Source organism: Chamaea fasciata, unplaced genomic scaffold (assembly GCF_029207755.1).
Source record: "Chamaea fasciata isolate MVZ Bird 193981 ecotype frontalis unplaced genomic scaffold, bChaFas1.0.hap1 SCAF_1, whole genome shotgun sequence".
Classification (NCBI taxonomy): Eukaryota; Metazoa; Chordata; class Aves; order Passeriformes; family Sylviidae; genus Chamaea; species Chamaea fasciata.
Window position 1 is genome coordinate 18,167,520 of NW_027094086.1, and position 72,089 is coordinate 18,239,608.

At 39.3% G+C, this 72,089-nt stretch overlaps 2 protein-coding genes across 2 annotated transcripts in view; one reads left to right on the plus strand and one right to left on the minus strand.

The window, feature by feature from the left end:
* Positions 1-7,718, plus strand: part of LOC136300846 (PHD finger protein 7-like) — a 15,921-nt gene extending 8,203 nt beyond the window's left edge. The window contains exons 2-8 of the mRNA XM_066203527.1: positions 3,937-4,056; positions 4,333-4,424; positions 4,514-4,603; positions 4,826-4,950; positions 5,191-5,533; positions 5,825-6,273; positions 7,649-7,718. Of these exons, the coding sequence (XP_066059624.1) occupies positions 3,937-4,056; positions 4,333-4,424; positions 4,514-4,603; positions 4,826-4,950; positions 5,191-5,533; positions 5,825-6,273; positions 7,649-7,718 (1,289 nt within the window). The remainder of the gene's footprint in view (positions 1-3,936; positions 4,057-4,332; positions 4,425-4,513; positions 4,604-4,825; positions 4,951-5,190; positions 5,534-5,824; positions 6,274-7,648) is intronic.
* Positions 7,719-11,795: 4,077 nt separating this feature from the next.
* EMC2 (ER membrane protein complex subunit 2) lies at positions 11,796-49,037 on the minus strand. Its single transcript, XM_066177336.1, has 11 exons — positions 48,950-49,037; positions 42,557-42,670; positions 41,848-41,912; positions 37,483-37,568; positions 34,543-34,600; positions 23,023-23,108; positions 22,793-22,852; positions 20,285-20,366; positions 19,042-19,152; positions 18,050-18,154; positions 11,796-12,203 (listed from the first exon to the last, which is right to left on the minus strand). The coding sequence occupies exons 1-11, from the start codon at positions 49,035-49,037 to the stop codon at positions 12,117-12,119; spliced, it is 942 nt and encodes a 313-aa protein (XP_066033433.1). The 3' UTR covers positions 11,796-12,116.
* Positions 49,038-72,089: the final 23,052 nt, after the last annotated feature.

The following is a 72,089-nucleotide window of genomic DNA, read 5'->3' on the forward strand; positions in this document are numbered from 1 at the left end:
CATATTTAGATTATTTTTACCATTCCCCAAGGAGAGCTGGTTGTTCCTGGGAATGGCTACAAGACATATGAGGCTTTAAGGGATAGCCTAAACCTCAGCTTTCCAAGATCACTTCCACATACCAGTTCAATGTGCTGAAGACTCAGACCTCATGACCACATGGTTGGTTATGGGTTTTTTTTAGTAGAAGCAGCTGAAATGCCAGTTGATCAAATTTGCCTTGCCTGTGCCAGGATGGAGACCCTGGCTGCTTTGGGGTGACTGTAAGAGCAATGCTGGTCCTCAGTGGATGAGCTCCCACTCCACCAAATTCCAGAGTTTCAGCCACTTTGCTGCTGTGACTGGAGGTGTGAGCACAGCATGGGATTTGGCTCTTGAGGAGGGAGAGGTAGGACAGCGTGGTTCACATGGAGGGCTCTACTTCTTCAGTTGCAGGGAAAGGAAAAGACAAGAATTTCCTCTAAGGATCACCACCAAAAAATGCCTTTTCTTTATAATTAAGCTCATGCTTGAGACAGTAAGAATAATATATTGCTATATATAAATAAACAATAAATATGTGAGATGGTGATGTCCATGGGGAGCTCCTGCTGATAGCAAACCTCTCCCACTAGTTTGGGTGCCCAGCAAAGTTCCAGTTGTGGTAACTAAGTCCAGTGAATATTTCAATAAGATTGGGCCACATACACTCAATGTGCCAAGACATTATTAGTCCTTGGGTCTGTAAGATCTGAATCCGTTTTCTTCTTCTTTGTATGCAACACAACACATTTTTTTCAAAGGGATGTCTGAGTGCTCTCCCCTGCTGCAGCCACCCCCCAGCATGGTGAAATGTTGGGTTGGGCATGTTGGTCACACAGCAACTTCAGCTGTCACTCCTGGCTGGCTGGAAGCCACTTTATGAAGGTTTGTGACCTGTTGCTTTCACAAGGAGTCATACTGTAAAACTCCAAGAGAAACCCCAGGACAAAGCACCTGCAAAATTCACTTACTCCAGAAATACTTTTTCATTTAACAGCATCTGAAACCATTAAGTAAGAAAATAATAGTGTTCCTGAAAGTAAAAAAAAAAAAAATAAATAAAAAATAAAATAAAAAAATAAAAAAATTAGGCCAAAGCATTTTCCTTCCAAAGTCTGAAACATAATTCCTAGGCTATGAGTATTGCAAATTTTTATCCCTCAATTACATTTTTGCTCATTTTAAATCTAAATCTAACGCAAACTGCAACTGAGATTTTACAGCGTATCACCTCCATATTTAAAACTCTGTCACTAATTCCAAAATGTCAGATTTCTTAGAACAGGCAAAATGCACCTTTAAAAGCAACAGTTTATATAAAAAAGGGCTTAAAGGGCTAAGGAACTCTTTGTAATAGGAATGCTCATTGCAAAGGTAAAGCAGAGAGAAGTTAGAGTGTAAGAGTTAGAAATAGCTTGATTTTGTCTTCAGAGCAGAAGGTTGCCTATGCAAATATGCCACTGCCTAGAAAAACATTTCAAGTGACCAAAGTAAAGGATAAGAGCAAAATTTTACTATCAGAAATGAGACCTGGTTACTGGTCCTGTGGATGCTGAAATGACAGCTGAGCAGAGCCCCCTTAGAACCATTATCTGTCTGAGAGATGAAGAAATGCAGAGAGGTGAAGGACGGAAAATACGAAAGAATAGGCACACAAAACGTTCTGTCCAACAGTGTCACCTCAAGTTTTCTTCTCAAAATTGTCTTGCTTGAAGCCATGCTTCCACTTCATAAACTGTTTTGCAGACATTTCAGTGTGGGAGATGTTAACACCACAGACACACAGCAGTGTGCACTGACATGCTAAGCTGCAGTTATTTGCTGGCACTTTACTCCTGCTTCACCACCTTGCACTGTGTGCTTATGGTTGATACTCTAAATTCAGCCTCAGATCAGAGTCTTTAAGCAGAGATTGCGGTATCCACCATGCTTCAGAGTTCCCACCCGCCTGTTTCTGCAGTGCCAGTGCCGTAAAATACTTCCCTCCAAGCTTCCTTGGCAATAGTTGCTAACCTGAGGGGGTAAATTAATCCCTCCTTTGTGCTCCCCAGACATACACCATCTAAAAGAAGTCATGCTTTAAAATACTAACAGCTTAGTATTTCACTACTTTTTCACCTTTACGTGGTGAAGGTGCAAAGTATTACTTGCACAGTACTCTCAGCTTTTCTTCTGCATCTGAAAATATTCTTTTTGATTCAAAATACAGGGAGCACAGAAGAGGTCCAGCTGAAATTCAGAAAAGCTTTTAAATAACACCATGGCCAGAGATCGCTTCACACTGACCTGTAACTCAGTAACTGCTTGATCAATTTTCATAAGGCCCAAATACCTAGAAGGTCAAGAAAAAGGCAAACATACTTTTTATAATAAATTTTGGAACTTTACCTACACCCACATCCCTGAGTGACCTATAGGTGGATTCACTCAGGAGCTATGTGATGCAGCTGTGAACTACTGGAGGGAAAACCAGCAGACCTCTGCAGCATAGGTCCAAGGCTATCTGAACCCACTCATTCACCTGAACTTGCCTCACATCCATGCTGAGTGGATACAAGCTAGGAGGCAACTTTATTTTTTTATGACTGAATTCCAGGAGCAAACCCCTGGGTAGAGTGGGTCTAAGTGTACACCAGCATGTACACACCACGCACAGAAACAGCATCAGGCAGGCATCTGTCTCACACTTCCGGCATCCCTTCATTTGCTGCCCATGGTAAGACATGTTTTAGATCATATCTCTAACCAGCTTGTATGGAGTAAAGGATTCCATGTCTTGGTGTTTTCCAGGTCCTTCCTTGCAGTGCTTGTCCCAGTGCTGCTGTGGCTCCACCTGACCACACCTGGACTCCTCTCCCCATCCCACCAAGGAGAGGGCCAAGCAGTGTACTTATTTCGTAGCAACACCTATGAGCAGTGATTTTTGGGGGGAGCAAAAGATTTCATTAATTGTATTTTACATTTGAGGAATCCAAAGGAGAAAAACCCTAAATTACTGAATTAAACCATGTTGCAGAGCCAAGCCAGTAACAAAACTCAGGAAGTGGGAGGTTGCTTCATGCTGGTTACAGAGCTATGCCATTACCCACAAGATTTTTGTCATTAAAAAAGATTGAGTAGCTCCCACTGCACAAGGGAAAAATAACTAATCAAAGATAATTTCCAGTGAAGTTACCTATTTTCTGCATACAGATTTCATCTGAGATATTTTAAACTACCCAGGGAGGGGACAAAGGAATAACCCCACAGACTAAATGACTCAAGAGATAAGACATTACTAGTGTAACAAAGACATTTGTTAGCAAACAGCACTTACAGGTGTCTTTTATAGAAAGATCAGCCTAATAAGGAAATGTATCTACTTAACCCTGCTAAAATATTATAAAAAATGAAAACTCACCATACTTTAGCAGGTAAGAAAAATGAAGTTATGTTTTAAGATCTGTCTTTGCAATGGCGTGCACCTTCCTTGCCAGCACCAGTTGTCATTTGAGGTCTGAGCCAAGCAATGTGCTAAATTAATCTCAAAGATTTGAAGATGCATCTGTATGTCTGAAAGATAACTGACTTTTTTCACACCCACACTGATTTGGTCACAAATACAAAATTCAGTCCCAGGAGTAGTTCATCACATCCCCTCCAAACCAACCTCTACGACTGTGACATCAGCACCAAGGATGGTAGTGGGGGAGCCCACAGATCAGGGCTTGTCACAGTGTGATCAGACATGTCACAGTGGCCCCAGTGACATCACCACCCAGGCCTAAGCTATAAAATAGGGCTGTGTGTCAACACAAACCTCAGAGTCGAGGAGAGGAATACGGAGCTTCCCCCACCCTGCTCAGGCACAAGGGCTAAGTCAGAGGCTTCTGGTGCCTCTGACACAGCTCACACAAATTTCTCTCTTCTCTCCAGGTTTGTGCACTAGCGTCAGGAGGAAAATGCCAGCACAACTGCGCAAGAAACGCGACAGGGACTCGCCAAATGGGTCTGAATGCAACACAGCACAGACTGAAACTGTCCGCAAGGAGAAAGGTGACAGCAAAACTCGCCCTCCCCACAGTTCCCGGTCACTGGCACACAGGGCTCTGGGGCAGTCACTAAAGAGACAACAACGATGCCAGGGCCAGGCAGGAGCTGCCCAGCTGGGCTGGGCTCTGGGCACTTGCTGGACCACCCGTGCCTCACCTGTCCAGCCCTTCAGCCAGGACCACACACACCCAGCAGGGCCCTGGAGCTGATCGTGCACGGACACTTGCCCAGCCCCACAGACGTGCTCATGCTCGGGGCACTTTCTCTCTCTTTCACCAGCTTGCATGCTGTGCCGCCGGATCCAGGTGGACACCCACATCTGTGGAGACAAAAGAGTCAGATTTAGGCTCTGTGTCCACACCTACTGCCAGGTGACTTCTCTTGGACTCCCTCCAGTATTTTGCCCAGAACGGTCCTGCCTTCCTGACCTAACAAGCTCCCGGCCTTCTCTGCTTTGCAGATCTTCGCCAGTGGGCTTTACCCACAAGAGAAGACGGGGGAGTATCTCTTTGGGGACACCAGACGCATCATCAGAGAAGCAGCCAAGAAGGTGAGAAGGACCTGGCAAAATCTTTGCACCAGGACAGGGTCCAGCAGGTCCTCCTGTTCCCCAGCAAAGAAGCCCCAGAGCCGGCACATGCAGGAGCCTTGGGCGCAGGCAGCTCTGGGGCCTCTGAGCCAGCACAGCCCACATCCTGCTCCCTGTCTGGAGATGCAGACCAACCACAAAGCCCCAGTCCTGACACTCAGGGGGCTGCTGTGCTCTTTCCAGACCTGCTTCATTTGTAACAAGACGGGGGCCACCATCACCTGCTGCCAGATGGGCTGCGAACGTGCCTTCCACCTGCCCTGTGCCCCAGACGGCCAATGTGTCACCCAGTACTTTGGGGCCTACAGGTAAGGGCTGCCCGTCCTCACTTCAAAGCCCTCACATTCATCTCCAAGCCCTTTCTACCCGCACTGGCCATGCAAGGGAGGAGCCCATGGGGACAGCTCCCAGTAACCTGCCACACACAGGGGCAGAACCCGCACAGGGCCTGGTGCTCCCTCATAGCTCCAACACCCACATGGCCGGCAGAGCCAAAGGACTCTGTACTTGCCGCCTTCCCTAGCCCATCTCCTCCATCTTCCTCACAGGTCCTTCTGCTGGGAGCACAGCCCACAGCAGAAACTGCAGCCACGTCCACGCCAGGACAACACCTGCGGCATCTGCCTGGGCACCGTGGAAGACAAAATCTCCTACAAAACCATGGGGTGCCCCGCATGCCAAGATGCCTACTTCCACCGGCAGTGCATCCAGAGCCTGGCTCTGCATACTGCCCTCAGCTTCCAATGCCCGCGTTGCCTGAACCAAGAGCCGTTCAGAACGGAAATGCTCACCATGGGGATCCGACTCACCGAGAGGTTGGCTTTTCTCCTCCCAGCTCACAAGGCCTCAGGCACAAGCACGGTGCCAGGCTCCACTGGCAAACCAGAGCTTGTGAGCCCCAGACCTTCCTGATAGGTGCTGTCAACACCATCCCTGGGTATGTTTTCCCTCAGGAGCAGCTGCTCCCTTCGCCCTCGGCAGGCCTTGAAGCGGCGCTACGCTGCGGAGGAAACACACACAGAGACAACGTACAGCCCTACTGCAAAACACGACAGGATTGACAATGGGCCAGCCCACAGTGCTGAGGCCTGCAAGCCCAGCACTTCCAGACAGGCAGCATCACAGCTGTCCCAGGGCAAGTGTCGCATCAAGACTGGCAGCTCTTCCTCTTGCCCTCGGCAGACCTTCAAACGGGCCTACCCGGAGGAAGAGAGCGACCCAGGGACATCGTACGGCCCACCCGCAAAACACCGCAGGATTGACAATGGGCCAGCCCACAGTGCTGAGGCCTGCAAGCCCAGCACTTCCAGACAGGCAGCATCACAGCTGTCCCAGGGCAAGTGTCCCATCAAGTCTGGCAGCTCTTCCTCTTGCCCTCGGCAGGCCGTCAAACGGGCCTACCCGGAGGAAGAGAGTGACCCAGGGACATCGTACGGCCCACCCGCAAAACACCGCAGGATTGACAATGGGCCAGCCCACAGTGCTGAGGCCTGCAAGCCCAGCACTTCCAGACAGGCAGCATCACAGCTGTCCCAGGGCAAGTGTCCCATCAAGTCTGGCAGCTCTTCCTCTTGCCCTCGGCAGGCCGTCAAACGGGCCTACCCGGAGGAAGAGAGTGACCCAGGGACATCGTACGGCCCACCCGCAAAACGCCGCAGGATTGACAATGGGCCAGCCCACAGTGCTGAGGCCTGCAAGCCCAGCACTTCCAGACAGGCAGCATCACAGCTGTCCCAGGGCAAGTGTCCCATCAAGACTGGCAGCTCTTCCTCTTGCCCTCGGCAGGCTGTCAAACGGGCCTACCCGGAGGAAGAGAGTGACTCAGGGACATCGTACGGCCCACCCGCAAAATGCCACCGGATTGACAATGGGCCAGCCCACAGTGCTGAGGCCTGCAAGCCCAGCACTTCCAGACAGGCTCTGTTGGGACCTGCTGAGGGCACTCTGGCGGCCAACAGTCAAACAGCACAGCCACGACATCCATACATGAATCCATGGATCTTCCACGGATTCACGATGGACAACCGCTCCCAGCCTGGCCCCGTTCGCATGAGACACATCTGGCGGCAGCGACGGCGGGCAAAAAAGCCCTACAGCCGGCCTGAGTTAAACAGCAGGACAAAATGTCCGCCAGGCCGTGGTCCCCATCAGTCTCACCCCTCAAAAACACATAGATAGATACATAGGTGTATAGATAGGGAGAAATGCAGGCAGATAGACTGATAGATGGATAGATAATTACATGGAAAAGAAATAAAGTTTGTTTTACATGAGAACCCACATGCCTTTTCCAATCATTTTCCACACTTCCTCCAGGCCACTCTTAGTGGAAGGGACACGAATCTGCTTCCCCATGGTTGGCAGTACTGTCCCCTGTGCCAGCTGGCCTTTCCAGACACCCAGCTCCATGGCCGTGCCCTTCAGGCCTTGCTGGCCCGGAAAAGCTGCTCTCAGTGTCCCTGCAGGCCAGCGCTCAGCTTCTGTGCCATGTTCACATGCCTGAGCCCGGCTGCACCCACACCCTCTGCCCGGCTGGGACATGATTGGTGGACACAAGTGACCAATCATTCGAAGGTGGGAAAGAAGAGAAGCAGTCTCATACTGAGTTCCCTCTTTTTTCCAATCATCTCTGTGCCAGAGACTTGACTCCACACATGATGGATAGGTCACTTTCTGGGAATACAAGAAACACAAGTTCAAAGTCTCTTGTAATCAGGTAGACAACATAAACCCTCACCTCCTACCACACAGGGAAATGACTCAGTCATTAGGTTACTGGTAATCCAGTGGGGAGTAAACCTTGTGGGTATGGCTTTTTCAGTGGTGAAAAGGTTTCTGTTGCTTTTTCTTTTTTCTGTTATGGAACAAAAGCAGCACTCAAACCTCAATTTTATTGTAAAATGAAATTCCGGCATGCTAGCCAGTCCTCAGTAGTATAACTTCCCATCTATTTAGTCTTCTTCATACAGGGTGTTTGTGCTCACCTCCCTCCTACTCCCACGGTAGCACTGAAATGCTGGTCCCACGGATTTCTTCTGATCACTGGGGCTGCAACAGCAGACAGACATCCTTCTGACACTTCTGATTTCTCTGGCTCATATACCTGAAATGACCAGAGGTAAGTGAACACTGCCAGTATATGGCAGTGTTCTGGTATTTATTGTTCACTGCCAAAGAACACACTCTCAGGTCTCACCCACCATGGAAAAAGAAACAGGAGAAAACGACCAACAAACCACCACCCAGACGTCATCCCTCCATCCTCCTATGTGCCATAGTTGGCCACAGCACATGGATGGGAACCTGCCCCAAAGAGCCGCCATAAAAGATGCAACTGGTGGGAGGCACCAGGCAAGAGACTGTGGGAATGGACATGGAAACATAAAGACAAAGGACTATAGGGCTTACCCAGAACCCAGCAGTGCACAGATTTCATTACACCTTCCATATTTCAAGCAGACCTCTAACCTCACTAACTCCTACAATTTCCTGTATCTGCAGCCTTTTTTGCATTAATTTTGTTTAAAATGTTGATCTTACTGCATTAGTCAGCAATCACTTTCACTGCTTTCTTTCTCTACTTTAGATGCAGATGGCCATCTATGAAAAGTTACTCTTCAACTGCTTACAAATACAGAGCCAGGGTGATTCAGACAACTATCTGTTCTGCTTCCACTTAGGAGTCTGGCAAATGAAGGACACAAGATAAAATTTAAAAAAAAAAAAAAAAAAAAAAAAAAAAAGGTGCCTAAATTTAAGAATAAAATCCATGTCTAAGCACTTAAGCACTTAAATATGTGGTCTGATTAAAAAAAAAAAAATTGGAACCAAGAAAGTGCCAGCAAGGCCAACTGGGAGTTGATAACTTGGAGAATTCCATCCCTAATTTTGTTGTCTAAGTCTGAATCCAGGAATAGGGACCAGGATCTCATTTTGAACAAAATATTTGTATGTATGCTGCCTAGAGCTGGAAGGAATAAATTGGATCACTGATCTCCTCTGGACTGAGAAATCACTGGAATTTTTTTTAGAAGCATTGTTCATGTTATACAGGCATTCAGAAGATTGAATATGACAGTTGGGCATTGAAAAGACATAAGAAAGTCTGTTCTCATTCTCAACACACATGTTAGAGCAGGGTACCAGGCCCTACTGCCTTGGCATAGAAGGCCCAGGTATCATCAACCCAGAACCAGCGTAAGACACCGCTCTCTGCACTGACCCCAGCCACCCACCAGCCTGTCAGGCCCAGATCCCCAAAATTCACAGTTATGTAGTTGGCTGAAACACCAAACTTCTTCTTTCTTCAGCAAACTTCACATTAAAAAAAAGGGTCTAAAGAAAATCAGATATGTCTCTTGCTAGGCTTCTCCATCCAATTCCAATGACGGTGTCATGTATTGATTTGCTCTCAAAGACGCTCTCAGATGATCACATCTACATCTCTACTGAGTAGATAGTTTGTATGTGGAAAAGCCTTGATGTTCTTTGAAACTACTCTAATAGTTGCAGCTGTTTCTTTCATATGGCTATCAGGATCAGAATTACCTGAATATGGGCGCTTCCCAAGAGGAACAAATTATCTGTATTAGCAAAGGCTCCTTTCTAAGTCTGGGTGGTGCCTACACTTAACTAAATCAAATTTTACTTAAAAGCTTATTAGAGCTTTTGGCTCCATATAGACATCACATTTCTGGGAAGTTTTGATCAAAAAGCTTGGCATGACTACAATTACAATATTGTTACAAGGCACTAAATGGTATTGATATGTTTAAAACAGAAATTCTGTGTTCATTTTATATACTATTTATCTCAATTGCATAAATACCAGGGTATTTATAGATTTCTCAGTTTTAATCTTTCAAACATATTTCCAGCTTACAATAAAGCCTGCTAATAATGGCCAAGCAGCCCATAGAATAATAATTTAATTTAAAAAGGAATAGCAACACTGATTTCAGAATTGAACAGACAGCAGCTATTGACGTTTAATTGATCTATTAATAATTTTTTTATGGTTTTCATTCTTGATTCTAACTTAAACAGAATAAACTGCAATAGCTGTCCAGGGAAAGAGATACAGTTCTACTGGGTAGTTTTCTTACCACCTCGTGATCAATCCACATTTACATGGTTTTCAATGTCTAAACTGAAACAAACATTCTCAGATGGGCAGTGACAGCAATGAGTGTTGTGTCTGTACTTAATGGAATAAAAAACACAAACCAACTTGTCAGACACACCACGGTGTCAAGCTCAATTACCTAAATAAACAGAGGCAATGGTTAATTTTACTTGCTGCTCACTTTTTAAAAACTGCTTCACTGTTGATTTTTGCAGTCTCTTTCTGGGAGGATTACATCTGCCTAGTTTAAAGTTTCACTTCCAAACACCATGTCCAAAACCTAAAAGCTTGCTACAGAAAAAATGAACAAATTAGGGAAAAGATCCTTCCTTCTCTGGGGAAAATTAGCCTGGACCCTAAGAGGAATATTATATAAGCAAGCCTCATCTATGAGATAAGCAGCACAAACAAGCTGTGGCCTGCCATGATGGAAGCCCACCAGAAACTTCCCATGTGAGCAGTCACTGTAAATGTGTCATTCTCCACTGCCTTGAGGTAGATGCCTACATGCCACCCAAATGTCATGAGGAACCATATTATCAAATACACATTGAAAGCAATTAAAATACACAGGGATGATGAGAAAAACAGTTTTGCACAACAGTCTTATTTTTTTAAACACAATCTAACAACTATCATTGTTTTTGGCCATGCAAAAGTGCAGCAGATTTTGTCACCTTCTACAAAGCAGAGACTTAGTGGATGTCTGCTGACTCACTCAAGCTGAAAAGGTGGCTCGTCCTTCCTCCAGCCACCCCTTTGACTTGGATAAAGAGTCTCCCATCTGGAACTGTTTTCCTGAAGTGATTTCACCCCATGCTGTTTCACACACGCGCACAAAAAAGGCCCAGGGACTGTGAGACCCAAACTGCAGTTGCCACATCACTGTAACAGATCTTTCCACCTCCAGGTCATTCAGCATGGATCACATCCAACCTCAGATACTCTGTCAAGCACCCACAAAGGATTTGAGCAGACTGAGTCCAAGGCAAAGGCTCACACGCTGACCTTTAGGTGTGTACTGGTTCACTCAATGCACTGAAGCCAATAATGTGCAAAACCTTCACAGAGCAAGGATCACTCTGGCAAACTGATCATCTCTACCCTCGCCTCCACCAGTCCCAAACGAAAACAGATCTGCAAGATTCTCCAGCTGTAGAGATGCCAATGGGAGGAAAGTAAAGCAGAGGACAGGACAGTCCTTAGTGGGAGTAAGATCCTGTGGGAAGACTCAGGGCAAAGTGCAGTCGCAGCAGCAGCTGGGCAGAGCTCAGGTGCTGTGCTGGGTCTCCAAGCACACGGCCCTGAGCACCAGTTCTGCAGGCTCTGGGCTAAGCCAGGCCAGGCTTATTTAGTCCTTTCCACCACGACTGCTCAGCTCAGGGATCCCAAGTGCAGATGAATGGCATGTTCTTTGCCACATGCCAGTGGTAACCCTACTATGGCATTGGGTTGAACAGGCCTATGTGCTTCTCCAGCCTTTTTTCCTTCCTGATAAGCATTGAAAGGATTGCACTGCTTTGTACAGGGGACTTCCTCATCACAGGGGAAAATAAATTCACCTATGGAGTGCACAGATAAAGGTTTTTCATTTCACATCTAGCAGCTGAAAAACAACTTTACCAGGTGATGTTGGTGGGGTTGATTTCTTTTCAGAGAAGGAAGAAAAAAAAGAAGGGAATATGCATACCCTCATCGGAGAATGACGTGGACATGGAAGCATTTGCCCACAAAGCCACAGAGAAGAATGTCTTTGGCCTTAAGACAGAACAACAGCACCTCTGCAGCAAAGTCCACAAGTAAATTTTCTCCATTTCTACAGTACCAGATACCAACTCATTAAGAAAGTCTTAACAAACTTCTCTAATAAGGTGTACTAAAAATCACTCCTTGATGTATTTTCCAGAAAGGGTACCTCTGTAGCATGTTTTTACTCTTAAATATGCAAACAGGAGAAATATTTAGCATGTTATTAATCTACATATATGAATTTGTGATTTCCATTTGCAAGCTCAATAAGTCACTGTATTTTTTTAATCATTTAACAAGTTTATTTCTACAAATTATGGCTTAGAAGCAGGTACTGTACATACAAAAATCTGAGGAGACTGATGTGCAGCACATCATTTCTTTATGTTGTTTATGTGGATAAGGTATTCATTTCAGGGGTATTCATGACACTTCTTATAGCAGCAATAAATAGGCATTTTACTTTTCATAAAATGTTATTTTATATAGCACGTAATCAATACAAAATTAACTTTTAACAGCACTAGAGTAACATAACCCACAGGTCATTACAGGTTGAGTGTGGTATTGGAAAATTTTGTATTAGATCTCTGTGCCAAGCTAAGACTGAGTGATTTGCAGAGTCTCCAACATGTCTTCCACTGCCTTCAAAGAGTATTTAGTTTCTTTCTTACTGCGACCTGCAAACTAAACAGGAAAGAAAGGACTGTTATTTATAAATATATAATAGAAATACCAATAATTAACTCTATTTACTACAAACTCAGAAGCACAAAACTAAACCTCAGAATTTTTACCAGAATACAAGCTGTATCACCTTCTTCTATGAAGCAGAGAAAAAATACTTTCTGTTAAAGAAAGACAGAAAAAATTCTACTTTTCAAAATTCACTATAAAATAATCCAGACAACATATAATCGTATTTTATGGTTCAAAGTAACTATGAGGATTGACATTGTACTTGATTGTAGCCTATTATTAAAACAGCCATTTTGGAGCACATTTGAAATAAAGTCTGTCTTGATAAGAAAGAAAGATACAGCTTAATAAATACTAGTAATGGCTTTAGAAAGGAAGGGGTAGAAAGACAGGAAATGCTGACCATCCCATGTTGAAATCAAAAGGGTTTTTCTAATGATACTGACAATCCCCATCACTCATCAGCCATATCTAACAGAGGGGATTCATTGAGCAGGTTGGTCTTTAGTCAAATGAAACTCCTAACAATTTTTAACACACCTGCACTAGAAAGTTTTGCATTTCAGGTTGGGAGGGGTGGTAAAGAAATTACAGTAACTAAAACATGCTTCCAGTAAAACAGCCTATACTCTACTTAAATGTTAACATCTAAACACTCAATAAATTTTCAATCTGAAGTTTTTTTTTTCAAATACTACTGGTGTCTCGCATAGTTAGTCCTTGATTTATAATGTGTCCCTTCTCTCTTGTAATTAACTTAATTTAGCAAACTCTTCATGACCTGTTAAGAAAGATTAAGTCATCAAACTCAGGTAATATCACACCAGCAACAAGCTGCAGGACCTGTTAACCTGCTTTTGACCCCCAGGCTACAATCTAGCATTGTGATTCCCAATCAGCACTGAGTTTTTTAAAAAATAGTTTTGGCACAGTAAATGATAAACCATTTCAAATCAAACAGTTAGGAGAAATTCTGTTACTGTGACAACACTTGGCAGCTTAGAGATGTATTGAAAACACCATGTTTTCATATTTTATATTTCCACATGATGAACTGGTGTACAAGGTTTTGATTCCAGCAGTACACATAAATCCATCCTTCAGGTTGTGCAGCTTCCATAGTGACAGGCAACAGTCAACTTCAGAAGAAAATACAAGATTTCTTAACACCTTCCAAGGTGAAAGCAGCAACTTTTGCTTAATCTGATTGAATAAAATAGCCTTTCTTTGTTTACATTAAACAGGCACTTAGAAATTCCAAATCCTTTCACAAAAACAAGCAAGTTTAAAAAACACAAGTCAAAAGTTTCAAGTGAAAAATTGTTTCAAACTCAAAGCATCCAGAAATTTAAATAAAAAGCAAGGAAGCCTAAATATACTGTGGTCAAAAAACACACTTGGCAAGACACACAGGAAGCACACAGAGAAAAACTTCAAAGTGAGAAAAAAATTACTTATTCTTGTCATGGACACTGGAAGAAAAATTGACATATGACATTAGTTTTAAAAAATGCTACTTGCTAATTTCAAGAGTGGTTGCCTTCATGATACTGACATGTAGTTTAAGCTGAACAAATAAAACCAAACTCTGCATCGTAACAACCAGAAGCACACTTGGAAATGTAATCACTTCAAATTTGCCCTGACGAACAATTATTTTGTCTATTCAGCCATTACACAGCAATTTGACTGATTGAGCTGGAATCCATTTCTTAAATCATGATTTAATTTTCTGTTTCCCAAATGGTTAGTAACAAAATCACCTCTCTCCAGCCATAAATAACATGTAGATTGCTAACACAGAAGAGTTCAGCAATATACCCAAGAAGCATGTATCTGGAAAATTACTATGAGTAGGATCACATTAAAGATTTGTGTGAGCATTAATCAAACTTGCCTGCCTCTGCTGAAATGCTTCTACCAGAGGACATGCTAAACCAATTACCTAATTGAAGAGCTCCAGGTAGCCTTACTTTGTTACAGTGTTAAAGTAACTGTGACTCATGTCCTCAGTAAGAACAGACAGTTCTTCTCAGGGTCTGCACATATGGAATGATCCAGTTTTCCAGTCATAAGGGAAAAGCAAGCCTAATTCTTAGACTAAGGAGTACTTCACTAACTTCTGAAATAAAAGATTAAAATTAAATTTTATTTGGGTCCTTTTTCCACCCAGTCAATTAAATTTAAGAAGCCTGGAGCATAATGACTTTTCTTTTTTTTTTTCAGAGGATGTGTTAGCAGCCAGGAATTCCAGCTCCCTACAGCAGCCCTAGCTACAAAACCTTTCTGTCTTCCTGAAGAAGTTCACATTTCTCCTAGATTAGACACAGATGAGAAGTACTAATCAGCACAGATGGTTACATATGTAACATCAAAATAGGTATATTAAGTAGCTGGAGCGTCAAATATCTGTGCATTTCAGAATTTTTTAAACTATTCTTCATCACCATGTTTTCCTGTAAAGACAGAGCTGCACAGTCTAACCAACATTGCTGAAATAAGGTTTTCTTTCTATACTCAAACACTGCTTTCCATAGATGACAATAAACTAAGAAGTTCTGATTTCATAGAAGAATGCAAAGAAAAAGCAAAAATCAAGTGCCGAAGCACACTGCTTGAATGACAGAATAAGGTGAAAGAGGGGGACCAGTAAAAATATTTCAAGTAAATTGCATATAAAAAAAAAATTTAAAAAGTAATTAAAAAGCAACTATAGGCAGTCATTTGAAAAAATAAAGGCAGTTTTTCAAAATCACTGAGCAAACTCCTGGTAATTCAAGTTCAAATCCAAACTGGAAATGGGGAAAGATCTCACTGCAAGGCAATTGCTCAAAAGTAACATTTTGCATTAATAACTTGGAATTTAAAGTCACAAATTCATATAATTTGTATAGACATCCAAATCAGGATTCTAAATTCATCCTGCTCTCTAAAACATGACCACCAGAAAAATTTCATTTAGCAGTATGAGAATGTCCAACCAATAAAACAAGTCAATGTCAAACACAAAAAGCTTTTAAAGCTCTTACTGCACTTTACAGGTGGATAATGCATGGAGAATGGGGAGATTTATAGAGATTATATAAATATCCAGCTTAAAACCTGTCTAGACATACCCTACCACTAAGGCAGGAACACTGTAAGGGCTTTCCCTGGCACAAGTGACCAAGGTTTCATCCTCAGGTCCAAATGGTGACAATCTCCAACTGCTCAGCTCACCGAGGGAGCAACAAATCAACACTGACTCACAGGGGGAACTGCCACCTCCTGCATCACCTAACACCACTGGGCTGGATGTTCTGAGTCTCTGACACAGACACTGGAGGAGCCAAACGCTTCTGCAGCCCTGTAACAAGGTCAGGAGGGTTGGGCTGGGGATGTCCTGCCCAGCTGTGCTCACTAAAGCTTCTTGTGGTTCCTCTGGGAAGAAGAATGGGGGTATTTACCCCACTTACTTGCCACATCCTGGCTCAAGCTTGAACACTTTCATTTTCTCAAGAGATGAATTTCCCCTAAGATTCTAATCACACACAGTTCTTCACCTTATGTCCCAAACAGCTAGCAAGAGCAGCCAAAGTGGGATGGATATATATATACATATATATATATATATACACACACACACACACACACACAAATCTATACGTGTATGTATGTATGTATGCATGTTAGTTGTGTTAACATGGCCTGTTCTGGTAAGCATCAACCAAAACTGCTTAATGTAGGATCCAGAAGAATTCCAAAGAAACAGTAATAAAAATTTCAAACTAAAAGAAAAAAAAAACAACACCCCCCAACCCCTAAACTCCCTGCACTTAAAAATGTCCCCAGCATCACACCACTCCCAATAAAATTCATGTTTTATTAGAGACATTATGATGTCAACAGAAAGCCATGTGGAGAAAAAAAAGCAAAAGGTAAAAACCAACAAAACAAACAGGTGTGCTTTATCTGAAAGTGAATCAGTTAACTGGAAACTCTCATAATTCAACATCCATTATGTTTAGAACCAGGAGATACCTACTTTCAGGTCTTCTAGGCGATTCCACAGCCATAGCCAACACTGGTTTTAAATTTCCACCCTGTTACACCCTGAAAGTGCATCCCAGAAGTGCTAACAAGTCTCTACCAGTACTTTGAACTCCAGTCACAACATTAACTTAAAACATGTGCAAATCCACTCTAATCTAAGCAGTTCGTTTTACAAAGATGTAAAACACAGAATACTGGTTTTCAATAAAATTTCGCACATCTTTTAAAACCAGTTATTTTCTGTCAATTATGAATCCATGGTGTATTCCATTCTTTGACAGTTTTTTCTAAGTGTTTGGTTGTTTTGGTTGAATTTGTGTTAGGGGTTTTGTGTTGGTTTTTCTTCTTTGCTGTTGTTTTTGTGTGTGGGGCTGTTGTTTCTTGGGAGTTTTTTGGTTTTGTTTGGTTTTTTATTTGGTTTTAATCCTGCAATACTTGAGTTTTCCATCTGTGCTGTGCTTACAGGAATGTCAGGCATACTTCAAGTAAAAAGAAGCCCTGGTTATTTACAAAACACCAGGCAAAGTAGTTAATTCACAAACACCTTACCATCATGAGCAGGTAAATGGTTTATTAATGAAAAGCAGAGCAATTTAAAGAGCAGAAGAGAAATAAACTTTAGGCATGTAAGTATAAAATGCTTCATTATGTCCCCAGAGATACAGTGCTCTTCATTGTACAGTAAAAATCTACAGGGCCAATTAGGAGAAATGGAAAATACCTCTAAGTTGGAATATATCAAAAACACATCAGCAACAAGAAGCTGCACGCTTGGCAAGGAACTGAAATGCAGTATGTATTAAGAAAACTGCATTGGCTGTAAAAGGAAAATCTAATTTAATTCCATAATAGATGATACTTGTAAAAAGGCCATTTGGTAGTATTAACTTCAAAATAGCAGCAACAAGAAAAAATTAAATATTGGGTTCCAGTACTGAAATATTGTAGAGAGAAAGGAGTGTTGCATGTATACAAAGTCTCTGCATTTAATATCAATACTTTTGCTCAAAATAAAAAAAAAAGTTGTGGGGACTATAGGACAGTATGATGTTGATGTCCAGGATTACTTATATATAACTTTGATGGGCAGATCATTAAGAATAGCTGTAAGGGACTCAAATAGACATAATATATTTGGGATACACAGACAGCAGAGCCTATGAGTTAAAACATGTTTTCAATTATAGTTATAGAAAGAAATAGAGGCTTATAATACAACAGGAAATACAAAAGTTTAATCAATTTTTCAAAAAGTTGAAAAGACTCCCAATGACTTCAGCAAACTTTGATTATGGCCTACAAAGTCTACATTTTCACAACTCAGTGAGCCTTTTTCTACAAAACTACACAAAACGAACTTCAGTCGCAAATACTCAGGCAATTAAATATGATTTTGAAAAGTTAGAGTAAACTCAAGGAAAACAACTGGAATTTTCGTTTGTTTTTTAGTAAAACAGAAGTGGATAACAAAGTCACTCTAAGAATTAAGACATACCAAGTTTTACCAAAATAGCTGTAGAACCAGGTCCTGAAGGTCGATTACAGTAATGTACATTCAGTTAATGTTAGTAGGGAAAATCTGTTTAAAGCTATTAAGTAAATGACAGTAATTAATAACAGTAAAATATCAACCCTATATTAATTAAGGTTTCCAGGAAATCAAACAGAAGCAGAATGTAAAAAATCCAAGCAGATTATGCTGATTTATATGTCATATTTAACCTTTTGAACAGCAGTGGATAAAAGTGCAGAAAAGAACAATAGTACATGTTAAGAATATCATAAAGCAATGAAGTACTAACCTGGTATGCTCGGTTTATTTGGTTTGCTGCCCAGCTGGCATATTTCATATTATCTTTTTTCATTTTTGCACTTGCTTTAGGATTGGAAGCAATATGACTGGCAGACTAGGAATACAATAAAATAAAAACAAAACCCAGAGTAATTATAAAATTTATGTGCATGAAATAAGCTGAGAACTTTGAGCATCCTTACAGTCCAAGCCCCGTGTGCAGTGATAGTGGAAAAAGACAAAAAAAAAAATTCAAAACTACTGGCAAACAGCATCCAGATAAGAATCAGCTAGACTTTTAAAATTATTGTTTTTTCTCTTTAAAGCTATATTAGACTTCAGTTCAGTTCTGTACCGAGTTAAGAACCAAACCTGGACGTGTTAACTAATCCAATTTGCTTTTCCTACAGTGAGAGTTAGGAATTAGTTTTCCATATTCAATTTGTCCCCACAGACAATATAAAACACATCACCTGTATGTCCAAACAGCCATTAAAAACATGACATTTTTCCCTGTAGCATCAGAAAACACATTTTAAAAGCAGGTAAGACTCTACATAAAATATGCCCACCCTCACTTGAAAGGAGAAAAAAATATTACTCAAGAATCAAAGAGAGTTTTTTTACTTATATAAATAAATCCACTATGCAAGGAATCACAAGTTACTGTGCTGGTGCTTTTCAGCAGTTCATCATCCTCTAGAAATGAGCACATCTTTAAATCCTTTTTCAAGGAGTTACCTTCCTGTGACAATAACTCTAATTCTTTTGAAAATACAGACAAGACTGAAAGGTTAAGAGCACTTCAGTAAGGAGTAGTTACTTGCATAAAATTATCCATACTCCAAAAGTGTGTAAAATACTCCATGTTTTAAAAGTGTTAATAATCTGAGTTATTAAGTTAAAAATCGGGGGGAAAAAAAAACAGCAAATGGCAAAGGATAATATACATGCATAAACATATTCAGAATGATAACATGGAAAATCTGCAATCATGCTTACCATGTAAAGTCCAAATAGAGCTCTCATATTTCTGTTGTTAAGTTTCAGTGCTTGTGCAAAATACTTTCTTGACAGCTCAAGGTTTTCAAGCCCCCCCTGAGTGTATTTAACCTGTAAAAATGGTAAGCTCCTGAAACTTGCATGTTGTTCATACCTCAGGCATTCACTCTGAAGCAATGACATTATAAAAATTCACTCCAAGTTTGTTTCACATGACATTTCAAATCAGGTGATGCCTATCCAAAGGCCAAATACTGGCCTGGGAGAAATCCAAGTTCTTTGCAACATATATATTTAAAAACACTTAACTATAGGAGAAAAAAACCTCCAACATTAATTTAATTAATGCATTGCTACAAAATTAAAAAGTGATTATTTTTCACCTATAAATACCTGAAACCTTGGGATTATCCCTTATGAAAAGAAGCACAAACTATAAATTCTGAGTACTAGAAATCCATACTGACACTATGTTCCCACAGCATGCATGAAAACAGTTCACAAAACTACACAATGCCCTTCGTTATGTATTCAAATAGCACACAAAGTTTAGAGGATTACTCCATTGTTTTTCCACTCGTTTTTCCAGATATTACATCAACAAAAAGAGGGATAAATTCTAGAAGATATGCTTTGAAGTGTATGAGAAAGCTACTTAGGTTTTCAAGTTTTAATGTCAATTTTATCCATGTTAACTAAACAAATAAAATCCATTCTAAGCAGTTAACAGTAAAATTTAGGAAAAAAAAATCTGAAAAAAAGGATGAATTCAAATGGCTAAAACCTTGAGCTACAACTTCTAACTTTACTTCTAGTTTTCACCTCTCATTCACTAGTGCTCCCTCAGGCAGAATTTGGTATGTGGATTCCAAGATCCGAGTCCGCAGTAACAGGCTATATAACCTCCTGGGCAGCATTGTTGTAGAAAAGTTTAACTTCTCATGCACTTAATTTGAAAAGTGCATAAAAACTTCAACAAGAAGAGTTCATTTAAAATTAGCTTTTATCTTCAACAAAGATAATACAACATTCCTGTACTCTTATGCATAGCTTAGTCACACTGTGATTGAGTCACTGAGTAAGAAACCAGTTTTCAGAACGTGTTCAGTTCTATGAGATATTAGCATTCACTGTGAACTCTTTTAAATCTCCTAGGGAAAAATTAAAGAAACCATTTTCACCACTTCTGCAACATAAAACCAGAAAATGTAATCAAACAATTGATTTTTTCTGAAATACCTACCTCAGCATATTGTTGACAATATAAGTGGTTGTGTGGATTAGTCATCATAAGCTCCTCTAAGCAGAAGGCTGCCTTTGCATAGCTGAAGGAATACAAAAAACAGTGATAAAATGAAACACGAGTATGCAGATCTTTGCTTCATTTTTTTCACAGCACAATGAAAGTCTTACTTTTCCCCCATAAAATCACATGATTCACAATTAATAAAAGACGTTTAATTTTAAAATGATGCTCAGAACCAAGTTACTATTTTTACATCATAGACAGGGGAAAAATACACAAAATCTAATGGTCTAGGTATAAATGGAAAAGCTCATAAAAGCTCATAAATAAACTAATCTCTTATTAACAAGAGATTTCTTATCAGCAAGAGTGATGAGTAGAAACAGGTATTAGGTACTGTAAGACACAGAACTGAGACTACAAAAAAATTTTTTTTTTCCTAAGAAAAATCAGTTACCTGAGGATTCATAAATGCAGCTACTGATCACAGCATTTACACTGTCAATTAGCTTTACCTACCAACAGCCAATCACAGAACTGAGATTAAAAAAACATAGAACAGTTTTAAAATTTAAACAGTTCAAATCTATGTATGAAAATAGCATCACACCTCTCCAAATAGGCAAATTCTTATCATTTCAAAAGGCTAGTCCTTGAGTTTTTTAGTGAAAGCTTTCAGAAAGAATGAAGTCAAGCTCAAAATACAGGTTTATTGAGAAGAAACTTAGCTTTGTAATCTTTCAAATAATAGAACTGTCTGCAGAACATCATCTACAGATATGTGATAGCACTATCGCACAGTTTGTGTGACACGATTCCAAAATTCAGAAATGCAAGGCTTATAATGACAGTGTGGATAGATATTTAATATCACAGTAAAAGCAATTTAGCAATTATGAGACCATATTAAACCGCATTATCTTTAAAATCTTGTATCCTAAAATAAATAACGTTGTGGTTTTCTCCAGTGCATGTTATGGTAGTCATGTATCTATATAATTTATTAATCTGGAGATAAAAGGGCAGCCACCTCATTCTCCACAAGCAGAAGCCAGAGTCCTCACTGCAGAACAGGGTAGAACCGAGGACTGTGTAAACCTTGTACCTCAATGTGTGTTTATGAACAACAATGAGAGCATGCTGATTTCACAAGCCCTATGACTTGTGACCCTGATAAAACATATAAGCTGATGAATTGCCTTCTTTTTTAAAACTTAACTTTTAGTTGCCTTTAGCCAATTTTCCCTATTATCAAAATAAAAATAATGATGCTCATGGAAGTATAGTGAGGACAGTGAATTCTTTCAATGAACTGAAATTCTACATATTGCTTTTTATTGGAATTAGAGACCAAAACAAATAGAAGCAAAAGCAATTTCTTCCTTGAGTTTTATTGCACAACTTCATAATAAAGATTACAGCAAAAAAAAACCCAATAATGGAATACGTATGTTTGCACCACTCTATAATTCACTTCGTACTGACAGATGTGACAAGCTTAAATATCTTTCTAGCCAATTTTTTTTTAGTAGCTAATTTCTTGGACAAGTGGCTAGTAGATTTCCCCAAAGAAATGGAAATCTGGGTATCAAAATTCTAGTTTATTCCTGAAGTCATCATTTAAAAGAGTTTAATAACTATTTTCTTTGAGAATGGTGTGCAAGGAGAGGTAACTGGGGAACAATTTTTTCCTCACAGTGAGAATGGCTATTTCTTCCTCGACAATTTGATTCTCTTACCACCCTCTGAAAAGGAAAGAAGGAAACAATGTGATATAATTCAGGCTGGGCTGAAGAACCAAAGAAAGAGGGGGAAAAAAGATACGCCTTTGGGTGGAGGTTTGAATTAATGCTGTGATATTAGAAAACTTGCACTAAGGCCTTGAGCTAATCCTCTCACACTGGGATTTCCTCCTGTCACTACAGCAATAAAAAAAGCTAACAAAAACATTAAATATCCAATAAGCAAGTTACTACAACATTCAACATTCTTGATTGCTTTGGGTTTTGTACCCAGGCAACCAAATGCCTCCCACTCTGAATCCATGTTTTGCTTTGTGGGGTTTTTTTTAAAGGTTACTACAAGTTCTGGGAGAGGTAAGCTAAAAGAAAATTGGAATATTGGTTGCTGTGATGAATTGATTTTAGAAGTAAAGAATTTAACATCTCTAACAAGGACAATATATAACTTGAACAAAAAATGATGGGAAATAAGTGCTGTTCTCTGCTGCACTAAAACCACTTCTTTTAAACATCAGGTTTTTAAAAATTACTAAAACATACAGGTAATTAGGTAAACTCTTCTTGTTTGAAAAACAAATGCCTTCTTAAAGTATTTGGTAGCCAAATAAGCTTGGTAATTACTTCCAGTTAAGGCCTAGTATATTGGAAATGAGAGAGCATACTTCATAATACTAGCCCTTAAAAAAAAATCATTGAGGTTTTTGACTTACACAGAGTGGGTTTCAAATGAACAGTTTTTATATGGACTTAGCAAACAACTTACTCATGTTCATTGATGTAAAGTTCTGCAAGTTCATGCCAAGCTTCTTGGTCACCAACAAATCTGTATAGAGAATACAAGAGAGGGAAAAAGGAAAAAAAGAAAGAATGTGCAAGGGATTCTGTAAATGACGAGCACTGAAGCAAAAGCGCAAATTAAATGCAAATTCCACTTTAATTAAAAAGATTTATCAGAATAGCAAAACACAATCCGTATTCTTGTAAGACACTCACTGTTCCAGATACTCATTCAGCTCTCGGATGGCCTCAAGATTTTTCCCCTGGGCTTTTCGAATGGCAATCTTACGCTTTCTTGCTGCCTATGGGTTGACATTAATAAAGGATTAGGCTTCATAATTCCCTGGGTTTTTGTAAGGAAAGCAATTTTACTGTGCAAATTATTATCTCAATACCAGTGGAATTCCACTGCAGAGACACTGCTAAGTTGAGGTTTATAAACATACCCTATGACATCCCACTGAGAGACTGAAAACCTCTTCTTACAATCACATTATGTATGCTTTTCTTTGGAGGCACAAACTGTACGCATTATTTCATTCAAATAAATGACTGTCCAGATTCTGATAATTACAAAACAGCAGGGGATGCTAATCTCCTGCCATTCCAACAACCCCCACCTTGTCATTCACAAGATCCATGACTGTACAGGAGAAATGGTGACTGAGTCCTAGAGAACCCCACAGAAGCATCTGTATAAGCATGGCTTTCAGCCATTATAAAATATTCTTGTTGGAGTGCTGAACGATACCTTTAACTAATGCTAAATACAAACCAATTTTCCTAAACAAGTCTCTCATCATTCCTGGAGCACAAAGTAGGCACTGCAATGTAAAGGGAATACAAAATAGCCATTTAAATGGCAAAAACTGAGTAGTTACGTGGGTAGAAAATGTATTTCAACTTAAACAATATAGAAATGAGTTATAATAATTATAATTATTTAAATTTTGGAGTTCATAAAAGGTGTCAGAGACCAGAAGGAGGAAAGATATACAGGCTTGTAATAGCTGATTATTCCATACTTTAATCCAATATTCCAGCTTCTGAATGAGGCTGGTTACAGTTTTCAGGCCTGTAGGTGTTGTCAGTCCTACAGATTATTGTGAGCTGGAAGGGACCCACAAGGATCACATCAAGTCCAACCTTTGAAAGAATGGTCCATACAGAGATAGAACTTGTGCCCCAGGTGTTATCAGCACCATGCCCAAACCAACTGAATATCAACATACACTTTGAGGTGTGATTCAAAACAAAGGAACTTTCCCAGATGGGAGCAAACAGTACATCTCAGCCAGCCTGAAAGTCATCAGAGCAGAAATCTGACAGAATGGAAGGCGAATACAATTCCAGCATAACATAACTCAAAAAAGGAATGCCATCAGCCTCCTTCCTTGCCTCTAATCCCTGTGCTCATGGGTGACCACAGCCACCGTGGTCAGATGTGAGACAACAAACGGTCTGGTGCTTGTGACGTCTACACCCTCCTGCATGCCATTTCTCCAGGAGATAATATTAATGACAAAAAATATAAAGCACACTTCTCTGGTAATTAAGTCCCACTGTTTATCCCCTTCATAGCTCTCATCCTATTTTGTATCTTAGAAAGAGTTTATACAGCCGGGCATCACCTTTCAGAAGCCTTGACAGAACAACTCTTGAACAAAATCCTTAGCAATTTTAATCTTTGAATTTCACAAGCTCTGAAATTAATTTCGTCATGATGTACCCTAAGTTCACAGTCACATGTACCCTGCAAGAGTTCTTGTATATTTATAGCATTTTAAACATACCTACTCTCCTAAATAATTTTTTATCCTTTAATCCATTTGAACAAATCAATTGCTTCCAAAACAAGACAGCAATAAATTAGTTCAAGCACCAAAACAGAAAAGCTAGAAATGCTTTTGACATTAAGTTCATTCTTTCTAATTCATCCCCTTTATCTCCCTCAAAACCACATATTTAATAGAAATTCAGTGAAAACAACTCAAGTGAGCAAAAAAAAATTCACCCTTCTGATTAAACATAGGACACAGGCAGAAAGAAGCATCATCAGGGACAAATTTAGAACACAAGCAGTGTGGTTTCCACTGCTTCTTTGTCAAACTGCAACCTGTGAAGTTACATACATCATCCTGTTTCTACTGGGAGACATCTGGCTAAAAGCCGTAACTGGAAATTTTAACTGCTGACACATTTATCACTGTAACAATAACACACTCCCTATTTTATTTCAGTTATTTTAAAAATAAAGATAACAGCATAATTAAACTTATTTTCTTTAAGTTCAAAAAGAACTTCCCACATGCTTCTCATGCTGCTATAATAAACAAGACCACAAAATAACAATCAAAAAACCTCAACCAAAACCATTGTCTGCTGTCACATTTTATGTGGTTCTCAAGGCGTTTGTAAAGCAGGTCACCCCCTTCTATGGTGGGAACACCAGGGCAGCGTTAACCCACTACCCAGAGCTGACATTATCCACAGCCCAGTGACCTGCCCACTGAGCCTGAAACATGAAAAGAGAGAAAATGGGGATAACAGCCTGCACAGCCACAGGAATGCATCAAGCCATTACAGCCTAGGAAGACAGAAGGAGTTTTGCAGGTAACAGACCATGGACTTTATATATGTAGCTTTTCAAACGTAGCTCTTGGATTAACAACTGGGTAATTTTCAAAACTTAAAGAAATCAAGAGCCTGATTAAAGTAGACCCTTGAGAACTAAAATAATCCATTAAATATATAAAATGAATCAACGCATATGACAACTTAATTTGCAATTGCAAACAAGAACAGTCTGTGTAAGTCACTCTCCTCTCTGCTTCTAATGCAACTCCTTCAACTGCATCCAAGTCAGTCCTCCAAGAGTCTGGAAAAAGATTTTTTCCATGGCTGCTTTACTTCTTAATCACAGCACTCCCAAGTAACAGAAATCACCACTGCCTCAAGACATTAATTAATGAAAAGCTACAACTATTTCTAGTCACAAACAGAAGTTGATGTTTACCTATAGCAAGCATGTAATCTAATGCAACCAAATAACAAGGACAAGAGCAATAGACATAATTAACATATTCTGGCGGTAGAACTTAGGAATTACATAAATTGCATATACATTTGACAGAATCTATCTGCTGCACCAAACCCATGAAATTTCTTCAAAATTACACTTCTACAACTTTTAAAACTTCCTTTTTTTTTATCCACCTTCCTCATCACCAAAAATACAGCAGCATCTGGGCTTGGAATCTGCACTCTCTTCACCCTCAAAAATGCTGGGAGATAAGTTTATTTACAGAGAACTCCAAGTTTACAAAAGAGAGGCTCAGCCATTCAAAACAGTGCTGACATCCTGAGGAAGAACAAAATGTTGTCCAGCAGCACAGAATTTCTGAAAGTCTTTTTAAAAGCACTGGAAAGAATTCAGTGAGGATGCAGAGGTTTTTTAAAGCAGATTCTAACTTTTTCCATCACATGAATAAAATCATAAAGCCAAGAGATATGCACAGAGGTGTTCAGTAGATCTGTGATTCATAGGAATTATATGACAGGTAGAAAAATAAAGACATGGGAACAAACTACTATTGCTTTTAATGGTATTCAGACTACTCTCCTATCTGACTTCCTATTCCTAGTTTTTCTCTGAATCATAAAGTCTTTTGGTTTTTAAATAAAAATAAAATTCAATACTTCCAGTAATCAGTATGTTAAGAAAAATACATACAAAAAAGCCTGCATTACAACCAAAACATGGGCCAGTTTGTGTGCTGTAAACTTCCTGTTTTCATTTATATTGCCCCTGATCTCACTATGGGAGTGAGCTTAAGTGCAGCTGTGTGAGCTGGGCTCACAGAGTTTCCTCAGCATCCTGAGGACAGCAGAATAACTAGCAACAATTTACACTCATAGCATCATCTTTTCTTTATTTCCATACAAATTAAACAAAATGCACAGAACCACTGCCAACACTAACAACCACTTTAGCATACAAAAATAGTTACTTGTTAAGTAAAGCCAGACTCACACCAATTCTACAGAAGCTTTACCTAGCATTTATATTGTATTTCCAATTTATTACCTGCCTTACAACCAGCTGATAAAAGAAAACCAGGCAATTTCATGTTTTATTATGTTAAAGACCCTCTTTACCAAAAACCTCACATCTCAAAATACAAATTTTTAGGGAACCTATTGCAAGATATTAAAAAACTGCAAATGCAGAGTACAAATCTGTTCAATTATTAATTTCAGGTCCACAAAGAATATTCTTGAGAACTTATTTTTAAATACAGGGACCTGAAATTATTTTGAAGTCTAAGAAGCCTACTAAAACAGTCACAAACAATTACATTAAAAAAGATTCAAAAATAACATTCAAGGGGTACATTTCAGTTCTTTACCTCACAATATTAAGACTTTCTAGAACAAGCCTCATACAAAAATTAACTCAACCTTCATTCTCCTTCCACCTTAAGCAAAAAGGAAAAGGCAAAACCTACAGTGCTGTAACAAGATCTGCAGAATTTAACCACGCAGATACTACGACACAGATTTCCCCCTCAATTTTCCAGATTTTAAAGTGAAACACTAGAATGGTTATTGGCTAATTCTGTAAATCCGTAATTCTTAATGGAAAGATATATGCATCTTAAAGAAATACTTAAAGAATCAGCATCATATGGACTAAGCTACTTCAGTATGTACAAATTCATTAAGGAGTGAACCTTTTTAAGGTATTTATTTTAAGACTAGTAATTCCCAATCTGGTATAAGAAGTGATCCCCCATTTGTCATGATTCTTTTTAATTAGCATTAAGTAGACTCAAAATGAAGTGAAGACTTGAACATTTATCAACTTCTGCATTTCATTAGTAAAACATACCAAGAGAGTCTAACATTGTTCTAAATTTCATGGCTGTAAAGAAAGTATTAGTAGGAGAATTTTCAGGGATTAAGACCTCTAGGAAAGGAACAATTTCTTATCTGAATAACTAGTACAGCATTAAACACATGATACTTTTCATCTTAAAAAGACATTTTTCTTTCTTTTTAACATTTTTGAAAATGTGTATTTGGTCTAACAGTTTGATACATTGAAACATTTTCCTTCAAATTGCAATACGCAAATCAAAACAGAAGTGTAAACAGCTACAACTAAGACACAAGGAATAAATTACATAGATGTCAAAAATAGCACATCATCAAAAACAACAACAAAAATGAATTTATTCTTACCAGAATTCAGACTTTTTTCTAAGTTAGTCATGCAAGACAGTTAAATCTTGCAAACCTATGCAGGCACAGAGCTACTGGATTGAAGCTGCTCCTTTCAGGATAACGTCAAAGCAAAACATAACTTTTTGTATCCAATAAACAACCTATAAAGTCTAACACCAGTATAGAGCAAATTGGTAGGAGCTGTACAGGCTGAAAAGCTAAAGCCTGGAATCAGTAATTATGAAAAATGTTATATACCAACAAAAAGTAAGAACAGTTTACAGAGGAAAGTAAGGCTTCCCTTATCTATTGGAGCACCTCAAGGAGTCTCTAAAAGATCCATGTAAAAGTCATCTTTGACTTAAAAAAATAATTTCAAGAAGATGCCTTGCTGTGAAGCTGAAAGCCCTGAAGGAAACTAAAATTACCACAGTCCAATAGGGGAAGGTCTTCACATGGATAAATAAATAAGTCAAAAGATATAGAGGAAAGAGTTCTCTGCACTGAGAATCCCAGAATCACCTGTATTAAAAACTACTGCTCAGCACTCTTGGTAAGAGATCTAACAGGGAATTAATAGTGATGTAAAGTTATATGTTCATAAAGATTTATTTAAGTATAAAGAACAAAAGACAACAGCAAGGAATAGCATTCACAATAGTGAATCTTAATGAATACTTTTACCAGCACAATAAAACAACCCGTGAAATTTAATCTACATAAATGGCTGCATATAGGGTCAAACAACACTAATTTAATGTACACAAAAAACCTGTCTGAATTTGTCTGGTCAAGAGGGAGATACTGGACTTGCAATAAACAGTTCCATAAAACATCAATTCAGTGTTCAGAAACCATCTTAAAAAATCCCAAAACCCTGCCCCAAAACCCCAAACTGAAAATACTGTGATACTGGAGTTATCAGACAAGAATACACAAGAAACACATCCACGGCATCACTTTGTAAGTCTATAACGCTCTTTCATTTTTAATACTGACTGCTGTTCAGTCCTCTCATTTCTCACCCAAATATAGGAAAAAGCACAGAAATGACATGGAGAACAGCAGCAGAATTTTAAGGCACGGAATGGCAACAAGAACAGCTGCACATCAGGACTTCTTAGCTTAGAGGGAAGAAAAGTACAAAAGATCCCTAAAGTCGTGAGTATTAATAAAGTGAAAACAGAAAAATTCAGAGGCATTAAATAAAATTGTTATATTGAAGGTGTGGAAGAAGAAAAAAACCCCACAAACGGGAGATTTGCCCAATCCATTAAAAATTACAACATTTAATTTCTCAATTATGTTGTAGATGCATGCATGGCAAACTTAAGCAAGTTTAAAAATAAATCTATGCAGAAATTTTATGAAGAGCCATTAAAAACAGAGTTATCACTTCTGGCCCAGAAAAACTGCAACACAAAAATTAATAGAAACTGGCAGAACAGACCACAGCATACTGTCATTGTCCTGCTCTTATACACTTGTGGTATCTGCAATAAGTCAAAGCCAGACATAGGACAAGTCAAACGGACTTTTGCCACAACTGCAGTACAGCTGCTCTTCTGTTCTCAAATACTTAATTTCAAGAGACAAAATCTCCATCAACATTTAGAAGTGCTACAGGCACAAAACATGGGAAAAATGATGGAATGCACTCTGCTCTCCCACTTCACCGATCATGACTGAACAAGAAGCAAAAAAACCCTGCAATGGTAAATGATGCTCTGTCAAAAGCAAACCCATTGTTTTTTAGGACCACATAGTGCCAACTTACCCATCAGGTCTCATTGGGAACTAACAACTGAAGTAGCAGCTGCCATTCTTCACAACTCTCACCAACTCTATCCTGTGTCAGACAGTGCCAATCTTTTTTGATTCCCTTTAAAACTACCACTGTACACACCTATGTTTAGGTGTAGTTCTGTCTTTCCTGCCAGCATGACCAATATATTTAAGGACACATACATGTCACCTCAGAAAATTCTCCCCATCAGTACATATTTCATTTGGTGAGCAGTTTTCCCTTTTGCAACTCAGAGCATCCTGTAGATAAAGGTAAAAAGCTGCAAGATCTTCACAGGAGGTCTCTGTTGTAGGACTATCCGCAGATGGCAGGAAGAAGGAATTCTGCTGACCTGAGATATTCTAGAATACATGGTTTTATTGCATGGGTTGTGGGTAAAAAGGGCCTTGCCTTCAGCCACCAGCCTCGGCTGAAGGGAAGTCCCAGAGAGAGCGAGAGGAAGAGCAAGGCGGTATGAGTTAAGAGAGAAGGGAACCAGGTGGCAGGGGTCAGAGAGCAGGGGGAAGAGGTAAGAGTTAGGAGAGGTAGAGGTAAGAGAGGGAAGAGCCAGGAATAGAGAGCGAGGTCCTTCTTACAATGCATTATATCTCCTTTTGTGATGAATATTCTAATTTACAGTGACCAACCAATACAAGACACGAAATCTTATAGAATCTACATATAGCCTATAAGAACTACTACATTACCATACTATGCTATATTTTAAACTCTAAAAACTATTCTTTAGACTTTTCTGTTCTGCTACATTGACCTTTGGTTCCTTAGCTAGCAGAAGGGTATCATTTCATCAAAAGGGATTCTTCTTCAGCTAGCTAGGCTATTGTTTTTAGGTTATATAGTAACTAAGATTCAGTATCCTACAACTCAAAGTAAGCTTCTATTTCTATTTCGATTATAGGTTTCATATTTTCAGAATCTTGTGCTAAACAATCATTTTTATAAGGTTTCCCTGATTCATCTTCCCCAACACTCCGTTAAAAATGAATTCACAGCTACTGCAGCAGTTTTAAGGAATGATCACAGTTCAGAAGACACACAGATATCCAGCGCTCAAATTCAGTGCTCATTATCATAATCTTATTTAGGGGAGACAAAGGAGGTAGGGAAAGAAAGGTTACCTATACAGTCAAGATAGCAGTATAGCACAGAAAGAGATGAAAAATGTTCATGGTATATAACTGCTGCCTATTTACATGATACCAAGTACTAAGATTTTGCTCTGAATCCTTCTAGAATTCTGGATTCCCAGAGTTCTTCAACCACCTCCTTTGCTTCTTCTGAAATATGTCCAGCTCATCTACAAAAAGAATCACAAAGTACTAAGCCAAAGGGTAACTTCATGTGACCATATGCATACACCTGCTCCTGCCCACTCCTATAAACAACAGAGGTAATGGGAACACCATCTTACTACAAAAATTTTAAATTCTTCATTCACACAATTATATTACTGAAACCATGATGGTAATGAGACTATCCACACGTCCTAAGCTAAGGAAGCATGCAGAGTGTCTTGCATGAAAAGCTTGGTTGAAAAAGTGGCAAGAAAAACAGCTGAAGAATTATCCTAACAAAGACTCTAGATTTCCTACGGATTAGAATTAAGGCGGAACTTTGTGCCTATCTCACTTTCCCCTGGTGTTGATCAAGCGCTCTGCCATCTTCTTGATGGCTGAGCTGAATAATCAGGAGAAACTGCAGGTGCACTAGGACGACACTGCAGTGGGTTAGACACCAGTCTTGAATACATGAACTCAATTTCCTTTCTCATCAATAAGCTTCTCAGCTCTGCTGAACAGACCACCTTAACAAGAGCCTGACTGACAAAAAATATTTAGCTAACTAAAAGGTTTTCCTCCAAAGCAGAGCAGGATAAGGATTTGTCAATGAAATATATAAAGGGCAAAAACAAACAAAAATGCCCTTTCTACCAACACTACTAAAAAACCACTAACTCTCTTCTTATTTTGTTCTGAGAAACAGAATAAGCATTTCATCTGAAGATCTACAAACAAATCAATAACTGTTCAGCATCACTATAAACATTTTCAATTGGACACTACGTGAAATTTTAATTAATAAAAAGAGCCCTGTGATAGAACATACTATGCAGCCTTAATGAAAGGAATGTCAGCTTGACTTCTAACATGCTATCATTACAACCAAAATAGACAAGAGTGGAAAAGAGTCTAATTTTTACCCTATTGAAATGTATGCAAGTTATGCATTTCACAAGAGTCATATTTCATACACTCAAGTATTTAGAAAAGAGACTATTACTCAACATCTACATACTTTGAAATATGAAACAAAATCTCTGAGGTGACATTAAAACACTTTTCCATTGTCCAATGAGTCATCTTTTTCAGCAAGTAAGTGCAGAGTGAGGTAAAACTTAGAGATGATATTTTAAAAATAAGGACTATTTTGAATTCTATCCTAAGAAATTAAGTAATTACTGTTATTTTAATTTCAGCAACAAAAGCTCATACGAAAATGTAGATGTTCATTACATAATTTGAGTTCAAACTTTAGTTTTAATAATGGAAAATTTTGCTATGTGTCTAAAAGAAGTAATTTATTGCAAAAATCTTTTTCCATGCTACTTTTTGATCAGTCAATGCAAGGTATGATTTTCACATGATTTGTGTGAACAAATGTCTACATTTCACTTAAAGTACTTGCCAAAACATTTAATGTATATAAGCAACTCCATGTGTCAGCAGACCAGAAAAAATTTCTATAAAGTTAGATGAATGCCAAGACAAACTAAGCAACAGTTGCTTTTCTAAAATCTTGAAGTATTTATTTTCCTACAGCAGCCACATACGTGCATGGAAATAATTAACATGTAAATGACACAAAGAAATCTACACGTGACAATTTATCAAAGCTTTCAACTTAACTTTCACTCTTGACATGAGAGCCTTACCCAACCAATTCTGGTTATACAGCAAGGAACTTTCCTTTGCATTTAACATTCTCCAATTCTATTATCAGAACTTATGAAATCCAATCACACAACCGTTCTAATATTTACAACCTATGCTTCTAAATCTAACAAGTTTATAGATCTTTATGATTTCATTACAGAGGAAATCAGAATAAAGAAATAATCATATATTTTACTTATTTAAATATATGATTTTGTTTTGTAAAGCCATCCAACAAAGCACTCAGATGATGTTATCTACGTTGAGATAGCTGAAAAGTAAAGCTGCCAAAAATGCATACTTTGAAGATCTGTGGCCCATAAAAGTCACTGTAATATGGTGCTCCATTTCCCACTGCTGTCAGCAGAAGGTCATAAAACGTGCAACAAGGTGACCCATTCTGTGATTTCACTGCAAATGGGTTCCATATTGGTTCAACATGATTCTGAAGACTTAGTGTCTCTGAAACTCTTTGGGCCATGCACTGATAAAATCCACAATTTACTGTGGACACCTATGCATCTTGTGTTCAAAACTTCTTGAGCTCAAGCTTTTCTACTGCTTCAGGGAGAGTGAAAAAGAAGAGTGAAGAACTGAAATAGTTCCTTTTACCCTTGCACAGAATCTGTGAGTTTTATCACTGCTAACAGACAGACTTGAACCTACCACTGTTGTCCAAGTGCTTTACTTGGTATTGTTTCCAGATGTGTTGCTTCGAAAATAACTTTCTGGTGGTTTGGGGTGTTTTTTACTGTCGTTGCTTGCTTTTCTATTTGTTTTGTGGGGTTTTTTTAATGGTTTACTTAGTTTAAGGGACGGCACATGATGAATAGCCAGCTAGGGTATACCCTAGTTAATACCATTTATCTGCATTTCTGAGTTTCCCCTCCTGAATAGCAGACCACTTCAAATAAACTGACCAAGGAAAGGCAGAGGTTCTACACACACCTAGGAAGATTTATGCGAGATTGCCAAAACATCTGCAATAGCCCAAGTATTACATTACACATAAGTTTACCCAATAGACAATTCCTCAAAACCAAGTAACACTTATCCCTGTAATGATTAATAATAATTTTTTGAATTTCCAATAAATACCTATGCCATACAAAAATCTGAAACTCCACAGCTTCTTTGTATTTCAAGTTTTATCCTTGTGGGAAAAAATATCAATGAAAATATATTGCTACAAGTTTCTCTAGACTTTTATTTTGGCAGCTAATAGCTCACAGTGGCTTTTACAAACAGTATTCAAAAAATGCTTAGAAGAACAGTACAGTCTGTCTCAGACTTTGTTTTATACAATTGGCAAGCTTGATGCATTTTGATTCAAGAGCTAGTAAAGTGTCCCAGACATAAATCAAAATAACTGCTATTCAAGCACTACCTTAATGTATTAAAAGTTAATCCTTAAGAAAGATTACACATTAGGAACATAGAAGACACGTGGCTGAGTCTATTTGTCTTTTAAATACTGAATATTCTGGGAAATGAAAGAGCTGAAAGGCTCAACTCTAAACACTACTAAGACTTCTGGAAATATTGCTAGTTATAATCTCTCTCCTGAAATCAGTGTTTAAGTAAGATATCACATCACACCTTCCCATCATGAAATGAATAACATTGCTATAATAACATTGGTTATTACAGCAGAAGATTAAAGGAAACAAATACATTAATACAGACATATTTTTCCACACTGAAACAGAAAATAGAGTCACAATATCAAATAACATATCACTGCAGTTTAGAATTATCTTTTAAACTTACTGTATTAGTTGAATCTTCTTGTAAAATTCTGTCATATAACTGGATAGCATCATCATACCTGTACAAAGAAATGATTCACATTTATTTCTGCTAAGACAGAATTTCTGACTTTTTGATTCTGCTTACAAAAGTTAATAACCCTTCTGCATTTTTTAACTGAAATATAATATATATCCACTAAGCAAACTACATTTATACAGAATTCTTTTGAGAGTGCTAAGTATCAACAGCAATATTTTTTGTCATGAATTAAGAAAAACACATGGGAATCGCTTCATGAAATACTGTTTCAGCAGCAACTTAGATATTTTACACCCAACATCTCACTCTCCTGCCTGTTCTCTCTTTATCTCTACCCAATAGGTTCAACCATCACATCCCTACTCCCCCTTTCACATCCCCCAAGAAACTGAAACTCCAAAATTTGAAAAGCCATCCAAAATAATGACATTCCACATCACTGCTGTAATTTAACACTTCACGTAAAGTTCCTTTTGTTGTGACTTTAAAAAGTATAAGCAGCTGCATACAGCAAACTGGAAAGATCCATGGAAGAGTCCACCAGAGATTATAATATAAATCTTTACAGAAAATGTTTTCCAACATTTCCCACTTTTTTTATTTATCAATTAATTCTGCTATCTGAAGTGTGCTTGAAACAGGTTACTTCAGGTGCTATGAGCACTTCAAACTTTCTGGGAAACAGCTCTGTGTGCTCAGTCAGCTGGGTGCACGGCCCCAACAAATGAAATAATTCAATTCAAACCACATTTCACTACACAGTTCCACCAATAGCTGTTGTGCTATTGCCACAGAACTAGGGTACACATTGCGTCTACATGTATAGTCTGACAAGTAGTTTGTAAGACATACTGCTGATTTATTTCTGATATTCCACATTTCTTAGACACCACCTTAGACACTCATTTACATACTCGTACTGTTTATTCCTTAAGCACAGCTGACATTACCATAGCTCAGCTGTCCACTCCAGCTACCAAAAGGTAAAGGAACTGGTGTGAAAGGAAGCACAAAAGCAGAAACAAGTAGGAGGTGACTGCTACAGAATTGAGCAGATATGCTGTAAAATGCTGTATTAGTGTTCTCTGTTAGTTGCCGCTTCGTTAAATGCATTTTAGAAGACTGAATCTTTCGCCCATAACCCCAGCTTTAAATGGTGAAGTACCAGAATATTATTCTTTTTATTAGCAAGTGTCTACAAGGATGTCTCAGTCTATGGGGATGTTCTTCACTGTTTCCTCTTTCTGTTGGGGAAAACAGGATCCTCCCTAGATCCTACAAGCCACTTAGAATTGAGTAAGTTCACTTCAACTGAAGTGAAACATGATGCCTGGAGCCTAAATCTTTTCTAGACTTCTTTTAGACTTGGAGCCTAAATCTTTTCTACACTTCTTTTAGACTTGGGGGAGACAGACAATCTCATCCAGAGCAAGGCTTAGAGCACCTGCAGGTGGGTTCCTGTTCAAAACAACACCAAGCTGAAGCCTCTTTCTGCTCTGACTTCTAGAGGAAACCTATGGACATGAAACCTCAGGTTTTGTTATTTTCTCTGCTCCCTGATTCTCTAATTTGAAGGATCTGACTTGACAAAGACATTTTGTTAAGAACTTTGCTGAGCACTTTCAGAAAACTATGGCTCAATAGTGCTTCACTGCTGAAATCACATATGATGTTTGCGCAGCAGTCATTTTCCACAAAAATCAGTTCCCATGCAATAATATCTTTAATGTAGTCACATAAGCCTGAACTGAATTATGATCTACTGTACTTCTGAATAGGTTTCAGGAAGGGAGAAAAACTGCTGTAATTCTCTGTCTTCCTACCCTATTTAAAATGAAGAAAAGAGAGCTAAGTTTAATGGAAATTCTTCAAAAACATAGTAAGTGTGAAACAGAGCATCTGGTTGCCCTGAGACAGCTCCTGTGAATGGAGTCCATTTATTCATTATTGCTGATCCAAGCAATGGACATTTATCAGTGTTTCATATCAAATACCATTTTCAAAGCTAATTTTGGAAGAACGTAGTGGATGAAAAATTTATGCTAAGTATCTTTTAAAAAATCATTTAGGGTATATTTCCAATTCCTTTTTATCAAGATGGCCCAAATACTCCAAACTCACCAACTCTGTATGCAAAATGTGGCATGGAACAGATTTCCTACCATTCAAAGGCACTGGAAGTCATTCTTAACACCCAAGACAAGTGCCGCAGAACAGAATGTTGACAACAAAGATGTATTCAAGCAGAAACGTGTACAATAAAGTTCATCCTCAAGTTCTGAAGCCATTCATTTGGAAAGCTGTCAAATTTTAATATGTTCATTATTTTAGTAATTCCTGTTGAACTTAGTATGTTATAACCCTTCTACAGGTTATTTCAAAAAGGTCAGTCTGATTTTAATGTTCTGCCATTCTATTCCATATGTTTTTTGATTTGTTTCTATTAAAAAACTCTATAGATTTAATCCTTTTTAAGTTAATTTACCCACACTCAGGAAACAAGGGTATAGAGCTGCACCCTGCAGTAATCAGGAGCATAGAAGAACAGTAAGGCAAAAAAACCACTGGCACTGATTTTCATATGCTACCCTAGCTCCCTGAGATGAAACTTACACCTCACAGAATTTGCCAAAAAACTCTGCAGTGTTCTACTGCATAATGACTTATGCTGTGAAGTAAGAGATCCTTCTGATCTATAATCTCTGACGGGAAGATTGCAAAAATGAAACACTGCAAAGTACCTGCAAAAATGCAATACAGGTATCTAAAAATCTTAATATGATCATGCACACTGTTATTTCCTATAAAGAAACTGCTCAGCATTATTTTGCCATTTTGTAATGGCTGAATGCTTTTTAAAGAGAGAGCAAAATTTTTTTTTTCAGACAGAAAATATATTTTTTAAAATTCAGGTTTTACCTTTCCATAGCTTCAAACCGCATTCCAGTTAATCGTTTAACTCTGTGGCTCCCAGGAAACTGCCGCCTCAGTTCCTGAAGACAAAACTATACAAAGAACCAAAAATACTATTGTGAATTGTAATTATCTTCACAGAAGCTAGAAGAAGAAAAAATAGAAGAAAAAAAAAAGGCCTTGGCTCATAATTCAACTACCTGCTATGCCAGTTCTGAGTAAAAGTGAATACTAATTTTTGAAACAAGCAATAAAATGCATTGATAAAAGAAGGCTGGAAACTGAAATTCTGTCTGTTAGATGATAATTTTAAGAAGTATCTTCCATACAGGGCATTAATTGTCATGCCCCCTAGGAAATAGTTATTTGCCCAGAAAATTACACTCACCTACTAAAACACTAGTAAAACTTGAATACTATTTAGTTGTCCCACAGTAACACAAGACAGTAAAGAAAAAAAAAACCAAAGACAGTAAGGGCTTAAGTGATACTTCTTTAATAAATGGATATTTCACAATGGAACAAACTATGCTAATACAATGCTCTGTGTTTATTTTTAAAATACAACTTTGAAATCCAAAGAAAATGTTTGCCACTGGCTTGGGTACAGCCTGTTGGCAGAAGAGGCATAATTTTTAACTCCTGAAATCAATGAGACATCTGGGCTGGATAAAAAGGATCACAGGCAGATTTTTCTGGATTAGCAGAGGATGTTCGGTATAGGGACCGAGTCACAACTTCCCCACAGCAAACTAACTCATAACCATATCATGAATGTGGCTAAATAGCTTTTTAAAGTTTGTAGCTGACTCATGACAGTGGGAGGCAGGACAGTCCACAGACTCTCAAAACAGACCAGTGGTGTGTGTCATGTTAAAAGCTTCACACTGAATCCTCCTCTTCCAGGCACTTATTTATGCAACTCAAATTAGAAACTTGTTCTTCAGACCTATGGTTCTAGCAGAGGCCTATCTACATAATCTGTTCCATCTCATCAAATCCACTTGACAAAGGAAAAAGTACAAATCAGCAACAATTAGTAGGATCCCTCTTTGTTTCTGTAGATAAACAGGTTGCTAAAACACATCAAAGAGAAATATTTGCACCTCTCCCAAATGCTAGGAAATAGAAGAGAGAAAAGCAACAATGACAAAAGTTGTGATGCTTCGCCTCAAGCAAGAACAGACTATTTTCAACACAATCAACTTAATTTGCAATGAACCAAGATCTTTACAATGAAATTTCACATAGAAAGGCTCAGGTTTAGCACAGAAATTGTTTACTGGCACTTTGAGTGATATCTAGGTGAACTGCTGCTGCTCTAGTCAAGAAACTACATGTACTTAGAAGCATGTTACATGATGTCTGAACTAATCTCTGACTATTCTTAAGAGGCAGGGAAATTTACATAACACTCTAGAAAAGTAGATTTACTCCAGCTTTTAAAACCCAGGCAACCACGTAGACCTTAAAAAGAACTTCTGCATACAAGAAATTCATCTTGTGGTCCAGTGATCAGTGAACCCTCAAGGATAGTAGTTTTTATAAACACATGAACTATTTCTCTCAAAAAAAATGTACAAACAAAAACTGTAACATTTACAATACTAAAGTCCAAAATCTGTAGATGGATGAACTTTTACATCTAAAAAATTCTCACTGACAACATGAAATTAGTGCTCAAGCGCAGGAGTGATGCAAGGCCAGAATTGTTCACATTAGATCTCACTACACAACCATTATTCGACTGAACACAGCAGTCCAGGGGCCAAAATAAACTCCTGTAGATTAAGCTATCAGACACAATACAGTGACAAGAAAAGTTGTAAGAACGTCATGAACAACTCACTGTAACACTGATAAAACCAAAAGCACGGGAATAAACTACACCAGCTATATCTTCAAAATGTTCTGGACTCAGCAGCACTGAATGTAGTCTTTTTCAATGGGACTTGTAATCCCCATAATAATTTATTTCATTGAGGACTGGTTTTGCACCATGTCAATACTCTACTTGTGAGGAGATTCTTTCAGAATTCCCACAGTTACAATGGCAAACATAATTTGCATGTGAAACTTCAACTTGCACTTAATATGCTTTCTGGCTTTTTAAACATCAAACAAAGTCAGAGAAATATACACCTGGACTTCAGCAGGTTTACTTCACTGGTAATGCAAGTGCTGCCAACAATAGGTGATTGCACTAAATCACCTGGGTGAACCAACTGGCTGGCTGCAGCAGGGGCAAGCATTGCACATGGGTTTTTTGTACAGGACATAAAGGACAAAGTCATAAATAGAGGAAAGAAAAATAAAAAAAAAAAAAAACCGAAAAGTCAGAGAAATTACTCTGAAATCTGCCTCAGCTTCTCATTTGGAGTAGATGCTACCTATCCCCCTAAGCAAAATGCATCCCAGCTGTCAAAAGCTCACTGCTAAAAAAATGGAAGCGTCAAAGCTGTTTGTCTACTTTGGAGCTACAGCTGCAGTAAAATGCCACAGATAATGTTGACTTGTTTGAATTGACTACTTACTTATTACAAATCAATCAAATAAAAAAATAATAATAAAAAAAACCTCTAAGTTACCACCTATGCTTTTAATCTCATTTCTGAGCTGCACAGAAAACGTTGCATTACCTCATCTCAAGCAATATTCCTTAAAGGGCACAGACACTGAAATTTAAACTCCCTGCCAGGGTTAGTAAAAACAGAGAGTGTTTCACAACTGATCTTTCAACACTGGCTCCATCAACAATTTTGTGAAAGCCTTCTTTAAAAGACCCTGAAAATAAAGATCTAATCTGTTTTACATATAAATCAGGACACAGAAACGTATTTATTTAAACAGTAAGTCTATTTGTTTTTGTTTAAACAAACAGCAATACTACAACAGTATTTTCTTCTGAGGGACAAAAGAGAGGGAAGTTCAGTGAGTTCACAAGTTCAAAGTCTTGTACTATATTTTCCAGCATATTCCATTTTACCATATATATATATATATTTATATGTATATACAGGATGCCAGATAACCCTAGTTCTGCTCACTTGCAAACTGCCTTTCTCCCAGCTTCATCCTCTAGTGTGATCCCTGGCATTAAGTTTTACCCAAATGACATCACATGCACCTCCGTGATTTTACAAGGCAGTTTGTCATCTGACAGAGAACAAGGCACTGGAGAAGTAATTGCCATGAAAGATCTGGAGCCCTGAAAATGGTTTTTTACTTAGAATAAGCTCGAGCTTGATGGCTTCCAGGGCACAGTGTAAGCCTCTGTCTTCTTCTGACTCTTTTGTGAAGGAAGGGTGAAAAGATTAATAAAATCTTCCTGTAAGAAAAACTTTTGCCTTTTCCTGTTTTTGCCTTTAAAGGATTAGTTAAGCTGACTGAGTTGCTTTGTTTGTTTGTTTCAGTGGCTTTTTTTGTTTTTAACCTAACAAACAGGAAACAGTTTAAAATAAGCCAATTCTATCTCAATTGCTATTCATATCATTCAAAAAAATTCACATACAAATTGACAAAACTCAAATATCCATTAACAATATTTTTATCAACAATTACCAAATAACTTGGATTGCAAGGGACTTTTGGAGGTCACCTGTTCCAAATCCCCACTCAAAACAGAACCAGTTTTCAAGGGAGTGCAGAGCCATAACCCAATCTATTTTTACGCATTTCCAAAGGAGATTCCACAGCTTCAATGTGCCATTCGTCATAAAGCATTGACTAAGTTTATCCCAATATGCAACTGGAATTTCCTTTGTTGCAGCTTAGGTCTCACACTTGTCTTTTGTTGCACACCTATGAAAATATGTGCCCACCTTCTTTATACCTTCCTTCCCATCAGTACATATCCAAAAATCCCTTCTTGGCTTTCAGAAGACTTAATACAGATCTCCCGGCCTTTCCTTAGACATCATGCAGTCCAGTTCCTTATTCAACTTGAAGACCTGCTCCAACATGTCAGTAACTTTCTTTGATGGCAGCCAACATGACACATAACATGATATGTAAGATGGGTCATTCTACCTAACATTCAGAAAACCAACATAATTTGAGAGGTTTTCAATAAACACTCTCTGTACAATATGTCAACTTCAATATTATTCTTGACCTTTATCCCATACTAAAATAGCTGTAAATATTTTCATGGCTAGATCGAAGAGATGTGATCTGTCTAAACAGAAGTTATGCCTTAGAGGAGGTAGGTGGTGGCAGTTTCTTCATAGCTGTGAATTTCTTGATAGATATTCTTTCTACCAGTCCAAGCTATGGAATTCAGAATATCCTGTAACTTCCAAAAAACTATCTGGAAGAGACACCCAGGATAAATACATACAGCGTGAAAGAAAAGCCAGCTCGAAAACTTACCAATGCCAAATCATCTCGACTGCAGTCCAGGGCAGCAATCATCACCTGCTCATAAATTATCCAAACTGGACACAAAGAGACAATAAATGCAGATAATTGGTTTGGGGTTTGTTTAAGATAATTGGAAGCACCTATCATGTAAACAGGATTAATTAATTCTGTCTGTACATTTTTCCCCTTCTACTCCCATGAATCACTGTTGAAACACAAATAAATTAAGAAACTGCTGGAATTAATCAAAAACTTATTTAAGCAATTTAGCGCTTTTAATGCCAAAGTACTTTCGGACAACTTGAAAGGCAAAAAAGCTCTAATTCCCTAGTTTTCCCAACATCATCACTGCCATGTTCTAGACAGATCCCCCTGCAGACTTGCTTCAATTTCTGTCACAGTGTTGAAGAACTGAAAATCAGGCAAATAATATCTAAGTAACAGTTTCAAATGAAGTTTTCACATTGCAGTCTAAATACTATTATAGCAAGCTAACAGTTCTATCAGTAATTTTTACAGCTGTCTTCACTGCAGCCCACATTTCAGAAAGAAATGAGCTCTTGGAATTCTGGAAGTCTATTAGACTAAGAAAGTAATATATATTTCATCAACACCAGCACATACTGAAAGACAATATAAAGGCTGTTAAATAAAACAGAGACTGAAAAAAGAAAACCAAATCAGACAAGGAAACTTAAAATAATGTTTGTTTACTTACTATCATCTCCAAGTTTGGATGCATATTCATTAATTAACTCTTCTCCAACATCCACTATCTGTTCACTATTTCGGTAGTTTTCTTCCCTCCATTTCCTCATTTTATCACGCATATCTGTGGGCAAAGGGGAGAAAAAAAATGAAAATTTCAGATAGTAATGGAACTTGAATGTGCATATGATAGCTAAGATACACATCTGAAGAATGGGATTAAAGAGCAACAGAGCTAAGAAAGTGACTTTTACTAATATTAAAAAACTACTAGAGAACAGATCTCTGAAACCTTATTACACAAACTGTGCTCATGGTCTAACATAAACAATTCAACTTCTAACTTTGCAGTCTCTCAGGACAATAACAAATGCAGTAAAAAAAAAAGAATACCTAGTCATCCAAGAAATAATAAAATTTATCCATTGTTACGTAAAATAGCCTAGAAGAGATTTCTCCTGAGTAGTTTCACACATCTACAAACAACACTAAAATTGCATTTCTGCTAGAGGAGGATAAATTTTTACTAGAAATTTTAGAAAAACCGTTAGAACTTCCACTCTGAAAGGAATTTACACACTCCTAGAGAAAGGAGCTTCAGTAAAGGCAGACCTGGATGTGAATGCTTTCTGCACCAGGGAAGTACAAAAAGTATCACTGTTTACCTAGGCAAGATAGAAACAACAGTTTATTCTATTATTAAGATTTTTGTTTCAAGAGTACATTTAAGATCTCCAAGGGAGCAGGCATATTCATCATGTCAGCTAGAGAATGCTACCTTGCCTGAGCTTTATTTATCATCCAGATCAGGAAATTGCTAAGAATGTGATTTTATATACACATACACTTTTATATATGTATAGCTGTTCGATACACAAGAACGAATCTTGAGAAAACTTAAGCAAAATAGTTTTCACTACTAGATAGTGAGTGGCTTTACTAATAAGAAGGTACCAGGATAACTGCTGCTAATATTTTTTTGAAACTTTACAACAGCTGGGAAAGCAAATACAGCGATAGATCTAAACAGCGTCAGTTTTTCTTGCACTTCAAAACACAGAGTTAACGTACATGACAGTTAAAAACAAAGCACTGAAAGTTGTTCCATCTACCTGAAGTGATCTCAGATCGCTCATAAGACTGTTATTGTGCTACATTTTGTGCTTTGAAATTCAACCAAAACCACCACAGGGTTACATTTCATATGCATGGGCAAAGTTAAATGGTTCTAGACATCTGATGGTCCCTGGAAATTCAACGTTAGACGGCAAGAATGTGAGTGAACACAAACATTCACAAAAGCTGACAAGCTAAATGCCTAAAAATAAATAAGCTGTCTGATTTCCACCCACTCATTTACTTGGAAATTATCAATGCCTTCATTCCAGTCTGATTCCAAATGGAATAGTGTCTGACTTATGTATTAACAGAAGGTACATCTACCATTCATCACACAAGTACAACATTTACAGCAATGGAAAAAAAAAAAAACGGTAGGACAGAGAATAGAACATCAGCTGATGAATGAAACATTTATGAATTTTGGAAATACTGAATTTTATGTAAAAGGTAGAAGAAAGAAAACACTAAGAATTGCAGTAAAATTAAACAACACTTTTCACAATGTTGTCAAACAATGAATTTTTTACTAAGAAATCTATCTAGAGAATCAGACAACAATAACTTAAGTCTTGGAGACATAACACAAGGCTGGGCAGAAGCAATTAGGGATTTTAGAAGAAAAAAAAAGTAAGGTAAAGAAATGTCTTAAGTTTAATTTCAAGCTCTCTTGTCACCTATGGACCAGTACTGAGCAATTGATACATTTGTTTTAGACTTGTGTTTTTCTAAATTGGCACCCATGGCAGGCGCAAATCAAAACCTTACAATTTCTAAGGAACAGAGGCACTTGGGACAATGTTTGCTTTTGCCTAAAGCCACGTAGGAAGAATTCTACAGCAAGCCAAGAGACACAACCTGTGTTTCATTTTTGTGTCCAGTAAGGTGTCAGTTCATTCGGCCTGAGCAACCAGATATGAAATAATCCTCCTATAATTACCTACACTTCCATTGATTAATTGGAACATAATTTTCAAGTCCTTGATATCTAAAAGCACCCAGTGAAATGAAGGAAATCAGCACTTCACGGCAGACAGAAATGGCCAACTCCAAAATGTCACCTTGGCATATAGCTGCTACCACAGCAGTCACTCAGGGACCCTGCAGCCATTACATTTCCAGAGCTCATTTCTATATTGATTCTGTTACAGACACCAAATCTTCACCCACAGCCCACCTCTGTGCACTCTCATCTGGCAGGTGAAGGCAGAGGCACAGGTGCCACAGCTGGGTGCTGCAGATGCTGCCTCTAACCCTGGCAACTCTGCTGTCAAAAGGGCTCCAATTAAAAAAAAAAAAAAAAAAAAAAAAAAAAAAAAAAAACACAAAAAAACCCAAAAAACCACACCAAAAAAAACCCCCCAAAAGAACAAAAAAAAACCCCACAAAAAACCCAAAAAACCCCCCCAAAAAACCCCAGCATCTCACCTTTGCCTGCTGCAATCCCATAAATCCATATATAAAACCCAGAGTAAACTAATCTGATCCTTTGATTATAACTGAAATTTAAGAATAGCCAGAAGAAAGCAAAGACAGCACAGAACACCACAAAACCATATCAAAACCAGTTAATTGCATATAGATTATTACAGAGATAAAATGTTAGTGTCTCCTATTTCCTAGAGACTTTCCATACAAACTAAATACAAATTCAGTTTCTAAGACACAGAAAGGGAGTTTATCACCTAAAGTGGACTCTAAGGACTAGAGACATTAAAGATAGAAGTGCTCAGCTTTTAAATTCATTTGGAATTTTCTCTTTTTGTGTATATGTGTTCCCAGATACACACATTTGCAAGAAACATACACACACTGTTAAACTTAATTTTATAAAGCATTTTATGGTATTTTCAAAAATTGTGAAGGGTTCCTTGAAAAATGGAACATGGTAATGAAAACTTTTTAAGTGCCACTATTGAAGCAGTGCAATTTTTAATACAGAAAATAGCAATACTAATTTAGTGTTACAGAGAACTTAAGCAAGAGGCATTCAGAGCTAATAAAAATCATAAAAAATATCTTTTTCAGTTTTTCAATTTATATCAAAAGAAAGCTAATTTAAAGAATATGCCATTCCTTTCTCTTTTTCATTTTGATATCCACTGAAAAGAGTTAGTGACTGAAACAAGAGTTGCTATGACAGCACTCAAAGATCCCCAAAAAGCTCAGCTGTGACAGCCAAAAGTCACTGCTTCTCTTTGGCAGGGTGTGACGTGTTCAACATTATGCTGCTGTGCAAGGTTAAGAAAAGAAAATCTGCCATATTCTGTCCAATTTTGACAATATGTCAGATGCATTTTCTGTGAAAATCAATTGTTATTTCAATAGTTCTTGAACTGCTGCCTGTTTGCAGATCGTGCTAATTTTACACGTGTATTCTAAAACACATGTGTGTTCCTAAAATAATGTTACACAGGTGTTTGCTTTTTTTTAATATTTCCACTCATGGGACAAATTCATCTTTAAAGTATCACTGAAAAGATGATAAACATTTATTCTATGAACTTCTGTATGGCTTAAGAAAGTCCTAGTAAAAGGCAGCACATCACCAGGTACCATGTGATGTGCAAGCCTACGGCATCATGCTCCTTGGCTACACTCGCAGGTTTTGGCTTTCCTGTCACTCCATCGAGTTTCCAATTCTTTTATTTATGAAGGAAGCAGGAAATATGCCATTTTCTCTAGGATAATTAGTACCAGTATTAAAAAAAAAAAAAAAAGGGAGCATCATATCACCTTTGTCTCAACTAAATAAGCTTTACTGTAAAATATGTTACATAACAACATATAAGCTTCTTTTTCAATAACACAGCACTCTGTGGTATTGGATCATCTAAGTCCATTGAGCAAGACCATGAAGTTAAACAAAATGTTTTCCCACTACACAGATTTCCAAACACACTTTAAAGCTTGAGACACAGCAATAAAGGAAAGAAGGAAAAACTAAAACCAACAGCTCCACACTGTTGTTTTCAGTTATCTTTCCTAACCACCTGTACTGTGCATGTATCTAAAAAAATTTAACCATGGTTAAACTCCTATTTCTGTCTCAAAGAACCTGAGTGAAAAGTAAAGCAAGGTACAAACTATTTAATTTGTTAAATGTTATTCTTCTTTCCTAACCTTGAATCACAGATTCATCTTTAAGCAATATGTAAGTATAAAATGTCTTGTTTAGAACGGCCTGGGTATATAAAGCATCAACCATACACCTGTTTCGCAAAAATCAGGCATTTTAGAGAGATTAAAAATGAGCTACATAAAATTCCTAGAACTGTGTCCAAGTTGTGTGTTAAGAACTAGGTCACAACACTGGTGGGATCACCTCACCCATGAAAAGCTTTGTTGCACCAGGGTCTGTTAAAGCTCACACAGAGAAAAGAGAAAAGTCATCTCTTTTATGTCCTTGCATGGTCTGTTGCAGACTCCTTTTTCACTTTACTTTTCATCCCTTGCAATAGGCAAAAAAAAAAAAAAAAAAAAAAAAAAAACAAAATTTTTCAAACACATGCTTCCAAAGTGGAGACAATCCCTTGTACCAACACACACCAGCAATCAGAACTGCTGGAAACAAAATGTGGAGGTTATTTCTAAGAATAGGAGGCTCACCTCAGTATGAATTAACCAAGAAGCAGTAAGCTTGAATATCTTACACCTGGCATCTATGTTAGAGCATAAAGACACACCCTGCAACACCCTGGGCCAAAACAATCCAGGGCTAAATGTATAGACACATCCACAGTGCCCGTTACTCATCCTGCAAAAAAGAGCAACAGGAAAAACAAAACAAAACAAACAACTAAATCCCCGCATTTTGTAACAACATCTGCTCAGGAAAAATAAAAACTGGAAACTTTTTCAACACAAGGTGGTTTAAGGCAACTTCTATGATAATCTAACAATAACACTAGTTATTGATCCATAAGATCTCCAGACAAGCCGAGCTTCACAAGTGCTATACCTGCATTCAAGAGATATAAAAGAATGGTCAATCAAGGTTTTCCCAATTAGTCTAATGACATCACGGTGATACAACCAAATAGCAAAGTAAAATTAACTTTATACTGATCTCCAAACACACTGACAAGCAAGCTCACTTCTTCATCCTTTTTAATTCAGTTACAGCACTACTTTCTTCAGTATCAGCTAAAACTTTTTCTGAGATTAATGGAATTTGAGCCAAAGCCTGGATGTTTAAAATTCTATTTTGTTTTGCTTCAATCCTACAGAAAACGGTGCAGGAAAGACAGCATGAGCACTATTTCAATGGACAAGTTACCAGCATCTGCCAAAATACATCCCATGCAATGTTCCGCCTGTTAGCTACAAAACCAAACTAAGCATTAATTCATGACTGGGGAATTATTCTACTGCTCAAATATTTCCTCACAGACTGGCAGTAAATAAGTGAAAATCCAAGATCACCCAGCTTTTCCCTGCAATATCGCCTCTACGCTATAATGCTTGCAATGCACGGTACATAGCTAAAGGTTCCCCCGTTATGGCCAAAAATATTATTATAAACCATTCCTTGATTCTTGATGGGAGACTGCAAAGGGCTTGAGTACTGTCTTGAGCTCACATGTGAATACCGGTAATGAAAGAAGAAAAAAAAAAAAAACACTGAGAACGTTGAGTAAAGCACAGACAGTATTGCTATATGAAAAATAAATCACCATTATGACCAAACAGACGTGAAAGCTATAAACACCCGGAGGGCAGGATTCTCAAAAACTTTTGCCACTTCAGACCTCCCTGGAGCTTCCCCACAAACTCTTACGATCGAGCTTTACGAGAGTATCACGTAATTTTTAGTTCACCAAAAGATCAACTATGACACAAACTGCTGACCCTGCCAGGAGACCATTTTTGCTGCTGAGAGCTGTACTCGGGGCGAAGGCCGGGACGCAGCGGCCGCCGCCGTGCCCTGGGGACGCCGAGCGGAGAAGGGGAGCCGAGGGGAGGCTGGCCCGCCGCTCACCGGGGCGGCGCGGGGCGCTCCGGGCAAGGTGCGCGTCACCGCCCGGGGACCTGCGGGCACCGCGGGCCGAGCGCAGGGCGCCGCTTCTGCGGCCCTGCCGCCCACAGCCCGAGGAGCCGGGCGGCCGCCAGAACCGCCGCCCCTCACCGCTGTTCCCCGGGCCTGGGTACGGCCGCCCGGCGCCGTCCCGGGCCCGCCGCGCTCCGGGGCTCCGGGAGCGCCGCCCCCTCCCCGCGGCCGGGGGCTGGTCGGGCCGGGCACGGCCCCTGCCCCGGGCGGGGACCGCCGGCTGCGCGGCGTTACCTTCCCAAGTCACGTCGTACATCTCCGACACCTTCGCCATCTTGGCGGCCGCCCCGTGACGCAGCGCGGTGACGGCCCCGGCCGTCATTGGCGGGCGGGCGGGAGCGGGGCCGGCCCGGCGAGGAAAAGGCCGGGGATGGTGCGCGGCCGGCTGGTGCCCGCAGTGCTCGCACAGCGCTGGGGCCGCTCGTGGCTCTTTCCGTCCCTTCTGTCCCCTCCGTCCCCGTCGCGGTGGCCAGAGAGAGCTTCGCCCCGCCGGAGGGAAGCACTCGAAGGGCCGGAGCGTCAGGGAGCCGGCGCCTGTCCCACCGGGCCTTTGGGCTCTGTTGGTCCTTGCTCGCGTCTGGAGCGCAGTGACAGGGACACGCGTGATCCGTGATCCCCAGTCCTCGGCGCTCCGTTCCTGTCCCGCCCGCGGGCACCGGGGTTAAAACCTCAGAGCGCAAACTGCAGGTGGCACTAAGGGGCTGCAGGTTAATTTCCTGTGTTACAGTCCGCATAAACCGTCCAGGAGGACCAGTTAGCATGGCATGAGGTTGTACGCCTTGAACATACACCAGGCGCAGATGTCTCCCGCATGTGGTTTGGGTTCAGCATGGGAATTGCCAGTGTTTTTCCTGCCCCTGGCATCCTGGAGAGGGGCATGAACCGTCAAGGGCGAACCATCGGTTTCTCTGTGTCGTGGTTTGACACTGGCTCATCGCCAGGCACCCACAAGAGTCGCTCGCTCACCCTCTCCTGTCACAGCTGGGCAGCGGACAGAGAAAAAAAAAATCACGAACGCTTCATGAGTGAGATAAGGACCAGCAGAAACACTTCAAGGGCAAAACAGGCTCAACTATAAGGTTGCAAAGTGAGTTTATAACTAACAGAATCAGAGGAGGACAATGAGAAGTGAAATAAGCCCTTAAAACACCTTCTTTCCCCCAGCCCCTCCCTCCTTCCCACCGACAGTGCAGGGAGACAGGGCATGGAGGTTTTGGTCAGTTCATCACCGAGATTTTCTTTCCCTGCTCCGGAAGAGGAATCCTTCCCCTGTGAGACCGTGAGGTCCCTCCCACGGAGACAGTTCCCGTGAACTTCCTCGGCGTGGTCCACTCTCACGAGCAGCAGCCAAACCACACCAGCTGCAGCGTGAGTCTCTCCCACAGGCAGACAGTCCTCCCAAAACTGCTGCGGCGTGGGTCACTCTTCCACGGGACGCAGTCCTCCAAGGACAGGCTGCTCCAGCGTGGAAATAGGGCCCTCTGTGTCTGTTTGGATCTTCCACGGGATCACAGCCTCCTCCAGGCATCCACCTGCTCCAGCATGGGCACCTCCCCCACGGCCTGTGTGTGGAGCTCTGCATCTCCCGTGGATCCCCATGGGCTGTGGGTGAATGTCTGCATCCCCCGTGGATCCCCCCGGGCTGTGGGTGGATCTCTGCATCCCCCGTGGATCCCCCCGGGCTGTGGGTGAATCTCTGCATCCCTCATGGATCCATGGGCTGCAGGGGCACAGGTGCTTCACCATGGTCTCACCACAGACTGCAGAGGAATCTCGGCTCCGGTGCCTGGAAGCACCTCCTGCACTCATTCTCCACTGACCTTGGTGTCTCCATGTTGTTTTCCCTCACATGTTCTCACCTCCTCTTCTCTGACTTGGAGAAAAACCTGACTTAGTTTTGATTTCCTTCTTACATATGTCATCACAGAGCCTTTACCAGCCTCTCTCATTGGCTCAGCCTTGGCCAGCAGCATGTCCATCTTCAGAGCCATCAGGGATTGGCTTTGCCAGACATGGTGGAAGTTTCGAGCAGCTTCCCACAGGAGCCACCTCTGTGGCCTGCCTGCTACCAAAAACCAGGCTGTGCAAAACCAATACTCTCTTTGTGTGCCCCAGACACTCCACGGGCAGTGAACCACCACAGTGATAAATTTCTGACCATGGGTCGGACAAGCCCAAAGGGGCTCTACCAGACAGGAGTGGGGCCAGCTGTGCCCACCTCTGTGTCCTCTCCACTATTTACCTTCCGGCATCACAGCTTCTGCTGTGGACATGAAGTGTTTCTTAGTAAATAAGGCTCCTGATTTCAATACTTTATAGTTGGTAAGAAATAGATGTAGCTCTGCTGAAGATATTGGGAAAAAATAAAAGGGTGATGGATTTTTAACTTCGTGTATACTAAAGAAACTGGGCTTTAGAAAATATCACCAGAAACTTAATTGTCTGACATTTAATTCTGACAGGATCTTTTATGGGAAATCCCTCAGACTCCGTACTCAAAATTAACTCCCTAGCTCCATCAACAAATGAACCTTAGTATCAAGAATGCTTTCTATATTTATGTTTCTCCTCTGACTAGAATAAACTACTAATGCTTAAAACGATCTACATTATATCCTTAATACTATCTACATTATCTACAGTGTAATTACATATCACAACTTTGACAGCTAAAAGGCCTCAATTCAAATGGTGGTCTAGAAAGAGGGGAGGTGCCTGATTTTTCTTCCCTCTGACATGGTTTTTGATATTCTAAGTGACTATATTCTTTAGACCTTGTATAGCATAGCTGTACTTGCATCTAATTTTAAAATGCCAGTGTCTGTATTATCTGAACACTACAAAAATATTTATAAATTTGTTCTCATGGTATGTGAGTAGGGAAGTGATATTCTTGTTCTACATGTAAAAGAATGAATACGAAATTATTATGATCCAGATGCAAAAAGAATTTAGCACACAATTGCTCTGCACATTATGGGTAACACTGGAATAGCTGAGGTAAAAAGAAAAATTAACTTGGAGAGTTCAGTGTTGCTGGAATTCCTAATGTCAGACAGACACAACTTGTAGGCATATAAATTCAAAATTTCAATCCTTTTAAAAGCCCCATCAGCTATCATCTAATGCTGAGGGAGCTGAAAGATCAGAAATGCATTTAGGAAGGGTTTGGACTTTTGGTTCCCTGCACATCTAGCCCTGTGCTTGTGCATCTGCCCACAAGTTTGTCTCAGCAAAGGGCAGGTGATGGTACACCACATGCACTCAGTCCAGTTATTGTTCTCAGTGATCTCTCTCCTAGCTAGATTTACACAGTTCCCCAGTTATGCAGTCCTTCACCTGAACCGTAAGAGGAAACCAGACCCTGAAATGCACTGTTAAGTGTTGCCTGCTGCCTTTCTCGGACGTGGTCTTGAATGACTTGCCTAAAATCACATATGCTGTGTTCTGCCAAGCTCAAAGCTGACCCTTCCACTACTCTTACTGTGGAGCAGAAAGCCATCCACACTCACCAAGAGACGGGAATTACTGTTACAATATCACATTATGCCAGACATTGTTATAGTTGGAAACAGAAATGTTTTTGGTATTAAGCTTTTTCTTCTTGGAAACTAAAACACTGGTTTTCAAAGCTGTTTTCTAATGCCAAGGAGCTTCATCACTTAATTCAAAGTTTAAAGTGTTTTATTAATAAAGCTTAAAATGCTCTAAAAAGAGAACACTCATGAAATCTCTTTTCTGGATCTGTCATTTTCTGCTCTTCTGTTATTTTCTGCCACTTCTACAGGAACCAAGTAGGAAAATAAGGATCTCAATTTCACGTAATAAGTTGTAAATGCACAGCTTGTTTGAGGGCATTATTTTAAAGTGCAGCAAACTCACCACCTACTTGTTGTAGGTTCCACAGCCAGTTCTACATTTAACCAAATGGAAATTTTTAAACAATAAATTTTTTTGGTTTTTATTATTTTTGGGTTTGTTTTTGTTTTTGTTTTTTTTTTTTTACTCAGTGTGCTATTAAAAACCTTTCTTTTTATTGTGAAACTAATCTGTTACTTCAAAAATAATCTAGTCAGAATTGTTGTTCAGACAAGTGATACTTGCTAAGGAAGAAAAACATAATAGTTTAATTTGCAGCTTACCAATATAGCAAAGTATGGAAGTCTGTGTGCTATGCATGAGATATGGGGCATATAGAGACATTTGGGCTCATCACCTAATAAATATCATCCATGTGTCAGTGGACACATTCTCAGGTGCAGTCTTTGTCTCTGTCCACACAGGAGAAACAGCCAATCATGCCTATCAACATCTTTTGCAAGCATTTGCTTCATTAGGTGTACCCCAAGAAGTAAAAACAGACAATGGCCCTGTGTATACATCCCAAAAAGTGGCCACATTTTTAATGGATTGGGGTATTCACCACACCTTTGGTATTCCCCACTCCCCCACAGGTCAAGCAATTATTGAAAAGACACATAACATGATAAAATGCATTCTAGACCAACAGATGGCGGGAGTAGATGCAACACCACAGATGAGGTTGACCAAAGCTTTGTATGTGGGTTCCAGCAAAGTTAATACTGTAACAATGGTGGCATCCTTCCAGTAAGTAGGACATAGGAAAGAATAACTCCAGGACAGCCATAACGCAAGGAAGAATGTACACATGTAGGATCCATGTATGTTAAGAATGAATAAAGTGAAAATTTATCCTCTGTGTGAATTAATGATTCACTTGCTTGTTAAGGTGCAAGATATAGACAAACTTCATTTTATGTGAGGAGCATTTAAAGATATTACTGTCTTGTTAAGTGATGCTAAAGATCAGTCCCAGAAGTTAAATAAATGGTTAAAAAATATGGGGAATTTAAAAAACAAATTGAATAATGCAATTTAAGGGCTTTGTGCTTTAATGTATATGACTTTGAGCCTGAGCCTAGTCAGCATTCATTTATTAATGTTAGAGTTTCAGATATTTTCTTACATCAAATTTAAAACTTACCAAAGTGAAAAAAAAATAGGTAAAAAAGTTTAATACATTTGCTTTAAGAGAATTACTATCATGGGTAATAAATGCAGAACATTTTTGCATACTTTTAGGTTTTATCATAGCATCACCACAGTAAGAAGTGGCAAGTAAAATTTCTCAGTCATCCTGAAAAATCTGAGGCTTTTTCATATCATTTTGACCAACACCAAATATTGTATATTGAAACACACATATGAAAGTTGTATAATTTTGAATTTTTAATCCAGCATTAGTATTCACAGTCAATTTAAAATTAATTCCCTGTTTCTGACTCATAAGCTAAAGAAAAAGAGGAGAGCATAGCCAGAGGAATTTTTTTAACCTTAGTCTATAAATCTTCCTGGCTATAGACAATCATAAATGGAGAACTTGTCAGAATCACATCATTCAGTGTGCCATGAGGAAAGGCAAAGAGGAGACAATTTTGGAAAGCTGGAGAAAAGAAATATAAATCAACTTGACGAATTGACAATCTTAGTGATCCTTAAACAAGTCAAACAACACTTCCTCTATGGCTTGATACTCTAAACCTAAGTACCCCGAGAGCCTTCTGAGACTGATTATAAAATGGCAGTGAGGTGAACAAACACTGCAGATACAAGTTTCTGATTCCACAGAGCAAGGTAGTGTAAGTTCCTGTTTACTAGCTGAGTGTACAGAAGCTTTAAATTACTCTCCTAAAGACGCCTCTCTGCACACTTCATTAAGAATTTTTGCGGAGTCTTAACTGTGTCTATGGGCATTAAAGAAGTGTAAGAATTCTTGAATTGTAATATGTTGCCGAGGCTTAAATTTGGTGCTGGAAGCTGTTTTTTCTTATATCTAAAGTGAGCCACTTTGTAGTTAGGAGAAGCCTTTGCCGGGGTCAGGCAAAGGTAGCTGAGGAGGGGACATCAGGCCAGGGCAGCCCCCTTTCCCTGCCGGTGGATGCCAGCACTGGGGCCATCCCCGGCGGGAGGTGGCCGGAGCAGTGCGGGCACGCAGCTCGGCTCCGCTGCCGCCGCCCTCCGCCCGCGGCCTCCCACCGCCCGGGCCCTGCCCCGCGCTCCTCAGAAGGGCTCGGCCCTCGGTGCATGTAAGTGGCAATGCCGCTCTGAGAGAGGGCACAGCAGAAGAAAGAAATGTCGTGCCTGTGTGACGGCGCGGACGAGTGCTTCTCTCCCGCACAAGAAAAGAGGACGAGCAGCAGTGGGACCTGAGAAAGCTCCGCTCCCGGGTCAGCAGACGTGCCAGCTCCCGAGCCGCCAGCTGGGAAGAGACGGAGGAGGGGCTCGGATCTGGGGGTCTGCAGCTCAGCACGTCCCATGGATTTCCTTCAGGGATGGCGGGGACACAGCACGCAGCTGTCAGGGAGGGTCAGATGTTCCGTCTTGCATTCACCTCTACAGCTCCCAGCCCAGTCACTCATCTCCTCATAGCTGCAGTAGTGTGTCATATACATTTGGGATCTTTCTTGACTGACTTGAAATAAATTGTACTGAAGTTAAAGGGAATTACAGTACTCTCTCTGGGCTGAAGTCTGCTCTTGGAATGTTTCTTTAACGCCCTCCTGACATCCTGACCATTTAAAAATCTTCTCATTTCTGAACCACATATCTGTCTCACAAAGAATTCTCCTGTGCTTTCCCCCATACTTATTTATTAACTTTGTTCTGTTTCTCGAGCTCTCTCCTTGTGTTCAGCTACATCTCATTATTTTTGTGGTGTTTCTGAGATGATTTTGTGAGGGCAACCACTGGATTTGGAGAGGAAATGATCTCTTTGTAGGGCAGCATGTTTTATTAGTGGATAAAGTGATTTGTGTTTTTATCCTTTTTTAAAAAGAAAGAGGAATCAGTTATTCCACCTGCCAAGGAAAAATGATGGTGACAGTTTGTCAAGTTTGTCATTGTTAGATAATCCATTCTTGCCTTGGCAGAGGCAGAAATGACTTCCATGCTGTTCCTTGAGCAAGGCATCACCTCATACTGACGAAAATAACCAGATTCTGTATACGTGTTTCTCATCTCAGTATTAGAGATGAGAAAATTAAAATATGGGGAGCTCATGTAATTTTCTAAACCCCTAAAGCAAAACAAAGGACTTACTCCCCATTTATGCATAATGTAATTGTCCAAATTGAAAGTCCTTACTCCTGGTTTCAACCATATTGCTATTTAGTATTCACACACATTTCTTTTATGTGCTGCTCTCATCATGCACTGTCAGGTCCTGCTGCAGTTTGGGTAAGTTCATGAGATGTCAGATTTCAACGCTGATTTTTTTTGCTAGGTATTCTAGCCTTTCTCATGCCTGGACTTCTTAGAAACTTAGTGGCAATATATACCTCATTATTAGTCATTTAATCCCCCATTTTCCTTGCAAACTGTTCGAGGCTGCTTGGCCAACCTTTATGAATTTCCACAATGCCAGCTAGCTGCTGTTTTACGTGTCCAACCAGTGGCTCTCATACTCAAGTCATAGGTTAGAAAAATGGTCTGTGCCCAAAGAGTAGGGCATGTCTGGAGGAGCTACAGTGAACACAATCATTGAAGTCATAAAGTACATCAGTATTAATAGCAGTCGCCTCAGCTGTGTTTTTATTTTACCAGAGCCACAAGCACAACACATATATGACACAGCTCAGCTGGGAATCAAATGAAATTCATTAAAGGGCTAAGAAAGTCTTCACTGTTTACCCTGCTACAAAATCCTGAATTTAGACACTTGCTGGATCTCTGCTCATCTACTCTGCTTCATTCAGTTCTTCAACCTGGAGCTTCTTTGTGGAGGCAGAAACTGACTAGGAGAGCAATGGTAGAACATGGACGCTGCAATAGCAGATATCCCTCAGCAAGTGCAAGCCTTTGTGCTCTGAGCCTGCTCCGTGAGGTGGCCTCAAAAGTTTCTCCACAGATGCTTTGCTTTTTTAGTGCAGCCGAAGTTGCACCCTCTGCTACCAGGAAGTCTCAAATTTGCCCTCTTTGCTTGATCTTGAAAGAAGAATTTCAGAGGGGAGGAAGTTTTCTCATGGAATGAAATGAAAACAGGATTTTGACTCTTCTGGGGTGTTACTAGCTTTGATTTAGGATAGAAACTTTAGTAAATTGTTTACACATCTCCCCCACCTTGCTACGTTCTTGGCAGTGTAGCTGCCAAATGACAGAAATTAGATTTTAGAAACACAAACAGAGCAGAAAATGCCTCATAATAGTCGAAACTGTGATTCTAATTACTGTGACATTGTTACACACTGGAGCTGTTATATAAGATTTAAAAAGAATATACAATACATCATTAAAATCTGCATGAGTGAGTGTTAATGGACTGCAGTTCCAGGAAAAAAGTTAATTGAAACAAGGCTATGATTTTCCCTGCAAATAAAATGACTGGAAACTATTCCTATTAAAAGTCAACAGCAGAAGGGTTCCTCTCACTTTGCTTTAAATCTATACAGTCGAGATGTCAATATACAAGCTATTTATCTCAAGTTCAGTTTATTCTTGGTGGAGCAAATTATGCATTTGTGGGGTACGTCTCATCCCATAGAAGGTGTCCAAGGCATAACGAGAATCACAACCGAATGCAACTCTTTCTTTCCATTAACTGTAAAGGGAATTGAGAAGACTAATTTGCAGATGTCTTCATTGGCAATGTCTGTGTTTAGTTAGATGGACTATCTCTAGAGGAGTATATACTGTCCTTTCTCAAGCCTTGCTACAGCCACTGAAGATGAGACTGAAGAAACTGCTTTTAGGAAATCTTTCTTAGGAAATAGGCTATTAAAGTTCTCAACACAAAGCTCCTGAGCATCTTCTTTCTTCACCCTGGTGATGTTCTTTTCTCAAGCGATTATTAAGAAGTGACATTCGCCAGTTTTTACTAATTGGTGAGTTAAAGAAATTGTCATGCCCGCTAGTTTATGTGTATCTTCTGCAGTCATCAGACTTGTAAAAGAGTGTCCTTGAAGAAAGTTTTTCACTAGCATGAAGAGACACCATGCTTTTCTTCTCAGGAACCTCTGAAATATATATGTCCTGAACCAGATGACCAGCTTAAAAGAAAGCTATGTAGCCCTGACTAGTGAAAGAGATCTTTTGTATCAGTCACAACTATCTTCCATTTGCAGAAAAATTGCAACCCACCAAGTTAGAAAAAGACGGTGAATTTGCTTGGGCAAATTATGGAGTCTTTGTCAGTGAAAGGTATTAAGTATAGACAAAATGGGAGTGATTGCACCAGTGGATGGATTTCATGTTTCTATGACTGCCTATATTACTTGGTTGAAAGGACAATATCTTACTTTCTAATATGACAACAGTTGCTTTGCCTTTCACTGTTCACCTCTGCATTACCACTCTTGGATATTTGTAGTCTCAGTAAAACCATAAAATGCAAACTGTAGCTTTACAATACTCAAGACAGGATACAAGAGGAAATGAGGAGAAACTATATGTAGTCAATCGAAAATAAAACACTGAATGAACTATTTTTATTTCACACTGAAAGCACATGGGGGCTTGTGGGGTGAGCTGCCTGTTGCTCAATATGAATATGGCAGTGCTGCTCCAGACAGCTGGAGGATAAACCCTGAGGGTCATTCCATGGGTGCTGAAGAAGCTCAGCAGCTGCAAAGCCGTGGCTTCCTCTTCTTCTTACACACTTGTTCATGGGAGAAAAGATGGGAAGGGAAAGTAGAAAGCAAAGGGAAAAGGAGGAGGAGCGGGGACCATACTTACGCCACATGTAAGATTAGGCAGCAAGGCTGGTGTGAAGAGTTGTCTATCTTGCCAGCTGTCGTCCTGAGAGCACAGTGTATCCTCAGTTGTGCTGGTACAATTGTTCTCTGGTTCTCAACCGGTCAATACAGGCAGGTGAAAATTAACCCTAAAAAAGGTTTAACAAAGGAGGATCATTTGCTCCAGCTCAGGGGTGGTGCTCCAGTCTCTCAGTTAAGCTGAAGGAGCAATACACTGTGGCCATGGATAGGAGAAAATGGCTAAGAAATTCCTTACACATGGAATGATAAATCCCTGCTGTAGTGGAACTGCAGCTGGATAGTGTGACTATTGTCTTGAACTTTAATTTTATACACACTTCAGTTTTGGAATTATTCTTCATTTTAGTTTTGTTGAACCTCATTTGTACATTATTTTAGCATTTAAAAGAAAGCATTTGTTTATTTTTGGCACAGCTGACTGTGGGCTTGTTTAGATTTCTTTATCACATATTTTGCCAGTTTAATAAAACTCAGTGTTTGTTGAACAGTTTATTGCTGTAAATGCAATTGCAATGAAACAGAAAGCCTCAAGGCACTACTGAAATATTGCAAACCACCAAGCAATATGTACAAGCCTTAGAAATAGTGTTCCATGATCTCAAAATTGGAGGCAGAAAAAAATCCAATTAAATCAATACTTAATTCAGCAGAAAAATCAATGTTTTATACACTACCAGATTTAGAATTTTTTCAGGGATAACATCTGTCCTACAGATCATCATCTTCTTCGGCACAGTATTGTAGCAGTAGGAGCACTTCCAGTTTGCAGAATGGCACAGGTTAGCAGGTGACTTCTTGAAAGGATAACTATGTGTGGCATGAATGTGAGCACATACATATTCAGAGTGCCATATGGGCTATATTTATTTGGTGTATATATGCAGAGGAGAAAGAAGTATATGTGTTACATTTCATATAATAAAACAGGTGGTGTTGCTTTTTGTAAAACACTTTTTGTCCTTCTCATGCTTTTCTGTGAAGGCCGAAAAAGTAAGAAAAAAAAAAAAGGAAAAAATGTGAAGAATTTCAATAACAAAAGGTGCTATAAAAATGCTATTGATCATAAAGTGGTAAAAAAAAATTGTAATTGTTTTACACTAAAGTTCCAGTGTGACTTTTCTAATTTCCCTAGTCTCTTGAGCTGTGACCTCCACTGCCTTCGGGAGTCCTTTCCAGATTTTCACATCGGCTAATGAGTTCATCAGTATTCAGATATTGTTCTGATAATAAACAAAATTAGCTACAGTTTCTCATATGTTGTAAATAGGTAAAGCAGATCGTGATCATCATCATATGTATAGTATTTATAGTATTGGTGTTTGAGTGGCTCTGGAAACCATGCCTTCTTGCCTCCAGCTTTCCTAGTGAATTGTCCATCACCATTCTGCAACTGTTACAAAATGTAATAGTGTGCACTGGGTGGATGCACTTCGTGCATATTTGGCGTCTTAAGTCTTGGCAGCAGAAGCTAGATGGAATTCCTCAAAATAACCGGAGGCACCTGCACCCTATTGAGAATGTTACTAGTGGGAGAGAATAAAGATCTCAGCTTGTCCAAGGGTCTGTGTGTCTTATCTGCTCCAAACACAGATGTTGCATATCTTGCCAATGCCTCCCAGGCTGATGCTCAAGCTTTTTCCATGGTGCTCAGGGCTCTTAGGGAACCTCTTATGGCTCACTTACACACTGATTTCTTTGGTGAAAGGACAAAATAATGAGTACATTTGTGCCATACATTGCCCTACTGCAGGCTGTAAGCCCCAATCTCTGAAAGCCAGACTCTAGGTCCTTACCACACAGAGGTTGAAAACTTTTAAACAAACATCCCAAATCTGTACTAAAACATGCAAGGGGGTTTTCAAGAACACATGATAGCCTTGATTGGCTTTTAGATCATGATTTTTTATTGGCATAAGCTCTCTAATTTGTGTGCTTCAATAACAGAGTGATGGGTGAACTTTTCAGGTTGACTAAGGGATAGGAGATCATCTTGGACAATGGATTTTCCAAATGTCTCCCATTTTGTCACTGTGCCGCAGATCTGGCCTGAACATTTTGGAAAATTCACCAAAGTCATCCAGCTCTGTGATCATCTGTCTGCCTAACAAACATTTGGTCCACATTCTAAGAAATTATTCTGATGGATCTGTAGTGGTTGCTTCATGCCATATGTCTAGTTTATTTTATTTTACTTTATTTACAGAATTTCTGTGATTATTTTCTTTAAGTTTATACAATCATTTCACATCTATTGTAACAGGAACATTGTCTTGGCACTCCTAAAGTGATTAATGGGTTGGGGACATTTTGTGGTACTACAGGGATCCTTTTGCTTGCTGGCCTACTCTTCTGAGGCTTGAAACTCACACAGTACTCCTCTTTCAGTTCTATCCTTCTGCCATCTGCCATTGCATTCCTCTTCATCTTTAACAAGGACTCCTCTGTAGGGCAGACCTGCCTTCTCTTAGCCTGGATCTGAAGTTCCACTTTTTCCTTTTCTCCCAGCTTTCTGAGTATCACTGTGCCTTTAGTCCTTTCTGATGAACTCCTAAATATCCTGACAATTTCTACTCAAGATATGACCATTGACTATGCCTACTGTATTTCTTCTTTACTTCTTGATACAGAATCTCCTTTTTCTTCCACCTTTTGTTTCTTTTGGCTTACTGGCTTACTTCTACCAGTCACAGATCAGTCTTTTGGGTCTTCTGATCAGCTCATATCTGCGAACCTGATTTTTCTTCTCCTCTTCCACTGCATGCCTCTCTTGACTTCATTATGGAACTCCAGACGTATTTCGGGGTACTCTCTTCCTCGGGGCCTATCAGATGACTGGATATGGCACAAACATCTGTTGAATGCTCAGTGGTTACATTCAATCCACAACTGTATTGTGTAGATAATCCTTTTTCTCTGCAATTTTCTAGATCTCTTCCTCTTCTCTGGCAGCTACTGTCTTCTCTGTTTTACCAGTAAAGTCCACCACAGCAACCACAAAAACCAGACCCACTGCAGCCTTTCTTTTGTCTGTCTGTTGTCCTTAATTAAAGGACTCAAGTATTGACAGTTTTGAAGTTTCCTTGCTTCAAAATAAATGTTTCACTATGTAAATAAAATATTTGACAATGCAAATCTAAAAGCTGCAGAACTTTGCTTCCACATAAACATTAACAGTGATAACGGTACTGGTTGAGGTTGAAATTGGACCACTGGTAACCTCAATTTCATGCCTGTTCTATGATACCCTGTTACTAAAAGGAAAAGACTTTCATCTCTCTAGGTCCACTGAAGTTGCTGACAGAGGGTTTGCCTGCATTAAACCTGAGGACAGTTAGTGAATCCCTTATGCCCCTCTGGAGGTGACCCTGTAAGCATCCCAGACGTGGCCTGATTAGCTTCTTCATCGCTTACCATGTCTGCACAGCCAGAAATCAAATCTGCCTTCTTTATGCTTCACACTACACTTTAAGTAGCTCCACTTTATAATAGCCTAGTTTCAATAATAGTAAATTGCATGAGGTGCTGATATAATGCATTTTAATATATACTTCTTTGGAAGCTACTTTTTAAAAGGATGTGTATTAATACATTTTCTATAGAGGCTCGTAAGCATGAGAAAGTTTTTTTTTAATTCTGTAACAAGCTACTTTCTATGCTGAAATATACCTGCAAGCACTTCTTTGGTCTTTTATTACATCTCACTAGTTTTTGGTAAAGGCTAGTAGCACACTGTTAAAGTGAATATTATGCCTTTCCAAAACCATGTAAGCATACATCCAACTTCCTTGGAAATTCAAGGGCATAGTCTAACCAGATATTTTCACACATCCACTACTTTTGTTTTGTGTCCTACGTAATAAAAATTAATTACATTAATATCATTGTGAGAAGATCAAGCAAATACATGACCAAGACCTAACTAGGTTTTAATGGGATTGTGCTGGAAGTATGAGTTTAAGATGCATTATTTTTCCTTTAAAGCCAAGGACTAATTCTATTATCTATTTTTAACTGAGTATTTCCTCTGCATTTCTTTTTTTATTAGTCATTTATTATTCTGTGGAACCCCTATTTTTTGAAAAGGCAGCAGTGAATATAAAAATGTATAATATGCCCTTCAAGGTCAGTAAGTAAAACACTGGTGTGGGATCTGTAAAAATTAACACCTTTGAAGGCCACAAAAAGAAATATATGGTAATTTTAAAAATTTCTGCTTTAATAATTTCTAGGTCCTAAATTTTAATCTCTTCCGATGATTGCGAGTAGCTATGCATCCAGACTTATCAGGGAATCCAAAAACTTCTCTAAAATAATCAACTGCCTTTTGTCTAACGGTAGCTTGTCTAAAAAGGACCAAGGAATAAGGGAAGTTATAATCTCAAGATGCAGTCCAGACCTCCCTCAAATGCTGCTTGAAGTCAGCCGCCCTTTCTTGCAGGAACTTTCTTGTTTTAGAGCTTCTGAAAGCAAGTTACAGATGTGAACTTTGACTAGGAAGAAACACAGCTTACATGCTGAAATTGCTTTCTGTGTAAACCCAATGAAACTGTTCCTATGTCTTTAGGCTAGTTCTGCAGACAAGAGGGAAAAAAAACGGTAAATATATTCATTTTAACATCTCCCCTCTTGTCTAAGAAGGCACACTGTGTCATTTACTGACGTTTACTGATAACATCTCTTGAAGGACTAGCATCATAGAAATGGAAGTGAGAACTAATGGCTAGATCACCTTTGGCTGTAATAACAGCCATCTGGATGTTATGGAATAAGTCTCCATGATACTCCTACAGTGGAGCTGCCTCTAGTGAATGAATCTCAGGACCCAGATGACAGAGTGTGAGAGCTTTCTGGTGAAAGACCCCTTGTAGTGACAATTAAGAGGGTTATTGAAACTTCATGTATTTCTCCATTAATACAAAAAAGTCCATGGGTGTGGGTGATTCTGTTCAGACTGTCACATGCTGTATCCTGAAATTCTTAGTGAGTGAAAGAATTACATTTACCCTGGCTCAGGTCTCAGAGGCTGTGGTCTGGTGGGGTCAGACATGGTGGCCACATCCAATGAGCAATGGTCTCTGGCCTACGCCTCTTCCTGAATTACATCCAGGAATTACTTGGGAAGTTGCTAGCTAGCCTTGGCACAGCCATCACAGGGACTGTCCTGGCAATTTAACAATGGAGGCAGTTAATTTTCTGGGAAATATTTGATTTACTAACCTAGAGGTAGTCACTGAATATCCTTTAGAAGAGTGAATGAGACTACTAGCAAGTGTGAATTGAGGGATTTGGCAGAGATCAAAGGAATGGAACTCAGATAGTGACCTGTGAATGGCCAAGGATTTATGGCATCCTTGCTTTTAGATTATAATGTGGATTTTCATGGCATTGTTTTTTCGAGTTTTATTTTTTTTCTGCCTGCACGAGCCTATTATAAATCTAAAGGAAAATTTTTTCACTTCCATTAAATGTTTTTTCATTACATAACTGATCTTACAAGTATTATTTCCAGGGTATGCTCATGCTCAATGGGAAAAAAAGTAGAAAACTGTGTCCTTGAATGTTTAGGGGAGTGAATTGGCTGTGCTTGCACTCTCCGTTTTCCTAGACGCATCAAGAAGAGCTTTGATTTTAAAAGACAAACAGAATCTAGACCACTGCATGTGTAACAAATTATATACTCATCAGCACTTTTCTTGTCAAATAGATGGCTGCTAAAAATAATAGTTGTTACTGTCTTCCCCTCAACTGCACAGTAGTTCTACAGTGAGTGCCAGAGGTGGAGTAGTAGAGCAATAGAAAGTTTCAGCCACAACATTCTTCTCAAAGGTATCACTGTTTGAAACCACTGTTTGGACATTAAGTGGAAAGGAACAAGAACTTATTCCCCTACATGAACTACAAGCTATTTCTGAGCTGAAAATGTAGAAATTTTGACAAAAAAAAAAAAAAAGCTACTATGAATCTCACCATTTATTAAGTGTTGTCACTGGATCACTTCTGAGACAAGCAGTTCAGGTCGTTGCTCAAAATATATTTTACTTTTGAAAATCAGAGTAAGATAGAAAGTCCTAATTAAAGGGAATTTTATCGTTAGATTCAGTATCATCTTCCATTTTACTCAGTATTTACCTAGGTTTACATTTACTGATGGTTTAGGTAAAATGCTTTGCGATCTCATGACAATCTGGTAAGTAAGATATCACAAAGTAGTTGATGTTCACCAGTGTATTGAAGAGATCCAAATGTAATGTATGGGATTGTCCTGGCTTAGGGAAAATTTGGGAAGAAACCTCCAATGGGGTCCCCCTAGAAAGCAAATTCAAGCAACCTCTCCCCCAGCTGGTTTGGGAAAAGACTTCCTTGGAGAAAGGTGGAAAAACCAGTTTATTTAATTAGCGAATTATTCACAAGCATAAAAATTGAATACTATTAAACAATAAAACCTCTCGCTGTTCTGAAGTGATGGCAAATTCAGAAAGTCCTTTTCCTGGAGTGTAGCTTGGCTCGCTCAGTCTCCGATCATCCCCTCCAGCCCTGGAAAATGCCACATCCTGGTCCCAGTGTGCCACAGGTGTGAGCTCCTGGTGTTTCTCTGGGTTTTCAGTCCAGAGCAGGTTTAAACAGTTCCAAGAAAAAGAAAAGCCACCACCCAGGGAACTTCTCTGCCTCAGCTAGCTAAAAACTAACTAAAAGCAAAGGAGATCTCTGTCCCACTGTCTGTCCATGCTGCAGACAGCACAGTCCAGGAGCAGAATGTGTAAGAGTGAGAGCAGTTTCTGAAAACAAACTTTGTGCTTCTCCCTTCCTCCCCTTTGCTCTCGGAACCAGTCTAAAAGGTGCAGAACAATATCCAACATAAATAGGACAGATGAATGCAGATACAAGCATCATAAAATCACCCCAGGACAGGGATTTATTTGGTCCTGCAATTACTGGACTTGATCCTACTCAATAAAATTTAATTTGTGTTTCTGTAAATTGCAGGAGTTTGAAACACACTGCAGTATATTTTTCCTGTAAATTAGAAGCAAGATCCAATATGCTAATACTGAATAAGTGTTATATTAAGTTATGTGGGTCTATACAGTGTGCACAATTTGTGTCTCAGGCAATTTGTACTCCATACTTTTGCTATGAAGAGAGAACATGGTCTATTACCAACACAAATAGTTTCCTAGGTGATCATATGGGTCACATTGTGTTCTGCTGTGATTCTTATGCATAGAGCACAGTTTATGTACTGATAAAATGATGGAATGGTATATTTAGGCATTTGCAGGAAGTTCAAGTGAAGTGGTTAAACCTATATTAACGTGGGCAATGCTTAGATAGAATGTGTGCTTTAATGTCTTGATTCTTCCTGCTACTAAGCAAGGCAATTACATTTTAAAAACGATAAAAATGGAGGAGAGTCTGAGTTCCTTAGAAATTACAGCTTAGCGTACTAGAGGTGGTTTGTAACTCTTGGTTTGTAATTTGTATGGAATTCCTACTTCTATGTAAAACTATAGTTTTACATATAGTTAATGATATGAGCTCTTAGCAAATATAACTGAAATTTATAATTTTGGTCAAACCTAACATGCATAGATATATTACAAGTGCCTGCTTACCATTCTCTTTTTCCATCCTTATTCAATAACACAAATTCCTTTTGTTTCTGCAGAAAAGGATCAGCCCCAAATCCTGATGTCCCATGGATGTCAAAAGAAGTTGTACCTCAATGTTTGTAAGAATTCTAAGCAAAGTTCTTAGGATTTGTGCCATACATACTTTCATTTTACTTTCCGCTCTTCAGATGATCAAAATGTCCTCTTTTTTTTTTCCTTCCCTGGTTTAGAGGCATCACATTTTACTTTTCTGTAGGTGAAAAAATGTTGTATTGAAGTAATTTTAAGCAGAGCAAAAGAGCTCTTTTGTTCTGTTAGGAAGTTCTAACTGAACCTCTTTAGTCACAGCTATGAGAAGACTTGGCTGAAGTTTGAAAACTGAGATGCTACTGCTAAATTGACTAGACGGCTATAATGGTTACATTTGACTTGAAAAAACACTTCTGAAAATACTCACTGGACATCTGTCAAGAAGCAGCTCCTCACTCATGATCTCACATAGGAAATGGGAAGGACATACATTATTTATCTGCCGAGTTTGATAAAGCAAGTGAGTTTGAAAAAGTGATTGTATAAAGAAGATTGCAAGTGCCTTGTTGCTATGTTCAGAACAAAGTTCTCCCCAAAACTGCTGCCTTATCCTGAGGGCATGAGGGGAAACTTCTCTATGAGCTAAGTGCAGTTAGTCAGATGTTAGACTACTCAGTGTGCGTTTAAAAGGTCAATATGCAGAAGAGGCAGTCTGGTTAGAATGAGGCCTTGGCCTCATTCTGCCTGTGCAGTCTGGGAAAGCAGTGTACACAGGACACAAGGAAACAAACACATCCCATGAAATCTACACTGCAGAGGGCGGGGATTGGACATGACTTGTTTACAGGTGCAGTTGCTCCATACTTGTAATGCACTTCTGCAATATTTCATTCGTAGGAAACAATTTTACTTGTTTTTGTGTGTGTGTGACATTTTTTCATTTCATTTTGAACTCTACAGGCCACTAACTTACCACAGAAATTCAGTATCACAATTACTCTGTGCATTTAATAATTCCAGTTCCCAAAATTAACTAGTCAGTGACAAAAACAATAGATCCCAGCCAAAGAAGATACTGTCACAGGTACAATACATTTGGAAGACTTTACTCAGAGCTTTGAAAATCTTGAAGAGCTGTACCAACCTATTTTATAATGAAGAGTTTGTAAAAACCTTTGGCCCATGAAAAGCAAAGGTTTCATACGTTATTTTCACTGTTATTTTATGTTGTTTTCATTGGAAATTACTATGAACTTGTGACTTCCCTGTGCTTGATGCATATGTACTTGGCTGAACACAGCAGCCTATCAAAAGAAAAAAGACCATTGTAGTCAAAGCAGCATTCACCATCTTCTAGATGGAGGCAAAGCTCAATCGCTGGGAAACCGCAAAGGTAAATCCTCCATGCGTTCCACAGCTGTTGTTCTGCAGGAAATGAGCACCTCTCGTGGGTACTATGAATTATAAAGATAAACTTGGACAACCACAAAAAAGCATTAATAATGAAAGGCAGCCTGACTCCTGTTTCATTTTCCCTTTTGAAGGTACACAACTCACTGTCTGTGTCAGTGTTGTGTAACCACAAATTGCCTTCTCATCTTCTGCAAGCTGCGTTGCTGTCAAACGATAGTGATGACCCAGCCACCCTGTCTAAAGATGTCAGGGGAAGAGAAAAACCAGACTACTACAAATGACACAGTGAATACTCCTTTCCTGTTACAAATTCCACATTAAATCTAAGCAATTATTTGGCTGCAGTGATACTTAGTCCACAGGACAATGCGTATACAGGCATTTAGGAACAGCAGTTTACAATAATGCTTGCATATGGGTTTGATATCTTGTGTTGTTAAAACAAATCAGCAAGTCTAGACTGTAATTTGCTGAAGCAATTTATGGTTAGTTTATGGGGTTTTTTCTCTAAGTAGAGGTGAATACATTTGACTATCTTAAGAGGAAGGATGGTAGTGCACATTCTTTTGATTTTAACTGTAAGACTGATCTGAAACGGAAGTATTAACATCCTGATTTTCATACCATATCAAAAACTGATCTAAACTATTAGTGCTTTATTCCACTATGACATTCAGATATTTTGGGAACTGCTGATTAATCATGAAAAAACACTGCTGCAGCCATTTCTTCACAAATTAGTAAATTGAGACTGTCAACACAGCAAGTCAGTAGCAGAGCAGGGAGCAAAGACCCATGTGGGAAACCCCTCAGCTGCCTTAAATTGTTACTGAAGTCATCAAAGTCTAACAGCTGCCAGTAGTTGAGGGTTCCCCTTAGTTTCTTCACTGCTGGGCTCCTGCTCCACTAGCAAGGTTAAACAAATGCTTTTTTGTATTTCTGGGAACATTGCAACATTGCTTTATGCCAGACTTGACTGTACTTTTCTTCTAGGTGAGCAAGTACTTGCAGGTAATTTTCTCACAGTTTTCCAACCTTATTACAAATCTCACACAGCTTCAAAATATGTCTAACACAAGAAGACACTGTGCTCATTCTGCTTAGATGTGATGCATTTCTGAAAAATGTAACACAGTATACAGATAAATTTAAAAACCAAAACCAACCAACCAACCAACAACAACAACAAAAACCAACCAACCAAACAAAACCCGAGGCTCTCTAGAGCTAAGAAATACTTTCCTAGTGAGAGTTTGATTTCCTTGTACCTTTGAGTGAGAAAAATGAGTCCCCAGTCCCACATGGCTGGTACCAGGCTCACTGCTGTGGTACACCCAGGTACCAAGTTTCCAGACGAAACTGTTCACAGGTAAAAGACTCAGAGTGGCTCTGGAATTTGCAGTGAACCTTACAGAGCAGTCTCCCACCTGTTTGTCTTCCAAAAAGAGCCTCCTCAAACAAAAGCTGTGGACTATAGCTTCAGGGCTCTCATCAGCAAATGAACACACTTAGCACTGACAGAACAGAAAATGGATTTATATGGACCACTCATTAGATGACTATTAAGCAGAGAAAAAAATAGGTCATATCTTTGTCGTAAAGTTTTGTAAAAAAAACCCCCAGGAATTTAGCCAACAAAGACTTTTGCCTTTGCATGCATGCTTTCCAAAGCTAATCACTTATCTTGTACTTTTTCTTTATTTTTAAAAGCTTATGTGGCTGTTTATGAATTACATTCTAACAGCATAATGTTTAGTTAATTGTTTTGGTTTACTGTGATTTTCATACTGACAGACTTTGAAAAAAAAAATAATTTTATTGTTCCTAGAAGTCATCAGATTATGAATTCACAAAAAGAGTATGCCTTTTTGTTAAGAAGGTAGAACGTCCATCAATTTCTATTAGTATAAAATGTCGTAACTCCATTGAAGGAAGTGATTTTCTACACTGCCTTGTTTTCATTAAAAGTAGAGGTATGTTATGAAAGAAATAACTGTTTAATATACTCATTACTTGTTGACCTTAACCAATACCCATGTTCCTAGATGTGCCTCTCACCTTTTCCAGTGGCTCCTCATTTCTGTGCTCCAGACAAGCATAAATACATGATTTTGTGGTAGACGATGAAAGAGTTGCTGTTTTTCAGAGCACTACATGAGGATCTCACAGTGTTGTGCAGAGCATAACTAACTGAGCCTTTAAACCTTCCAGGACTTGGGAGAAGTTGGACTGGACTTCTGTTCCAAATAGACTGCAGTTTGTAACAAGCCACCTCATTCAAATTATTTCTCTTCTGACATTATTGAACTTTGGACTGTGTTTGGTTTTATTTTGTGTTGTCTATATGGAGTGCAGTTTCTCTATATCTTAGTCCTTAAAACATTGGTTCTAAGAAAGGATCCTCCTTTGTGTAAGAGATGTGCATGTTTATCAAGGTTATCAAGAAGCAGATTTGAGATTCTACAGGTTGACATTAAAATCCACTAAATGGATAAAAAAGCTTGTTCGGATGTTCTAAATAGGGTATAGAATGAGGCATGAAACTATGTAGTTGTGCTGGGGCAACCGACAAGTATTAGCTGCATATCTAACCCCTAATTGTTCAGAGAGATGTGTCAGGTTATTAAATTGACAATCATAAGTGAAAAATGTTCTGGGGCTCACCCTGGTGTTGTGGTGGTGTGGGCCTCTGCCCATGTAAGATGTTTTTGAAATTTCCATGCACCATTCCAGGATGTGTGTCATGGCCTCTTCTGAGAAGAATGAAGTCACTTGGCCTTTGGCCTCATGACTTCCAGCACACTCCAGGAAAGAAGTTTTTCACCAGGAGCCATAGCTTGCAATGTCTTCTTTTTCAGTTACCCGCCTAGCTGTGCCAGGCTGTGTTAACCCTTCCTAAGCACAGATACTTCCATGCTCCCTGGGAAGCCTATGCTAGGGAAATCTTTGGAAGGGCTTATTGCAGTATCAGTGTCAATGTCTGTTGTAACAGAGAACCCCAGCAGGAGTGATTTCAGTCTCTCCATTAAATAGCTCATGCAGAGAATCTTATTTACTCGTTTGCCTATCAACATCTTTTCTCTAACACACAAAGTTTTAAAGTGGTATAAAAATCAACAAAATATAAAGTCCCTGCAGTCAAATCAGAAGTAATCCTCTCATACTCCTTTTCTCCTATGACTTCTGTCAACAGTTTGCTCTTCAGTGCAGGATGATAGTGTTGGAATGTGACTGTGGCACCACAACCACTGACAGTCTGATCGGACCGAAGCTGTTACTGTCACGGACAGGGTAGATCTGGGCTCAGCAGGGCTATGCATTTAACCCCCTTGAGTCCTGTGCCAGATGGGAAAGTAAAATGAGTCTTTTAGATCACCCTAGTGTCCTCTCAGAAAGCACTCGCATTTCTGTGTAATTGATGATCACTGTATCTGGCAAGAAGAAATTTATTTAAGCAAATATTTCTAACTAGACCTTTGACTCTTACCGTTATATTAAAGGGCTAAAGGTATTAGATTTATGAATGTGTTCAGACAAATATTCTACCCTGCATTTTTTTCCATAATTCTAAACTTTTCCGACAGTACCTTTCATGACCTCCTGCCCAAAGGTTTTTCCAAATTTTTAACATCAGGAAAGTAGGAGAGGTTCCTGGTGTCATCTTTTGCCATTTTCTCTGCTAAACCATGTGGGAGATGAAGAGAATTTATTTTCTAAGAATTTGAAGAACTAGCTGATACAAAACCAGAAATACTGATTAAGCAGCATCCCTGTGTAACACAGAACTTCATTATTATTTCACTTTTGCTTTTTAGTGTGCAAAATTACCACTGTAAAACTGTGCATTTGCATTTAGCATTACATTCTGCTTTAAGTGGCATCGATGAAAAGGTGAATTATAATGAATTGGATTTCCTCCTGATTTTCACCAGTGTGAGAACATGAGTGGCCTGTCCTTTTTATCAGACCCTACCTTTGATCTGGAAGTTCAGCCATTCCTCCAGATTAAATGATGTTTGACTAATGGCAGGAAACCAGTGTCAGAAAGCCAGCATATAATGTATCCCATACAATACACATAACAATCAGTCAAGACTAAGGGATTATGGCAACTGTTGTATTTATCACTGCTTAAAACTCATGTAAAACTTTTGTCAGGGGAGAAAAATGTGAAAGAAATCTACATTTTTCACAGTAGGCCTACATTAAGATGTATTATGTAATCTTCCTGCTGCATGGTATGCACACAGCAGAGTCAACAGGGGAAGGAAAAGAGGAGATGGCTGTGCCATGTCTTACAGACTTTGCACATAAAAACTATCAATAGATCAACTCTGTGGTTGTAGAACAAGATATTATTTGGATTATTTGGCAGGTCGTAGATGCCTGACTGGAGAAAGGCAGCCACTGGGCCTCTTGGAGAGAGTTCTGTGTTATTCTGGTACTCACCAAAGTAACTTTGAGTTCAGGAAGGGTGGACCAGCCAACTGCCTTCTGGTTGATGCCAGAAGAGCAATGAGGGGGAGAGGG

Coding starts and splice junctions, on each gene's coding strand:
- EMC2 (XM_066177336.1), bottom strand. CDS start 49,037: ATGACGGCCGGGGCCGTCACCGCGCTGCGTCACGGGGCGGCCGCCAAG. Junction 41,913..42,556: donor ATCCAAACTTGGAGATGATA/GTAAGTAAACAA, acceptor CTTTGTGTCCAG/TTTGGATAATTTATGAGCAG. Junction 20,367..22,792: donor CTTTACATCAATGAACATGA/GTAAGTTGTTTG, acceptor GTATTCCTTCAG/CTATGCAAAGGCAGCCTTCT.